A 72,089-nucleotide genomic window follows, 5' to 3' on the forward strand; every position below is an offset into this window, starting at 1 on the left:
CTAAATTTATATAGAAGTAAGAGGAAGGAGGGAATAGCATAAAGGAAGCTAGAATGGTATGCAGAGTAACAGAAATGGGGTAAAGTGTGTAGATTAATGGGAATAGGTAAAGAGGAAGAGAAAAGCTGTATGGAAGAGGGAGGAAAAGGGAGGGATCCTGGGAGGTTGAATAGATTAAAGAATAGGAAGAAGTAAAACAGAGAAGTCAGCAGGAATAGGAAATAAGAGATACAAATATAATGATTAGGAGTAAAATGAGAAAAAAATAGGGGTAGCAATCATTGATCTCAAAGTTAAAGGTATAATATATTTAATCCAAAGAGAAAAATTGAGAAACTACACTATATGTCCTCCATGTAAATCAGTATTGGTTTAGACTATTTAAAATATCTAAATAGTGTAATTTTGGAATATTGCCATGTTATAGGAAATGATGAGTTGGTGGATTTAGAAAAATATGGAAAGACTTGGACTTATGAAAGATGATGTTATCCACCATCAAAGAAACAGAAGACAAACATAGTATGACTTTACATGGATGTATATGAATACATATCTATGCATATGTTTGTATGCTTAATTACAATTATCTTTGAGTATGTATGAATGCAGATATTAATGTTCCCTCTTTGGAAATGAAGAAATTTAAAGATAAGTGATTTTTCTCAGGAAGAAGTAGAACCAGGCCTCTTCTGTTATCAAATCCTGAGTTCATATTACTGCGCCACAGTATTTCCTCACAATGGGGTACCAGATTATAATATAAATGTATGGATGTTGTGATTCTAGAACCATGTTGCTTTGCTGTGAGAAGTTCATTTCATACACATGCTTTCTTTTTTTTTTTTTTCTTCCTTTTTTTTGAGGGATTTTTTGAAGTCATTTTAAAATCATTTTATTTTGATTTTTCTCTTCTTTTTTGGAGGCATATACCTTTATTAAAAAAATATTTTAAAATTCCATTCTGAGTTTACAAGCCATATTTCTTTTAACAGAAAAGAAACAAATCACATATCCCTGCAGGGAATTTTACTTTTAATAGTCTGTTATTCCATGCAAATGTGGTCTCTTCAACAGGGTATTTCCTTGTCATCTTCAGTAGAGGTCATTCAATGACCTAATTTAAGAAGCATCCAAAAAAGATTTTGTTGTTAGCTAGCAATATATTATTTTAATAAATAAGTAATTAAGCACTTTCTATAAGCTAGTTATTGAGCTAAGCTCTATGGAGACAAAGAAGGCAAAAAAATGGCTCTTCCCCTCAAAGGCCTCACGTTCTAATTGGAAAGACAACTTTCATACAGCTATGGATATACAAAACATGTATTGAGTAAATGAAAGGTCATCTTGGAGGATATGGAGGCCCTAGCAGAAAAGCTCTGTCACTAATTGTATGTATCACCGGCTGGTTGGTTGTTTTTATACCACTGCTTCTTGTGAGTCAGAAAATTATTATTTTTTAAAGGAGATAGTCTCCTAACAGATTTACCCTATTAATTTGCACAGTGAACAAGTGTTATCGAAGAAATGCTCCATGTTGAACACCACTCCCTGTGGATAAGAGAATACAACAGGTCGCACATTTAGTCGTGTCATGGGAAGCTGTCATTGTGACATCACTTGATGTTCTAAGCCTTTTTCTTCTCTTTCTTCAAAGGAGTAGCAGGCTTGACCCTCTATCTGCCACCCAATTTCTTTTTGTAATATCACTAAACCAAGTGGTAATGGACATCTGAGCCAATAGAGTGACACCTTGATAACCTGGAATGAACATTTGCAACACTCCATTTTTGAGGAGACCCAACTTTTAAGCAAATCTGGTAATATTGAAGATTAATCCAAGAAAACAACTTTTAGTGTGAGCCCTGGGATCGGCATGGAAGCAAACAAAACGCTTACTCCTTTGATTTCTCCTTCTAACTCTACCATTTCACTAGAACCTAGAACTATCTTCATCTCTCCTTCTATGCCTTCTATGCCCTCGCACACATCTATACCTACCCTCATGACTCCCACCCAGCTTTCCCCTGCCTCTTCTTCTGTAACCTTCCCCAAATATAAACCTGTTAGTAAAATCCCTCCATGTGCCTCTAGATCGGCACCTACATTCCCAACTGCACAGACACCAGTAACGATCCCTAAACATCCACACCATGGCAACATAACTTCTAAAATTCCTTTTCATTGTAACTTGACACCTATCTCAGAATATCCTCCTGCCACTAAATCTGCTCCTATAACCACAACATTTCCTGTTATACCAACCCGTAAATTTCCCTCTAGCTGTAGCTTAGCCTCTACTTTGTCATGGGCATCTAGCTTAAAAGCAGCCAGTCATCTCTCTCCATCCCCTTCATTTGTAATTCCACCCACACCTGAAACAATTGCCTCCAAATCTTCTACACCTAGATCTCTATCGCCATCTGATTGTGCAGATGTTCAGAAGGATCCATCTGAACCTTCTCCCAAATCTGATCCTGACCAGACATCTATACCTACTGGTGCTGGAGAAGTTATCCCTGGGATTCCCTTTAATTATACCTGTGCTGCTACCTCAACACCTTCAGTCTTGCTTACTTCCAAAGCTACATCGACCAATGCAGTATCTCTTGGGAATCCTCCTAATTGCATCAGTAGCTCTCCCCCAACATGTCCACTTAGCTCCAAATTGATTCCAGCTATCTCCAGATCTATCTCTTGTGTCTTATTACGTGGACATCCCTCTAGTTGTGTCTGTATGTCTACCTCCACCTCTACGCTTAATGTCAAATCTCCTCCCACATCCAGAGCTACATCTATCTCTGCCTTATTCTCCGGGATTCCCTCTAACTGTATCTGTAACTCTATCTCCACATCAACCTCCAAAACTCCTCCTGTATCTAAAGCTACATCTATCTGTGAGCTATGCCCTGGGGTTCCCTGTAACTGCATGTGTAACACTGTCTCGCTGTCTCAATTTAGCTCCAAATCTCCTCCTACATCCAAAGCCACATCTACTTATAACTCACCCAAAGATTATTCTTCTAACTGCATCTCATCTTGTACATTTAGCCCCAAATCTCTTTTTGCATCTACAGCTACATCTGTCTGTGAGGTACTCCCTGGGATTCCCTCTAATTGTATCTGTAATTCTACCCCTTCTACATTTAGCCCCAAATTTCCTCCTACATCCAAAGCAACATCTACCTGTGACTTATTCAAGGATAATCCTTCTAACTGTATCTGTAACTCTACCTCACCATCTATACTTAGCCCCAAATCTATTCTTGCATCCGCAGCTACATCTATCTGTGACCTCCTCCTTGGGCTTCCTTCTAACTGTATTCGTCCCTCTACCTCCACAGTTACATTTATCCCCAAATCTCCTCCTGTATCCAAAGCAACACATACCTGTGACTTACCCAAGGATTCTAATTGTATATGTAACTCTACCTTAATAGCTCCACTTAGCCCCAAATCTCCTCCTACATCCAAAGCTACATCTACCCGTGAATTATCCTTTGGAAATCCCTGCAGTTTTATCAACAACTCTATCTCAACATCTCCACAGAACCCCAGATCTACTCCTATCCCAATACCCTCTAAATCCACACCTAAATATCACTGTATACTTTTCCCTCAGGAAGCTCATTTTACCCCTGCTGTTACCTCAACATCTCCATTGTTCCCAAGTTCTAGTCCACCTATCGTCACATCCCCCTGTACTTCTCCACGTTCTTATCGCTCTGATGTTTTAGCTTCAAAATATGCTCCTGCCTCAGCATCTTCTACATTTTCTTCTAAAAATACTCCTGCATCTATATCTATGTCTATACCTGATTGTAAATCTGTAGGTACTTCAATATCTATACCCCTGCAGAAATTTACTCCTCGTTCTCCATCTCCCTCTAAACATACACTTAGGTCCACAGCTGAGCCTGTGACTTCATGTGTTTCTGCAACTACCTCTACAGCTACACCTATTTACACATCTACAATTCCAGCTGTAGTCACTTCTAACTTAGAATCTTCCTCTAAATCTAGACCATCTATCATTTTCCCACTCTTTCCATATAACTTTACACCATCCCCTCCTACTACCCATAAATCTGACACTTCTTCTCTCAGCCCTGAAGCCCCATTGACACCTGAATTTCCACGCAAATTCATGCCTCTCTCAACATCTGTATGAGCAACAACTATATCTATGTCTACTTATACTTTTCACCTCCATGGTATATGCTAAAGCACCAGGATCTTGCCAACTCAAAAATGCTGACAGGAGCTGGGTATAAAGAAAACAAAGCAAAGCAGACCTAGCTCACACAGTTGGACTTTAACAAGAATCAGTGAAATACACGGAAATGACTCTCCTGAAATATGTTGGATTTTGTTGGGGAATTTCAGCTTCCTGTTAGTTGTTCCCTGGACTATGGTTTTAAGCTTCAGTCTTGTTTTGTGGGAGTTTAGTTTGGCTCTTCAACACTTTTCCTGATCTGAAAACCATCAGTTCCTCTCTAGAGTTGTCTCTGTCATTTGCTTTCACTGTGAGATACTTCAAAATTTGGATGCCCTTCCTAGTGGAGAGCTGGAATGTCAGTCCCTATTGGAACTATCTACCACAAGAATCTGTTGTTGGTCCCTGCATACTCTGCACCTGGACTGCACTTAACTGTGAGTGAACATCCCCAAGAATGATCAAGCCCTTATATACTACATCTCCTCTCCTCTTCTAAATCAATGATTCTTATTCTAGAGAACATGAACATGCACATGTATATACAGTTATATATATTTGTATATATAATTACAATATGCATAGCCATAAATACACATGGATATATGTGCATATATGTATATTTTTGGACACATGTATGCATATATCTATAGTGACTGCTTTTCAATATAATTGATTTCCTTTGTAATACTATAAATTTTTATAAAGTAAAACATTAATTTTAAAGAATTAATAGAGTTCACGAGGCTGTCAAAAAAGATATATGATTATAAAAGTTTAAAAACTTCTGTTCTAAATTAATAGCACTCCCATCACTACTATTACTCTTTCTCCTCTTCATACTGCTACTACCACCATCACCATCACTATTACTAAGATTATTGCCACCACTATTACTCTGGCTGCTGCTTCTATTGCTACTATCCCATAAATGTTTTAAATATATATATATATATATATATATATATATATATATTTATCGGGTGTCTATAAAGCTTGATATTTGACATTGATTTAAAATCAATGAAGAGTAAATAATGACTTTACTTTTACAGATTTTCACAGCTAGGAATCATGGATGACTTCTAAGGTCTTCAAGGTTCCTCTGGATATAGCACTGTAGGGACCATTCAGACCAACAAGTTTAATTTTCTTAAATAGAAACCAAGGCCCAGAGAAGTTAATTGACTTAGGTCATAGTGGTTGTAAATGCAAAGCCTCTAATTCATAATCTCTGACTCCATGTTCAGTTACTATCTTATTACAGATAATTAGTCAGATCAAGAATTATTTTTCCCTGTTGATGCATGGGGAATTTGATACTTGAAAGATGAAATGTCTTGCATAAAGTCACAAGTCATGAATGAATGAATAAAAAAATCAACCCAAGATTTCCAACTCCAGATACTTATTGAATTAGTTTCATGTATTTGTGAATCCAGGTCCCTTAGTCCCTTGCCACCTTGTTTGTCTTTAGATTCATTTCTATACTTAGTTCTCTATCTGTCTCTGTACCCACATCCATGGCTTATGTCCATAGTACATATACTAGTGGATCATAATAGGTCACATCTGCATAGTATCTAATGAAGTAATTCTCCAACAGCTCTTTTGTGAAGTAGAGAGTATAAATACTATTTTTTCCCATGATACAAATGAATTAACTGAAGTTCAGAGCAATTAAGTACTTTCCTCAGTCATATTATTAGTAAATGGAAGATATAAGGTTAAAATAAATTTCTTTCAACTCCATAATTAAGCCCTCTTTTCAATAAAACATACTACCTCACTAAATTCATATCTTGATATCTGTATCAGTACTTCACTTTAATTCAATTCTACATGTGTGTAGTATTAGTAGTCATAATATTACCATGTTTTTCCTATAATGTTTCAAAGTTTGCAAGATATTCTTCTTCAAACAACTCTAAGTACTTCATTCCTATTGATTGATTGAAACAGTTAGTGAAATTATTATTATCCCCATTTTATAATTTAGAGATTAATTTTTAGTGTTAAATTTTTGGTTAACAGGGTCATTAACAATTTGAAATCAGAAAGAAATGAAAATATACCCCAAGCACAAAAGGCAACTATATACAGACATAGACATAAACATAGACATATAAAAGCATATATATATATATATATAAAATACTTACAGATACCACATACATAAACACACATACACACATATTTATATATATATATTTTATAATACCCATCGAATATATTATTACATGTTATATCAATTCATGTTATATTTATTATACATATATTTAACATAAAATATTTTTTTCAATCTAAAAACAATGAATGAAAGAAGGTAATGTGAAATGCAATAAAGCTAGAAAGATACTTCATATTGTATAATGTCTTATAATCTAAGTGCCTAGAAGAAAGAGGGGACTTAATAAAGACTTTTTAAAGGACAACATGGTGAGATTAAACTTTAAAGGTTATTTTTGAAGCTCTATGATGACTAGTTTGGAGAAAGAAGAGATTAGGAAATCACATAAGGCTTTTAGAATTGTCCATTAAGTAGTGATGAATGCTTGTACTCTAGTGGTACTTGAATAATAGTGAAAAATAAAATGACTAGAAATTTTGGTATAAAAATTGACAGGATTTGGCAATTGAATAATGTTAGAATTGAAAGGAGTGGAAAGGTCAAAGGTTATTTTGGATTTTTGATCCTGATTGATTGGAAAGATGGAGGTACTTATGAGGAAATTGGAAAGAGTGGGCTGTGTGTGTGTTTGTCTCTCTCTCTCTCTCTCTGCGTGTGTGTGTGTGTGTGTGTGTGTATAAGGTAATGATTTCATATTCAAGCATATTGAGTTGAAAGTGAAACAAGACAACCAGATGCATATGTGTAACAGGAATATGTAGATTCAAATCTGAGGCAATAAGAAATAAAAAACAGGATTTATAAGTTTAAGAGACTCTACAAAGAAGTGATGACTATGGACATGAAAGTAATCACTAATGCAGAAACGATTGGGACTGAAAGTGGGGAGTGGAATACAGGATCTTGGGGGACTATTACAGTTAGACATTAGGAGACTGAAAATAATTAAGTACAAGAAATTCAGAAGAAGCTGTTATCCAGATAAAAAACTGGAAGAGTGCAATAACATTGGAACTCTGGAAGGAAGGAGCGTCCCAAAGGAAAAGTTGGTTAATTGCATTTAACACAGTAGATCATAAATTGTTAACTAGATTGTCTCTGTGAGCTAACAAAAAAAGATAAAGACAGGAAAGGAAATTCTATTTGCTCTTTGGTGTCCTTACAGGGTCATTGCCTATATTATAAGAAGGTTAAAGAAAATGGAGGAAGTAAAGGTGAAACTGTCCTGCTCCCAACATACTCATCCTAACAAAAACTGCATATTTGTATCAGATTAAATAATGATTTAGCAATCTAATGAGAAAATAGAATGACTTCTTTTACATCAGAACTGCACAAAGTGTCAGCCAGAAGCCCCAAGAAGTGAAGACCCAATAAATGTAGTGCTAGTGAAGACAAACAAATCCAAACTTTCATGGTGACCAGTGAAAGCCAAATTATACTTGTAGCCTATAAAGCTCTATGTCTGTGGAAAAAAGAGCAAAGGGGTGGGGACCTTGAATGGGTGAGGATACGGTAATGGCTGAGATAAGGTATTCAGGGAGAATCAGCCCCCTGGTGGGAAGGGTTGCCCAGCCATTTTCAGGGCTGTTCATTCTTTGGTGTCAAGTTGGCACTCAACTCTTACCTATGATTCCAAGAAACTGTAGCATGTGAATTGACCAGATCCCAGTAAAACTGTGTTGGCAGATGGGCTAAACCAGGTTGAAGGTAACCAACAAGTCTTAAAAGGTGAGTTAAGGAGATATCTCCCCTAATGGAAAGGGTGCCTGAGAATAAGGTCATCCATTGCATCTTGGGCCATAGCCAATCATCTTGATTTTGGTCTTGCCACTGGACTTTGATGACTGGGAAACAAGGACCCTGAAGATTTTGTGCAAATCTGCCTCATTTAAGTCTAATTCATAAGGAAGTCAAGATATCACCTTGTAAAATCCCTAATTTTCTGAATCAAAGACAAATAGACCAACATGGTCCAAATTCCTGAAAATTCTGAGGTCTTCTTATATTCTGTTCTGAGATGTTCCAGAAATCCCTGAAACTTCAGCACTTTCAATACCAAACATGGATTGAAGTACAACCCCACTTTGGAGATTAGCACAGAAATCCAAAGGATGTAGAAGGAGACCAAGAAAGGCTATCTGCCCCACCCAACAACTCCTCCAGAAAGAGAGCCTCTTTCTGGAATAAAACCTCACTTAAGAAATTTAAGGTGGAGAGATATGTAGACCAAATAAAATGTCAATCATTTTTTAAAAGATATAAACACAAAGGGGGAAAAAAAAAAAACCAGTAATATCCCAGAGTGAGGGATTCCACATAATTGCAAGTAGAAACTTGAAGGGGGAAGAATTTTCCACAAGAGATGAAAAAACAAATAGATTTCTAAAGCAGAGGTTCTTAAACTTATTAGTATTGTACACATCTTTGTAGTCAGATGAAATTTATGAATACCTTTTCAGAATAAATTTATATAAATGTGTGTAATAAATTACCAAAGATTTAAGGGAAACCAAAATATTAAAATAAAAATTATTTTTTTATTTGATATTATTTTCCTCTGATTACATTTGAAAACAGTTTTTAACCTTTGTTTTTTTCTTCCAAATTGTTTCCCTCCCTGCCTCTATTCTTTTGTCTCACTGAGAAAGTGAGTAATTTGATATAGGTTGTACTTGAAATTAAATTATAAGAATATATGTATATATAACATCTACAATACATATTTGCATTTAAAAAAAGAATAACTCCTAGATTAAGTATCCTTACTCTAATGAAAAGATTGGAAGAAGAATCAATTCATTAAAAAAGAGGCAAACTTCACTCAAGCAATAAACTTCCTAAAAATTATAAAAAAGGAAATAAAATCAATGATTTCATGACATAGCAGGAAACATTAGATAAACTCAAAGAAACAAATATTTTTAGTATTTTATTTTTCCCAGTTACAATTTTTTACATTTGGTTTTAAAACTCTAAGTTCAAGATTCTGTTCCTCCCTCCCTCCTCTCTCTTCCCCCATATTGAGAAAGTACATGTGAAGTTATACACAGCATTTCTATAAAAATCATGTTGCAAAAGAAAACAGAGTTCCCCCCTCAAAAAACCCTTCAAGAAAATAAAGTATATAAAAAAGTATCCTTCAACCAGTTCTTTCTCTGAATATGGATAACATACCTATCATATCACCATCAGTCCTTCATTTTAAGTCCTTTAGAAGAGTCTGGGATGATGGTATTGTCGACAATAGAAAAGTTATTCACAGCTGATTTCCAGAAATATAATAATCATAAATAAAAACTATCTAGATCTATTAGAAATAGAAGGAAAAACTAAGAGACAGATATATACATACATATATATATATATAGTTATAGACATGTTTTCCATACATATATATGTATATTTTAAAATATATCATTGTTTCTTCATTTTTATTAGCAAAAATTCTTTATCTTAGCTTTTAAAATATTTAGTATATCTATAGCTACACATCTTCAAAAATCAAAGTTCTTAGAATGACATAGGCAATATTGAAAGCTCTTCTGTCAAAGCAAAAAAAAAAAAAAGAGGGCTTTGTTTGTTTTAGAATGGGAAAAATGTATTAATGTTTATCAGTGGTAAAGAAGCGTCCAGTAGAAAACGAGATACTGAAGATATATAAAAGAGTGGGAATGACTGCTTTGTCTATATAGAATGTTTTGTGTTGGTAAGAAGAATGGTCACTTGCCATGTGAAATGGGTGAAGGAGGAAATAGTGCAAGAAGGTATTTTGATGATATTAAATGAGGAAGAAGAGAGAAGAGAATATTGTTGAAATAAATCCAATTTGTATGGAAAGAATGAGTTATTTAAAGAGACAAATATATTGGAAGAAGAACTATCACCAGATTAAAAAAAAATAAACCTTGTAGTGAGGATGAAAGAAAGGTTAAAAAAAAAAAAAAGATGAACATTGAAACATGTTTGTGGACCTCTAAGAATGATATTAGAACTACTAAAGTTCAAAATGAGTTGTGCTTGTCATAAACACTTAATTCTTACAAAAAGATTTCTTTTTAATTGGGAGGAAAAGAATAATTAGGGAAAAGAAGAACAGTTTGTCCAACGAGATGGTTTGATGATACTCAGTGATGGAGAAAAAGGTGATTTTCTTTTGTTTTACTCCTGCTTTGATAGCCAAGTACAATAATCTTTAGACTAAAAGGGAGAAAACAGAAATAACTAAAAAAAAGTTAATATTCAAAATCAATTGGAATATGAAAAGACATCACTGAGCAGCTGTTAATGAGCCAAAGTTACCACACCCAGATGAACTATATCCTTGTTTATTGAAAGAACTGGCAGATTTGAATGCTGAGCTATTGTTAGTGATCTTTAAAAGCCTGGGAATAACTAGATGAGAGCAATCTTCCTCTTCCCCCCTAAATCTATTCTTTTCATTTTATTCTTATAGTAAAGATGGAGAGACATTGGTGAGAAAAGTCTCTGGGTATGTGGATCTATAGCTGTTTAAATAGTTCAAATCAAATCATACTCATTAATGATGAGATATTAAATTGTTCCTGCATCTCTAAAAGGTTCCTCAGTGATCTATTCTTGGCTTCATTCTGTTTAGTGCTTTTTATTAATACTTAGAACAAGAGAGATGGTATGTTTACCAAATTCCATTGATAACAAGAGTGAGAGGAACAGAAATATTCTGGATGATAGTCAGGATGGACCAGATCTAATAAGACAAACAATAATTTCATAGGATTGGTGAGAATCTGGATGGCTGGAATTCTGCAGTGAGGCAAGAAATACATAGCCACACTAATGAAAAACACAGAACCATGAAAACAGGTAAGTATTTTTATGACCCAGTGCTTCCATTTAAAATGAGAGTGATATTCACATAACCTACCTATCAAGATTTTGGAAGAAAAGCATTTAAAAACTGCACATGGACTAATTACCCCAAGTCTGAATTAGCACAGGATGATTGAATCAGTATTTGACACTTGTCCAGCTGTCTTAACCTAGTAAAGATCACTTGGTGACAGATTGAAATAGCTAAATATATCATCCATTAATCTTCTGGACATTATTGTTTGGGGTATGTATAGCAGTAAATATAATAGATTCAAGCAAAAATGTCCAAAATATAAAGATACACAAATGTTGCATATTCCTACTCTGAATATTTTTTTTCAGGGCTGTAATGTTATTTAAAGCTTAAAAAAGCAAGTATGGTTTACATAAATTCCTTATTAGTATCAGCAATGAAACATAATCACCGGCATTTAATTTGCATCCATGAATTCAGCTTAATCAATTGAAGAAAACGACAATCCCCTATTCAGATTTACTGCTAATATTACAAGGCCAGATTAAAGCCAAATAATAAATATTCCAAGTGGCGGCAATTGTTGACATCCCATTACATTTTGATAAACATGCTACAAATTATAATGCATCCATGTATTAAATAACCAACTCACAGCCCAAAAGAGATGCTAATGTCCCTATTTTTCTTGAAACTAATAGAAAGCCAAGTTATAGCTTTACATCGATTCTGAGACAAAAAAAAAAAATGGACTTTGGGGTGTTAAGAAAAAGAATATTTTGTATCTTTTAACTTGTTTTGGTTTCCTGAGGTGATACACAGAAAAAAGGAATATGAGGACTAAAGTAAATAACCTGAATGTTCCTGACAACAGTGGTCATCAGAGTTCTGTAGGAGAAGAATTCAGATTGGATCTCATCAATGATATACCATTACTTCACATTGGAACCTTGGGATTGAAGGCAAGGTAAAGTGATCTAGACTGGGGCCAGATAAATAGGAAAATCTACAGTAGAGGAAAAAATGGAAAATGATATTCTAGAGCTGAGACAGTTAATATCAGTGTCAAGACCCAAGCTAATCCAGAGTGAGGCAGTCAGAAAGAACTCTATATGCAAAGGGTGACATGGAAAACCAGGGTGGGAGTCAGCAGTCCAGTAGCTGAGAATCAATGAAATTCATAAGTCAGGGTATCATGGAGATTATAGAAAGAAAACAAGTATCCATGAAACAATAAGTGGTTTGGAGTGGATTTTTTTTTTTTTAATGGAAAGGGAAATGATACCAGGAACAATTTATTATTCTACCCCATTTTTGCTGTTCAATTTTTGAAAATTAAGTCTAACTCTTCATGATCCTATTTGGGTTCTCCCTGGCAAAGAAAGTAAGTGATTTTCTACTTCCTTTTCCAGCCCATTTTACAGATTTGAACTAAAATATCCCCAATTCCAGGCCCAGTACTCTATCCACTGTACCACCTACCTGCCTGCCTTACCCCATTACATATCTACTATATATGCGTCCTCAATTCTTTTTAACTCTTGCTTAATTGTTCTCTTGCTTAATTCTTCTTCAATTCTCTTTATAATCATATAAATTACCTCCCTTTCTAAAGATATTTTTTCAAGAACCATTCCCTTATATCGCCTATGAAAAACAATGTTTCTTTCCTTAGGCCTCAGAACAAACTTTGTTTTTTATAACTATTATGGACATATATTGAATTATTTTGTATCATAAGTGTTCACAATAAACTTCTCCTAAGATTCTTCATTATAGAATAGAATTGGTTTTCAAAGTCTATGGCAATAATTTGCAAACACTCTCAATAACTTGTAATATGAGTGGTTTTAAAATACAATCAGTAAATAAGTAAATCAATAAACATTTATCAAGAGTCTGTTATGTACCAGTCACTCTGCTAAATACTAAAGATATAAAAATAGCAAAAGACATCTCCTTATCTTAAGGAATTCACAGTCTAAGGAGATAGACAACATAAAACAAGTATATAACGGATCATGTGCAATCATATGGAGTAATCAGTAAGGAGAAGAGGGCTCAGAAAAGTTTTTCGTAGAAGATGGAATTTTAACTGATACTTTAAGAAGGTCAGGGGAAACCAGGAGACAAAGATGAAAATAGACAATGTTCCAGGCACATATAGCAGCTATTAAAAAATAAAAAAAAATACAAACACAATCCAGAAATTGAGCAGCAAGTTCAGTGTCACTGGATCACAAACTTATGTAGGAGTGGGGATGAGATAGAGTAAGGTGTAAGAAAAAAAAAAAACGATAATTAGTTGTGAACCAAAGAAAGTTTTGAATTAGAGAATTTTTTTGATAATACAGATGAAAGGGAGAGTCACTAGAGTTTATTGAATTATGGGATTGGCAGAAGTGGGATATGGTCAAATCTATGCTTTAGTAGGATTAATTGATGTGTGCCTGACATACCTCCAAATGGTCCTTATTTTTAAAATTTATCCTGGTTTTTTAAAAACCCAAACATGGGACTTAAATTTCTACCCATTCATATTCATCTTATTAGATTTTACCAATATTGAAAACTTTTGGATTTTGATTGTCACTCAGTATTTTAATCATAATTATGACTTTACAAAAGTCACAAATAAAAATACAGAACACCTAAAATCCACAGGGATATTCTCTAATAAAGCCCATTAAGGATCTCTCTCCAAATTGGCATTTATGCTGTTGTCCACTCTTTATGCTGTCATTTAACTTCTGTATCTGCCATTTAATCAGATCTAACTTCTCACCTAGCTATACTATGACATATGCTACATTTTCATTCTTATGGATGAAGATAAGCTGAAAAATTTTCCCAAATTTTTTGATGAAACTTAAGTATAGTACATCTATAGGATTTCTTTGATTTGTCTCTCTAATACCCATTGTCAATTAAAATAAAGTTCTTGAAGTTATTCTGGTCTGTCTGCCTTTGTTTTGTTTCTTCATTTCATTCATTCTTTCTTTCTCTTCTTGTTCTTGTTCTTCCTCTTCCTCCTCTTCTTCTCCTCCTCCTCCTCTTCTTCTCTTCCTTCTTTTTTTCTCCTCCTCTTCCTCCTTCTCTCTCTCTCTCTTTCTCTCTATTTCTGTCTTTCTCTCTCTCTCTATATATAAAGAAGACATATCTCATATCTTACTCAGTGGTGACTGCTTCCCAGTTTAATTGGTTTCAAAGCATTGTCTCAACAATAAATTCTAGGCTGCCTTCTAGGAAATGAAAATCAATAGCTTACATTTTTTACACTGTACCCTGTTTTCTCTTTTTGAAAAAAAGGACATTTCTCCTTCTCCAGTCCTTTAGTACTTCCTTTGTTCTCCAGTTTTCAAAGATGGTTAATAGTAACTCAGCAATAATACATGCATTTTAAAAAAGGAAAGAAATGAGGATAGAAAGAAAGAAAGAGAAAATAAAGGAGGAATGGAGAATTGAATGAAATGAATGAAATTTTCTTCAAGTACTCTAAAAGAAATCTTAAAAATCAAATAGAACCAGTCTCACCATGTTCTCATTTATTTTAGTGTTCTAATCATAAACATATGTTATAGTTGTTATATCTTATTTTCTATATATTTATTTCATGTTGTCCCCCATTAGCTTGTAAACTTCTTGAGGGCAGGAGCTATCTTTTGCCCCTTTTTTTGTATACTTATTGATCAGTACAGTATCTGGAACATAGTAGCCACTTGATAAATGTTGGTTCATATGTTAAAGAATTAGGATAAAAAAAAATAGTAGAGTAATACTGCCTTTTCTCTGTAGACTATCATTGGGGTCCCATTCACTCTTAGCAGTAGTCCCATCTGTTATTTGACCTTTCTCTTTCACTCAACTTTGCTAAAAAATAAAATAGACTAATTAACAAATAAATAAAACATACTTTCTCTTGCCTGCAAAATTAATAGCTATTCACAGCTTATTCTGAGCTTTAATGTTACTGATACCTTGCTTATAGGAACTTGCTTGCCATTCATAGTCATCCTTTGCTAAATACTTTTATTTCCATATGCTGTTTAGTGGGATGAAGATTAGACCTATGTTTTATTAGGTGGGAAGAGTTCCTGTTGGGGAATTTCCTCTCTTCAAGAAGATTGTCTACTCACTTTCCTCAATTGTAAAAGAGGATAAAAATAGGAGCTAACTTTCAGGGTTTTTGTGAAGCTTCAAATGAGATATTTGTAAAATATGTTGCTCAGTGTTTAGCAAATATTAGGTACTTAATAACTGACTTATAACTTACTTAAATAAAATTTTAAAACATATGTTTCTTCATGAACATTTAATCTTTTTTCCCTCCCCCATATGCATTGTTTCCATTCTTATCTTCCAAATTCCATTCTTTTTCTAAAGAACCATAGGGCTCAATGTAAATTTCTGTATTGTTTTCAAAAAATCAACATCATGTGAGTAGAAAGGGGTAGATATGTCTAAGAAAAAAACAAAACAAAACAATGACACTGTTGTTGTATAGTAGATTGCAAGAAGACCTGAGTTCAAATTTGGTTTGAGACACTTAACTAACTGTATGACTGTATTAAGTAACCCAAGTCATTTAACCTTGGATTCCTTCAAAAATAAAAATAAAGCAATGATTTGTCATAGTGGGTGGCACATTGGAGTCCTGGAGAGCCTGGAGTCAAGAACTGAGCTCAAATTTGGACTCAGATACTTCCTAACTATGTGACCTTGAGAAAGTCACTTAACCCTGTCTATTTCAGTTTCCTCAATTATAAAAAGAGGATAAAAATAGGAGCTAACTTGGGTTTTTGTGAGTATCAAATGAGATATTTGTAAAACATTGTAGAGTGCTTAGCAATATTAGGTTACTTAATAAATGCTGATTCGCTTTCCTTCCCCCTTGTAATCATCTAAGAGACATACAACATACAGTTTATTAGTATAATCTTAGATAAAAACTAGAATGTGAAAGAGGAGAAAGGGACCTGGGTTCAAAACCTGGCTCTGATATTTATTTTCATCTGTTCGACCTTAGGCAAGTCACAGCACTCTTACAATTATCAAGTTATTGTTGTTGTTGTTAATGTTTTAAACCATAACATTGTTATGATGATAATTATACTCAATCTCATTGTGAGGAAAGTTTCTTAATTTTTTTTCAAAGTATGATATAATTAGGAGTTAGCATATAATAGAATGAAAAAATGATGTCTTTTGTTGGATTTCTATCTACTTCCACTTTTCATTTATGTAACTGATGATTTTTTAAAATTCCAGTTGAAAAATCCAAAATAAGGGGTGAAGCTCATTATAGTGTTATGCCACAGTTCTCACTTTCTCTAATTATTCTGACCTGACTCAGTTTCTCAGCTTCTCAATCCTGCAAAAGCTCCCCTCCCTCTTTATCAGAATATTTGATAAGGATAAAAGATCTTATATTTTAGAATATCAGAATGTCTCTTCCCATCCCAAGCTATCAAAATGTCAGATACCATCTTATCAACATGCCTCTCCCCATCTCCAGAGTTCCTCCCTCCATGCCTTCCCTCAGCCTGTCAGAACCAGATTGTCAGAGTCCCGTTCCTGCTCTTATCACCTTGACTCTACCCCCACCTCAGTCTACCCCTTCAGTCTGAGCCATGTGTATATATGTCATTGAGAACTCTCATTGTTTGCTGTATTCTTGGAGCAATAGACTCATTTAGCCCTAGGACCAAACCATGGATCTATTTGGTCCCAGTAAATCTTTCCATTTAATAAATTATTAAATACTCTCTAATCTCTATCCTGCCTCAGTTTCTCCAGCATTACAATAGGTCCTACTTTTATATCCTGAACCTCTCTGTTGACAGATAAAAAGAGGTCAAATCTTAAAATGAGAAACTAGTAGAGCTGTCGTATTTCATCTAGAGAAAGAAGTAAATCCCTAACACCTTGTGTGCTGTTTTATCAAATTCCCATCTAAACTGTTTTTCACCTTCTGAATACTCCCAGGCTACTTAAATCATTTTGTGTTCATCTAAGGCCAATGAACATGCTGTAGTTGTTCACCCTATTGGTTTCATTCTATTTGGAGAAGTTTGGAGATGCATAATCTTGTTTTTTGTAATTTTCTTTGATTAGTTAGACAGAAGAATTGGGAATAGTCTTGATTGTTTGGATACTTTTGACTGATCTTTGGCATTGCAGAAGTCATTCAGTTGTGACTGTTCTCATCTTCTTCCTCCTGCCTGTTAAAGCTTATATATACTTCAGGGCCTAACTAATCCCCCGTCCTTTAAGAATCAATGAAAAAACAAAACAAAACAAATGTGCCAAGTGATGTGTTAAGGCTGTGGGAATACAATGGAAAAAGAAGGAGAAGACTGCTTTGCAAGTTTCAGAGATTTATATAAATGCCAGTGATAAAAAAAAATTCTAGATTAATTTGATTGTTGTCTTCAGTGAAAAAGATGGAATATTTGAGTGGAAGACATGAAAAAAGTATATAACTAATAGCTAGTAGCCAGCAAAATAGCCTTGGCTAATAGCTGTATGAGATGACCTGAACTTGAAGCATACTTCAGGGTATGGGTTCAACTAGAATCTAGACATAATGAGTTAAACAATTAGTTGCTATGCAGTTTCATATCAAGGTGGCCACAAAGGTTGGAGTTCTAAGAATCAGTCCAGGGACTGGGAATATGGATTTCTAATTTTAATGTGGGAGGATGCTGGGACAGATGGGGAAAAACAGGATGGTAGTATAATTGCAAAATGGACTATGTTGGAAAGGGTATGTGCAGCAGAATATTTGTGTTGACCATTTTATCTCTCTTCTTCATACCTTTCTTGAGCCTATCCAACAGCTGTAATACAATGGAAATAAGATTATATATCAGATTTGAACACTTGATTTTGACTTTGGATTTTGCCACTTATAAGATGTTTAACACTGAGGAAATTACTTCACTTTTTGAGCTTCAGTTTCCTGCTTTGTATAAGGTTATTGGCAAATCTTGCTCTACCTTCTTAGTAGGATGTTTTAATACTTAAATGAGATATTTTTTTGTAAAAACGGTCAATGAAAACAACCAGCATTTTTAAAGTTCTAATACTTAAAAGGTATAGGTATTTACTTTTACCAATGCAAATAGACTCAGCCTTTCTAGACTTTAAATGACCATCCACATACATTGCTGTGATCTCTTTAACTTGCCCTACCTTAAGTCTTACCTTCTGTTGATAAGCTCTCCATACTTAGTTATGTTGGTAATTGGGTGAAAGCTGCAAAGCCTGATGAAAAAGCCTATATTTAAAACTTCAGAATTCTAAAGCATTATAAAACTGGAATCCATTGTCATCACCATGTATTTTATCACAAGAGTATGTTTGGCTCAGTTTTTCTGAGAAGGTAGAGCCTTAGAGTGATAGTACAGGGCTAGTAGACTTAGAATGTTGATGTAAAGTGTTAGTGTATCATTTGCCTGAAGTAAATGCCTCAAGAATTACAGTGGCATGAGGAAAATCCAAAAAGGAAACTAGTTTCCTTAACCTGGCTACAGCTCCATGTATGTGAACATTTGAGGGAAATAGGAGCTTCTGGGATTATCACAGTGTTCAAGATATCTGTTGATTGGTATGGTGACCCTTGGTGACAGCAACCACCATAAAACCATGAGACCTATGTCTAAACATCAAAGAGAATATCTCATCACCATTTGCTGTTTCTGATATATACCCATTTGACTGGATTATTTTATATGGTTGGTCTAGACCAGGGTGGAATGTGTGATCTGAGCGCTTTCAAAATAATTTGCTAAGGTAACCATTGATTATGATGAGCTGAAAGTGAGGTACAACTTTCTCACCATTTAAGTTCTATAAACTGATCATTTTATATGACTCATGAATAATGTTATAAATATTCAAATGGCCCTTTGAAGGAAAAAGGTTCCCCACACTGGGTCTAGCCTAAGGTCTGGGGATACCAAGGAAATGTGATTATTTTATTGACTTCTTATCTTACAGTTGCCTGATATCTTGCCCTGACTTGACCCTATTTGTGAATCTATATGATCCAATGAGATGGGACATACCACTGGCTGTGGATAGGGTTTTCCTGTCTTTGCTTTTGGAAGAATGGAGTTTCCTTGAAAAACCTTGCTTATATCTCTATGCTGTTGTTACAGGTAAACTAGTCTACCATATTGTTCAGTTAAGTGTAGCACAAGTCATACATGACAAAGTCTACATATGAAACAAACAATGGACTCAGAATAAGGACACCTGAATTTGAGGTTCAGCTCCAAAACTTACAAGCCATATTTTTCTCAGGAAAGCCATTGAAACATTTATTTCACTTTCTCACCTGTAGAGAGGGCATAAAACTAGTTGTACTCCCTCAATCACAGGGTTTTAATGAGGATTGGACAAGTCTCTTTTCTTTAGTAAGCCTTGGTTACCTCATCTATAAAATGAGGGAACTGAATTAGAGGGCCGATCCCCAGAATCCCTCCTAGACCAAAACCTTAAGATTTTGTGGTCCCAAGAAGCATATCAAATTAATGTTGTGTGCTGGAAGCATATAAATTTGCTTTCTCCTTCTCTCATTCTAATAACATGGCATGAACAACATCAATAAATCATGATGATTTTCTTCATCAATTGTTCAGTCACATCTGATTATTCATGACCCCATTATTGTTATTATTATTATTATTATTATTGATATGCCATTTCCTTTAACATTTTACAGAGGAGGAAACTGAGGCAAATAGTAAAGTGATTTCCCTAGGGTCACACAGCTAGTAAATGTCCAAGGCTGGATTTGAACTCAGGAAAATGAGCCTTCCTGACTTCAGGTCTGATGCTTTTCAAATGATGATAGCCAACTGCCTTTTATATAAAATTGTTTCACAGATTTTTCCTTATTTAGTTCCCGCAACTACCATATGCATTAGGTACTATTATCTTCATTTTGTGGAGGAGGTTAGTGGGTCTGAGAGAGATTAAGTGACTTGTTCAGGCTTAGTTAGTTAGCAGGAATCTGAGGAAATATTTGAATCCAGGTTTCTTTAATTCAATTGCAATTCTCTATCTCACTGTATTGCCTAGCTGTCACATACTTTGTTGCTGACTTTTCAGAACTTCTTTGGGGTTTTCTTGGCAAAGATACTATAGTACTTTGCCATTTCCTTTTACAAGTTTCCTTTTTACAAATGAGGAAACTGAGGAAAACAGAGTTAAATGACTTCCTTAGAGTCTGAGTCTTCATTTGAACACAAGTCTCCCAGACTTTAGGGTTGGTGCTCTATCCATTGTCCTTTCCTGTTGTATACTTAAATACACACATCATACATATATGCACATGTATGTGTACAAGTATAAGTTGAAAATTTTGTATGGCCCATGAATGATGTTATAAATAGCCAAATGTGACCCTTTGCAGGATAAAGGTTCCCCATCTCTGGTCTAACCTAAGGTAAGTGGATCTTAGACTGCTTGGGAGATTTCATTATTTTATTGACTTCTCTTACAGTTGCTTGATATCCTGATATCCTTTACCCTATTTGTGAACCAACATGAGCCAATGATGTGGGATATACCATTGGCTATTTTCAGTTTTCAGTAAGTATAAATGCGTATGAACACACATTTGTACTGATATGTGTTTGCATGTATATGTACGTGTGCATATATATGTGTGTATATGTCTGCCTATATCTAGGTATAGATTAGACAAAGATGGAGATGTGTATATGTGTGTGTATATATATATATATGTATGTATGTATATGTATGTAAAAATAAAAAAAAAAAATATATATATATATATAAATTTGCATTATGATGACATGTATCTCACTTGACTATCCATTATTATGGTTCTGATACTAACATTTAAATATGATTTGTATTGTTATTCTTATTATTGCTGAATGTCTGAGATAAGGGTACTGAGAGGCCAGATTTTACAGACTGTGGATAAAATGACAGGAAAGTAATTCTGTTACGCTGTACATTATGCCTCCTTAAAATTTTATTGAGGATAAGGGCTACTTCTTTTTTTAGAGGTTAGAGTATCCAGCATATAGCTAGGCTTGGACCAAGTGCTTTACTGAGATTACTTGATTTGAAAAGCAGGCAGTAGGATAGAAAATTACCCATGTATATGTACTATCAATAAAAAGTTATAATTATTAAAAAAAAAAAGAAAACAAGTTCTTACCACATGTCAGGGATTGTAGTAGATGCTGGGGATCTAAAGACAGAAAAATGAAATTTCATATATATAAAAGTACATAATAGGGATTATGAAAATAAGTAATGGTAAAGAGGTGTCTGCTGACAGTTTTGGGGTAATGGTAAGAAAACATTTTTTGTTCTAGTTGATACTTAGAGAGGGTCTGATATTTCTCAGTAAAGCCATTGGACCTCAAATTCAGGTGTTCTTATTCTGAGTCTATTGTTTCATATGCAGACTTTGTCATATATGACTTGTGCTACTTAGTCCACTTAACTGAACAATAGAGATAGGTTTTCAGAAGGTGGAGGTAAGTGGGAAAAGAACATTTCAATATTGACAGCTTATTGTGCCAGCATCCCTTTCTTTTTTATTTTTTAAAATTTTTATTAATTAATTAATTTATTTTTATAGCTTTTTATTGACAGAACATATGCATGGATAATTTTCAACATTGACCCTTGCAAACACTTCTATCCAACTTTTCCCTTCCTTCTCTCCATCCCTTCCTCTAGATGGCAGTCAGTCTCAAACATCTTAAACATGTTAAAGTATATCTTAAATACATGTATACATATTCATACAGTTCTCTTGAGCCAGCATCCTTTTCATACAAGATTGATGATTGATTACCCTGTGTTTTTAAGAAAAATGTATTTATTTTTAATATTCTTTGAATCATGATGGTAGAGAAAAAATTAGAGCAAAAGGGAAAAACCATGGGAGAGAAAAAAAAAAAAATCAGAAAAAAGAAGCTAACATAACACGTGTTGATTTACATTCAGTTTCCATAGTTCTTGTTCTGGATACACATGGTATTTTTCTGTCCAAAACTTATTGGGATCGCTTTATATCACTGAATCACTGAGAAGAACCAAGCCTTTCATAGTTGATCATAGCACATTCTTGTTGTTATTGTGTAAAATGCATTCCTGATTCTGCTTGTTTCTCTAAGCATCACTTCATGTAAATCTTTCCAGGCCTTTCTAGAATCAGCTTGTTCATCATTTTTTATAGAACAATGATATTTCATTATCTTCATGTACCACAATTTGTTCAGTCCTTCCTTCCTCAATCGATGGACATCTACTCATTTTCCAAATCTTTGCTACCACAAAAAGAGCTGTTACAGTTTTATACATGCGGGTCCTTTCCCTCCTTTGTGATTTTCTTGGGATGCAGACCCAGTAATGGCTCTGTTGGGTCAAAGAGTATGCACAGTTTTATAGCCCTTTGGGTATAGTTCCAGATTGCTCCACCAACAGAACATTAGTGCCCCAGTTTTCCCACAACCTTCCAATATTTATCATTCTCTTTTCGTATCATCTTAGTCAATCTGAGAGATGTAAAATGGTATCTCAGAGCTGTTTTAATTTGCATTTCTTTAATCAACAGTGATTTAGAGCATTTTTTTCATATAACTATAGCTGGCTTTAATTTTGTCATCTGAAAATTATCTGTTCATATCCTTTGTTTATCAATTGGAGAATGACTTATATTCTTATAAATTTTACACAGTTCTTTATATATTTTAGAAATGAGATCTTTATCAGAAACATTGACTTTAAATATTTTTCCCAGCTTTATACTTCCTTTTTATTTTTGTTTCTGTTGGTTTTGTTTGTGCAAAAAGTTTTGGGTTTAATATAATCAAAGTTGTCCATTTTGTCTTTCATAATGTTCTCTAAATTCTTTGGACATAAATTCCTTCTTTGGTCATAAATTCCTCCCTTTTCCAAAGATCTGAAAGGTAAATTATCCCTTTTTCTCCTAATTTGTTTTTGGTATTATCCTTTATGTTCAGATCATGTACTCATTTTGACTTTATTTTGGCATGGGATAGGAAATGTAGGCCTATGCTGAGTTTCTGACATAATATTTTCCAGTTTTCCCAGCAATTTTTTTTCAAATCCTGAGGTGTTATTCCAGAAGCTGGATTTTGGAGGTTTATCAAATACTTGATTACTATCAACCTTGATTATTGTGTCATGTGTATCTAACCTATTCAGCTGATCCACCATTCTATTTCTATTTGGTCCACTAGGACCAAATAGTTTTGATGACTGCTTATTCATAATATAGTTTTTTGTTTGGTACTGCTAAGCCACATCCTTGATATTTTTTTTTTCATTAAGTCCCTTGATACTTATGATCTTTTGTTCTTCCAGATAAAATTTGTTATTGTTTTTTTCTAATTCTATAAAATAATTCTTTGGCAGTTTCATTGGGATCACATCGAACAAGCAGGCCAATTTAGGCAGAATTGTCTTTTTTATTATATTAGTTCGACTTATCCATGAGGAATTGGCATTTTTCTGATTGCTTAAATTGCTTAAATCTGTATTTGTGTGAGAAGTATTTTGTAATTGTGTTCATATAGTTCCTGGTTTTGTCTTGGCACCTAAATATTTTATTTTGTCTACAAGTATTCTATCTCTTGCTAATGGGCTTTGTCAATAATATGTAGAAATACTGATGATTTCTGTAGGTTTATTTTATATCTTCCAATTTTGCTACAGCTGTGAATTTCTTTGGGTGTGTTTTTGAATGATTTTCTAGGATTCTCTAAATATGTGATCAGGTCATCTGCAAAGAGTGATAGTGTTATTTCTTCATTGCCTATTCTAATTTGTTTTATTTCTTTTTTTCTTTTCTTATTGCTAGAGCCAACATTTCTAGTACAAAGTTGAATAACAGTAGTGATAATGGGCATCCTTGTTTCACCCCTGCTCTTATTGAGAAGGCATCCAGCTTCTCTACATTACAAATAATGCTTACTGTTTGTTTTAGATAGATATTTGTTATTCTAAGGAAAGCTTCCTTTATCCCTATGCTCTCTAGTCTTTATAATAGGAATGGGTGTGATTAGCCTGTTTTGATTAACTATTTAACTAACTTAATTAACTACTTAACTAATTTAAATTAACTTAAATCATGAATCAGTATTATTTGACTCTTAGAGGTCATCTAATCCAATATCCTCATTTTTTTTTCCTGAGACAATTGGAGTTAAGTGACTTACTTGCCCAGGGTCACATAGTCAGGAAGTGTTAAGAATCTGAGGCAGAATTTGAACTCCTCCTGACTTCAGGGCTGATGCTCTATCTACTATACAAACTAGCTTTCCCCAATATCTTTATTTTAAGGAAGAGAAACCTTTGGGCTAGCTAGCTCAAGTGGTTAACCCAAGTCATTGTGCTATTGTATTTGTCAAAAATTAAAAACAAATTAATTATAATTAAAATTGTAAATTAAGTTAAATATAAATTAGATTAAATAAAAGAATACAAATAATAAACAATGTTTTCTGACTCCTAGAACATTATAATGTTGTTTAGGCAAACTTTCTTTCTCTAACAAATCTCTACTAGTGGTTGTTTTGGCCTCTAGGACTATGAAAATACAGTATATTATGAGATTAATGGGACTTGTTCTTCATCTCTGTCAATTAGTTCCCATGTATTTCTCTCCAGTCTCTGACTTGACCGTGAGCAACAAAATAGCAAGGTACAAGGCTTATGCTTCTCCATCTCCCCCAAGGCCTAGCACAAGTGTGTGTGACCCCTTTTGGGCTCCACAAGAACAAGTTTGCACACAGCAATTTCTCCATTTTTGGTGCCTTTTCTTCAGTTGTGAGTATTCTCTTTTTACTTGTACTTTCATCGGGGGGAAGGGGAGGGTAGGGGCCTAGGCTTGTAGAGTAACCTGATGGAAAACTTTTGAAGGAACTAGATGAATTCTCTTGGAGTTGAAAATCACAAGGAAATAGCTGAGGTCCAATGGGACTCAAAGACGCTGTGAGCTGGCAAAGTGTATGTGTATGTGTACAATGAATTATTTGTAGCAAGCAAAGGTAAGGTTTGATTGGATAAGGAGGTACTATAAAGCTGGTTAACCAGATTAGCAAAAACAATGTCAGAAGGATCGAAGATATGAAGTGAATGTCCTGGGTTATTTAATCCAGTGGTATCAAACATTTGACCTGTAATACTCCCAATACCTTGAGCCAGATTAAACTCTAATTGAAATATAATTAACAAAAAGTAAAAATACAATAAAATATAGATAATATTCAATTTTAGAATCAAGTTAATATTGACCACTAATATCAGAAAAGATAAACTTGCCAAAGATTTGTGACACAATCTACTTCAAACTCCTCACTTTAGAGAAGAGGAAACTTGGGATTCAAAGAGGGTGAGCTATTTGCCTAAAGTCATAAATAGTGATGACGATAATGTTAAAGTCTCATTTCTACTTAAAATATACAAGGTGCTTTTTCTTTATTTCTGTTTAAGTTTATACACTCCTGTAGCACAGTCTAGACTTTCCTGGGACAAATGATAATTTAGCCTTTCTTGAGTATCTCAAGTTGGATGCTCACTCCCTCCTAGAGCAACAAAAACCACTTTTGAATGGCTGTAATTGCCAGGAAATTTTTCCTGAGAAGGAGCCTCTATCTTTCCTCTAAATGCTATTCCTTAACCTGTCCCAAAGCAGATATAGTCCCCAAGTAATCATTAAGATCCAGGGAGAAAGCAGAATGAGTAGTCTAAAAAAATATCCAAGCATAAAAAGATCAAGGGTTTGATGACAGAGGGTTTGAATGTGCTCCTTTTATAATGTGTCATGCTTATTAAGCTGAACATACCTATGGGGTTTTAGGTGGAGATGTACACTATTTAATCACCACCACCCATCCCCTATTCTTCCACATGAATGGCAACTGTGAACAGACAACTCTTGCTCAGCTTCATTGCCTCCTGACCAGGAAACAGCTGTGTCTTGATGACAGCAAACAGATAACAAAGCAAAAGAAAAAAGGAATGAAAATCTCTGCAGTGATGGTGGCTGGGAGGACAAAAGGAAAGATAGGAGACAAGTAGAAGGAGAATATTAAGGCATGGTCTGCTCTTTCCTTGTGATAAATCCTGGGATTCCCCCTCTCCCTTTATCTTCCCCCTCCACCCTCACCTTTACATCTTCCCTTCCCTGAGTCATAATCCTCAAAGTGTAGGAGAATATCAAGTATCAGAAAGGATAAACTTGCCAAGGATTTGTGACACAATCTACTTCAAACTCCTCACTTTAGAGAAGAGGAAACTTGGGATGCAGAGAGGGTGAGCTATTTGCCTAAAGTCATAAATAGTGATGACGATAATGTTAAAGTTTCATTTCTACTTAAAATATACAAGATGCTTTTTCACAACAATCTAAGTCCCCTTCCAGTTCTAACTATACAATTCCAGCATTTTAAGAGTTAACTTGAACAGGTGTTCTTAATCATTATTTTACAGATAAAGAAATTGAGTTTAATTTTCTTGCCTATGTTCACACAACTAGTAAACAGCAGCTGTAAGCATCAGTAAGAACTGATGTTTTCTGACATTAATAACAGTTCTTTCTTTGCAATCCTCTCTAGCTGGTTTCCTACCATCTTTGTGACTGACTTTTCCTGGTACCTTCGTTCCCAAGGAAGATCGATTTCCTGCTTCTAAATTTTTATCACCTCTAGATTGAATCCCTTGTACTCACTGCTAGATCTCCCTGATGCTGACCATTTGCCTGTTTGGATTGCGGATTGACAGCTTGCTTCTTGGACCCCCACCAAATTACCTCATCCCCGATGCATGGAATCCTTGGATAACAGACCCATTTTGGACTTTTGGCAAATGATACACATCATTCCCATCTTTTCCTCCCCGGACTTTGGGATTTGATTTGGACTTTTGGCAAATGACGCCTTTCTTTCTTCTATAATTCCCCTGCACCCCCATTCAATACCACCACCCCCATTTCCACCCTTAAACTTACCCTCTGAGGACTCTCTCCAGTCCAAGACCTTCTTTCCTCTTTATGTCACTGAATGAATACCTGTTTCTCATGTAGTCAGACTCTGGTTCCCAGATTCTGCCACCTAGGCTTCAATCAACCTTACAGATCTACTTGGACTACTGGTCACCACCCCATGTGTTCTGTTGTTGCTTATGCCAAGGTTTTGATTTTTGTTATATGATCTATGAGGCAAAATGTCAATCTCATTTTCTGGCATTACACCATTACAGCCTAATTCAAGGCTTAAATGCTTTTTTGCCTCCAAGGCCTCAGTGACTCCCCATTAAAAATTAAAATATCCCAGGGAGGATTTGCACCTAATAATAATAGTTTGAATTTCTATTATAGTTTATAGATTTTCAAAATGCTTCATCTAAGTGAGGAAAAGTATGTTTCTTTTTTTTTTTTTTTCTTTTGTACTTAAAAAAGTGTATTATTTATTTTGAACATCTTTTTTAAAATTTGAGTTCCAGGGCAACTAGATGACTTAGTGGATAGATCATTGGCTTTGGAGTCAAGAGTTCAAATCCAGTCTCATATGCTTAACAATTAGTAGCTATGTGACCCTGGGCATGTCATTTAACCCCAATTGCCTTATCCCCCCAAAAACTGAATTCCAAATTTTTTCCCTCCCAACCCACCCACATCAATTCAGAAGGCACACAAAATATCACTTATACAAGTGAAATCATGCAAAACATATTGAAACTCTGTTTCTAATGAATTTATTTACCTTTATATAAACATTTGCTTTATCTTTTAAGCTGACAATTGTGGTCATCTTGGTTAACTTCAGGCATTTGTTAATTGGTATGTATTCACTAGGAATGAAGGGAGGAAACTGAGAAAATGGGTCTGTGGAAGAAAGAAGAGAGAGATTTTGAAGCTGTGTATTTTTTATTTTTTGTCAGCAAGATATCTCTCTTAAAAGGGAATAAGCAGAAATATTGGCTAAGGAAAAAAATTACAAATAAAAGGAGTGCCTTGGCTTGTAAAATTACATTAAAAAATGGTTGACATCTCTACCCACAAACATAACACTCAATATATAAGCTGTTCAATTGTTTCCTAGTGTCTGGCTCTTCATGACATCATTTGGAATTTTCTTGACAGTGATACAGTTTGACATTTCTTTCTCCAGGTCATTTTACAGATGAGGAAACTGAGGCAGACAGAGTGAAGTGACTTATTCAGGGTCACACAGCTAAAAATATCTGAGGCCAGATTTAAGCTCAGCTCTTCCTGAATCTATCCCCTATTCATTGTGCCACTTAAAGTAAGATAGATTAAGCTTTTTAAATACCCTGAAGCCCAGAACTATGTTATTCTCTGGTCCTTTCCATTAATTCTTCTTTCTCTCTAGGAAAGAGGGAGGATGTCTAAAGACAGATCCTCAGTTTCTAGTCTGTAAAATATCTGAGATACATTCCCCTCGTGAGCACCACCCTTTGTAAAGTAGGACCCATCCTCGAATCTATCATTTTTCATCTATTTGTCTATCTCTGTCTTGCTGTCTTTCTAGCTATCTATCTAATCTGTCTGTCTGCCTTATCTATCTGTCTTTCTATCTATTTACTTATCTATCATCTATATAGTCTATTTGTCTATCATCTATCTAATTTATTTATCTTGAACTATCTACATATCATCTAATCTATCTATATATGTATCTATATTTATTTATCTATCTATATCTTTCTGTCAATTTTTATCTATCTTTTTCTCTTTATCTTTCTCTCTTTATCTTACTATCAATTCTATCTGTCCATCTGCTGTTCATTCATCTCTCTTCTTGTCTATCTTTCTTTCTTTCCATATATCTGTCTGTCTGTCTGTCTTCTTGTCCGTCTATCATCCACCCATCTGTCTGTCCTATCACCTAACACCTATCTAATCTATCATCTAGCTAATCTATTTATCTATCATCTATTATCTATCTATCTCAATCTCCTTGTCTCTCTTCTCTTTATCTATATTCTAAACTCTGAAAATAAGTTCTGTGCCCATATTGTGTCATATTCTTCTCTATCCTATGACACCAAACACTAGAATTAAAGTAACTGGACCAGGGACTTAAGCAGTTATAACACAATTTACTGGAGGAACTTAATATTAAGTTAGAATTTGGCCAAATTCCCTACTGATGCATTTTCCTAATTCAATTTCTTTCAGAGACAGTAAGTACTCTACTACCCTGACTCCCAAGGTAGAAAGGGAACAGATCTTTATTACTAAAGGTTATCTTTTATTAATTGCTATAGTGTGTCCAGAATAAGCTATCTCATGTGGTGGTGCTATTATCATGTTTCCTGTAGAATGCCTCTAGGTCTGAGACATGGTCCCTTCAGGTATTTTGAAATCTGGGAGCTCCTTTGTGTTTCTTGAGTCTCCTTTGCAAATGTATGGCAATTGCTCTTGTTGGGGTGGCTCTGGCTGGCTGTAACCAGTCTTACACATTATTACTTTAATTTAATTGAAAATTGCAGTCTCAGAATGTTAGTATTACACAGAATCTTAGAACACACAATGTTGATATTAAAAGTGCCCTTTTGTTGTTTAGTCATTTTAGTCCTGTATGAGTCTTTGTAGCCCTATTTGGAGTTTTCTTGTCAAAGATATTGGAATAGTTTGCCATTTCCTTCTCAAGCTCATTTGATAAATAAGCAAATTGAGGCAAACAAGAGTTAAATAATTTGTCCAGAATCGAATAGCTACAAAATGTCTGAGGCTGGATTTGAACTCAGAAAGATTGATTTCCTAACTCCATGACAGTGCTCCACTTGTGTAGCAGCCCAAAGGAGATTAAAGATGATCAACTCTAACCCCCTTCTTAAGAGGTAGTTTTGTAGATTGGATAATATGTGGGACTTGGCCCTAGGAATGCCAATGTTCAAATCTAGTCTCTGATGCTTGTGAAATGAGGAGCAAAGCATCCTATCTTTCTGTAATTCAGTTTCCTTATTTATAAAATGGGGATTCATGCACCACATGCCTCACCAGGTTTTAGGGAGCAAAATAGATAACTTATGTAAAAATCTTTTTAACCTCCTTGAGGTCAATTGTCTTTTTTTATATCTCTAGCACCCAGAACCATATACTGTAGTTAGCAGATACTTAACAAATTCTACTTGAATTAAATCTCTCATTTTTTGTGTACATGGGACATCTCCTTTATATTAGACACTAAGCCCTTCATAAGCAAAGACTCTATGACTTTTTTTTTCCATTTTTTTCTATCCCTACTCTCTGATCGCATCCAGTGTAATTGGCAGATATCTAGTAAATGTCTGTTGAATCAAAAAAAAAGGAAAAAAAAATTAACCAGTCCCTTCTACTTCCAGTTATGTCTTGAAGAAGGACTTGGAATATATCCCATACTTGCTGAGCTATTGTTTCTCTCTGTGTCTAAGTTTTGATTAAAACATTTAAAAGTTGTCAAATACACACTTTATCAGGATTTGCCACTTTTATAACTTGGCAGTGACAGTAATTGATATTGTAAAAAGATGGGAGAGTTTGTCCTCACTGTGGTGAATGGGGCCCTAAATTCTCACAAACCCTAATGTACTTATAGGAGAAATTTGATTGTGATTAAAACATCTTTTGAAGATCTTGGTATATATTATTGTGAAGTTGTTATTTAATTTCTTTCTCAACTTTTCAAAGCAAGTCTAGACATGCTTTTGCTTGGAGGCTATTATTTACTGTACAGCCCAAAAAACACCAGAAATTAACACTGCTTTGCAATTCATGGATTGGATCATCTCCTTCAGACATCTCTGAGAGCCGAGATTCTTAAAATAACATGAATGGGCTCATTTTAGCTTTTAACTTTCATTTCTATGAACTGGGTTTATATTAACATGCATGGACATTACCCTCTGAAAGATGTATCTAATTTTGCTGATTAAAAAACTATATATTTACTAGTTGTGCACTGAAGTAAAAGTAAATACCACTGAAAGAAATAGTAAAAACAGAATGAGGAATAGGTTTAGGACATATAATCAGTTTGGCTTTGGACAGGTTGAATTTGAGTTATCAATGAGACATGTACAGTAAATAGAGGCATCCTATAAACAAATGGAGATGCAAAGTAGAACTCAGGAACATAAATGTAAAATTAGAAGTTACCTAGATAAAAAGGCAGTAATTGATGTCAAATGACATTTCTAAAAGAGAATAGGTTTATGATAGATCTTTGGGCATGACTTAAAGATGCAAGAAAATTATGAAAAAGTTAATTAGAAAAATAGAAAAATTTAAGGAAGAAAATAACTTCTTGAAAACTAGAAAAGGGCAAGGGGAATCAAATATCATAAAATACCAAGATATAATAAAACTAAAAACTGAAACACCTCATTAGAAAGAAAACTGACCAGGAGAACAAATCAGAGAGATATAAGAGGTGTCAGACTACCTGAAAGGTAAAATTTAAAAAAAAAATCTGGATACATTATTACAAGAAATTACTAAGGAAAATTACCTTGAAGTTGTAGAACAAGATAAAGGAGAAATAGAAAGAATCCACCAATTGCCATGTGAAAGAGATCCTAGGGAGAAAACAAAGGAATGTCATAGCCAAGGAAATTTATTGAAGGGTACATTATAAAAGGAAAATAATCTGGGATAACAAATTGACCAACATGAACCTGTAATGTTATTTCATTTAGGGCTATGATTGAATTGTCATATTACTTTACTTCTCTGCCAATTCTAATCTTGATTGGTCTTAAAAAAAAAACAAAAAAACAACTTTCCTTTCATCAAAATCTTGCTATAGCCTGTTTACTATAATGTATACTATAGCCTAGATTCTCCTTACTCAATTCAATTTATGTGGCTGGCTCTACCCTAGAAGACAGATATACAAAAGCAGAAAGAAAAGACTCTGTCCTCAAGGAACTTGTATTCTATTGGATAAGGGAGACAGAATATAAATAAGCCAAGGATCATTTAAAGAAGGAGATCACAGTAACAACTAAATGGAACTGAAAAGCTTCCTGGAGGAGGTGACACCTAAGCTGAGCCTTGAAGGAAGATCATTTTTCTGTCCTTTTTGGTATGATGTCACTCCCCTCTAACAGAGTAAAGATTTTAGGTTAGGTTTTATCCTTGAAATATTATGGAAAAACCTCCTTTTTTTATCAACTATCATGTTTCTGAATGTTCTTTTTTTAAGTAGATTTTTTATTTTCAAAATATATGCAAAGATAGTTTTCAACATTCACCCTTGCAAAACCTTGTGTTACAAATTTTCCTCCCTCCCTTCCTCCCACTGCTAGACAGAAAGTAATCCAATATATGTTAAACATGAACAATTCTTCTATACATAATTTTCATTTATCATGCTGCACAAGAAAAATCAAATCAAAAACAAAACAAAAGAAACTGTGAAAGGAAAAAAAATAGCAAACACCAAACAAAAAACAAACAAAAAAAGTGAAAATACTATGTTGTAATTCACATTCAGTCCCCATAGTCTTCTCTTTGGGTGCAGATGGCCCTCTACATCACAAGTCTGTTGTAATCGGCCTGAATCACCTCATTGTTAAAAAGAACCTAATTCATCAGAATTGATCATTGCATACTCTTCTTGTTGCTGTGTACATTATTCTCTTAGTTCTACTCACTTCACTCAAAGTCAGTTCAGTCTCTCCAGCCCTTTCTGAAATCATGCTGCTGATCATTTCTGAAATGGTCTTATTAACTGGAGAATATAACTCCTAGCTGATAACCCTTGCCTACCTAATTTCAGCAGCTCCTTTGAGGTATTCACTAGAGAAATACATGCCTTGTTTCTCTCCCCTAAAAAGGACCTCGTCTTCTCACTTTCTACATGAACAATTCAATGAAAGTTGATTAGCAATTTGTTTCTTTGACTTGAGGGGCAGCTAGATGGTACAGAGGATAGAGTTCTGGATCTGTTAAATCTGTTCTCAGACTCTTACTAGCTGTGTGATCCTGAATAAGTCAGTTAGCCTTGTCCGACTCAGTTTCCTCATTTGTCATTAATTTGGAAAAGGAAATGAAAAATCACTTCAGTATCTTAACAGAATCAGAGTCTTAGTCATAAGTAAACTCAGCATCTAGAATATTACCTCTACAACATCCACAAGTTATAATCTACCTTTTCTTTGAAAACCTCCTGTGAATGGATAAGTGACGCTCTCCCAAGGCAAAATTCTATTTATAATATAAACAGTTGTTCCTTTTTAAAGAAGAAAGTTGACATCTGAAGGAAATGGAGCAAAGGAAAATAATTCAAAACAAAAAATGTGCATGTGGTAGGAGAGGATTGATATTATGTAATGTATAGTATACAGGAAGTTTTCTCAGATAAATAAGAAACAAGGAATCACATAGAGTTGTGAGCTTGAAGAACCAACCCAAATCTTCAGGTCTTGTGAAACATACACTCTTAAAAGACAACACATTCAATTTTATTTAGCTCTTTTGGAATATAAACTCAGAACTTTCCTTGATTTGGATTAAGGATATTTTTGTGTGAATATATCATTATTATAATAAGGGATTCATATGAAGGATACATTATAAAAGGTAAATAATCTAGGATAACAAGTTGAATGTTGCTATGTTGAGTTGTATGTGTTGTACTGGCTTGGTTCTTCCACTATCCACTAACCTCTAAGTGAAGTGTCATATATTGGTAGCTATTTAATAAATGTCTGTTGTATGGATTGAATTGAATTAGAACAAATAAATGTAAAATCTCACAGTTGGGTTCAAAAATGAAATTCATAAGTACAAGATGGGGAACACACTGTTAGATGTCAGTTCCTATGAAAAAAATGTCCCAGAAGAAATTAGTTTCTGATCATAACTTATACCATATATCACAATAAGCTCAAAATGGAAATGGAACCTTATTATGAAAGGTTATATCATAAAAAATAGAAAAGGACCATATCTGTTTCCTTTCAGAAAACTATTACAAGGTCTTAACTAAATGAGCAATAGAGATGAGGACAAAATATAAAAAACAATTGTAATTACATGACACAGAAAGCTTTTTGAACAAACTAAATCAATGGACGTTTTTAATTGATCAAAAGTATTTTCATTAAATATCTCTGATAAAAGTCTGATATACAACATGTATAGAGTAGTAACACAAATATAGAAGTCCAAAGTACACATCTCAGTAGAAACGAAGTCACTATGGACACATGTTAGTTGTCTTCTAGTACCGAACAGACTGTCATATGGAAAAGGGTAAAATTTGTTTTGCCTAGCATAAAATGAAGAACTGGGAGAAACAGATGACTTATAAAGAATACTATTTATATTTTATATCAGGAAAAGACAAAATAAAAACAAAAAAATGTTAAATCTTGGGAATAGATTGTTTTAGAACACTCTTCTTATTACAGGTACTCAGTTTTCTCATTAGAACATTAAAATAATGCTGAAATACAAGAGCTACCATTGTTACAAATTAAGTAATTAAGCCTTGGAGGGTTTAAGTTGCTTGTTCATTTTCATACAGCTAATATAGATCAGAGTCAGGACTTAATTTTTCTTTCTGATGCCAAAGCTAATGTTGCCCATAATTTATTGATAAATGCATAGTAAACCAGGAAGCAAAGAAATCCCTTAGTTTTTGTGGTTTCAGGTACAGAATTTTTTCTGAGACATAATAAAAGGTCTCATATTTCCTTTTTGTTGTAGTTCAGTTATGTCCAATTCTTTGTGACCCCATTTGAGATTTTCATGGTAAAGACACTGGAGTGGTTTGCCATTTTCTTCTGCAGTTCATTTTACAGATGAGGAAATTGAGGCAAGTAGGGTTAAGTGATTTGCCCAGGGTCACACAGTTAGGCAGTGTCTGACTCCAGCACTGTATCCACTATACAACCCACCTGCCCATTTACAACCTACCTTTATAAGACTCCGTGAGGGATATAATATAAGCAGTATTCTTCCCATTTCACCTCATTTTTGAAATTTAAAATTTATAGGTCATTTTATAGATTAAAAAATTGAGATAGAGAAGCCAAATATTTTCCCCATTGTTATAATTAGGAGGTAGAAGCATTAGGATTCCAAAGTAGATCTTTTAACACACAACTCAGTATTCTTTCCACTCTACTAGGATATCCCTCAATCTACATTATCTAAGGTACCATTAACATAGAGATAAATAGGAAGCAAGAGGTATATAACCTTCAATGACAAGTCTGTTCTGAGGTTGCTTTCATTTCTAACTTGAGATAAAGTTCCAAACAAGTCATCCTGGCTGGTTTGATGGTTTTCAGGCTGTTAGGATTCCTTAGAAACCTCCCCACCTGAAGCAGAGTCATTCTGCCAGTCTGACTGCTTGGCAGTGGTGTTGATGGCTGACATGGGGCTCTGAGGCAGTGCTAACAATACTCTGGCCCCTGCATCAGAACAGCACTGGTTGACAGGCCTGAGAATGATACCTCTGACAGATCAAATGACCTTCCCTCCCCCTAGGTCTCAGACTGCTGCACAAACAGAAAAACAAACTCTCCAGAGATCTTCCCTTCCTTATAAATTACTGATGCCTTTCTTTGACTTCAACTGAGTTGGAAATACAGAAAATAGCTAACTTGGGGTTTTAAAGCCTAATAATAAAAACTGGAACTTGTCTAACTCTTTTAAGATTTACAAAGCCCCTTTCTCACAGTATCCTTGAGAGGGTAATGACAACAAATTCTAGCATACCCATTTTACAAATCAGGAAACTGGGGCAGAAAGAGTAAACTAGCTACATCACATAGCTAAGGAGTGTTGGGGATGAAATGCAAAAACAATTCTTAAGGCTCAAAAGCTAGCATTTTTTAAAATTGTGACACTCTGCCCTGCTGTGATTCTGAGGTGTAACTTGTTTCTCTTCAAAACTCGTAATGAGTTTAATTTTGCCACCAAATGTCTCTTCTATCTCCTAACACATGGGGGAATTATTTTTATGTCTCCTTCAAACTAATTTTAATTCAACAAGCACGTATTAAACACCTACTGTATACTAGAAAAAAAATATATATATATATATAAACACTAGACACTGAGAACACAGGGCACAGGGACAGAGAGCTTGCATTCTATGAGGAATAGATCTGGAATTATACCAGGAATGAATCTGCTAAGATCTGAAAATGATCATATTTCTGATGCTTACTTTTCTTTTCCAAGGTTAGCAGAGTAGATTTTGCTGCTCAATATCAAAAGAATGGTCCCAATAAATAAATTTTGTTCATTTTTACCTCTGACAGAAGCTTGAATCCCAGAGTTATAACTGAAGTGCAGTAACTGAATGTTTGTCTTGGGGCAATTAAGTCATGCTGGGGATAGAGTTCAGGACTTGGATTCAGGAAGATCTAAGTTCAAATTCAATATCAGACAGTAGATGTATGACCTTGAAGCAATCATGTAATTTTGCTGTGTGCCTCAGTTTCCTCATTTGCAAAATTTAGTAATACCTTTGTCCAAGGGTTGTTAAAAGGATACAATGAGATAAATATTAGTGTTATAAAGTATTTATTATTAATCAGCTGCTGTTACATGTAATATCTGTCATGGGATCAGCTTTCAAAAAGCTTAGTTAGGATTTAATTTGGATAAAGGACAAGTATATACATAGCTAGTATATAAGATAGAGTGATATCAGTGCTCAGTGGAGGTCGAGATAACATGTTCAATTTTCTCCTTTTATTGGGAAGTATAAGGCAAAAGAGACTACTTTCAGTTGGATTTGGAAGAAGAATCATGAAGTAAGAAATTGAATTTGGAAGAAATATTTATGACATATGAAAAATCAAATTTGGAATTTACAGAGAAAATTCATTCTTCAGGAGTCAGAACATAACACTTTTTTTGGTTTGTTTTTGTGTGTGTGTTTCAAAATATACACCATTTCTAACACCTTTGAATAATTCTACATATATGTATTCTGAAGACCAGGTTAAAACTGACGTTTCTAGAAATAAACATTCTGGTTCACACAAACATAGGATTATACATTTGGATCTCAAAGAGAGCTCAGAAGCCATCCATTCTACTCCCTCATTTTAAAGATGAGGAAACTGAGAAAAGTTATGCTCAAGGCCAAGAATACCCCAAATCATTCAAACACATAGTGTTAGAGGTAGGTTTAAATCCACAACATCTGAATTCTAAAAATCCAGGACTGTTTTCATCACATTGAATGTATTGAATTTAAGTGAGGTGGAGCTGCACTAAGTTGTCAGTCTCACTTCTCCCCTTACCCTTCTATTTCTTCTCTTTCCAGAATATCCATCTATACTTCTTTCCCCCAGTACTTCTATGACAGTCCTTAATCCCCTTATTATTATTTCCCATCTTTGGATTTTACACTTTGACAATATACTGCAAAAATTCAGTTCCCAGAACAGAATAAAATACTCCAGATATCATATAACTACAACAGTGCTAAATAACTATCAACTCTTTTCTTTGGGAATAGTTCCTGTTTTAATGCAATCTAAGATTTTATTAACTCCTTTTGTATAGATAGTATGCCATGATTTTATTTGTATCTAGCACAGTGCCTATCATGTAACAAGTACTTGCTGATTGTTTGATAAGTGATATTACTAAATCATAGTACCAAACTCTCTTTTGATTTCCACATTACATTGTTGTTCACTCAAATTTCCAAAAGCTTTTCCTGAACTGTTTTATTGCCCTGTTTTGTTGAGGCTGTATTTAATATATTGATTTACTGAATGTATCTTTATTTTTATAATATATAACCAAACATATTATTTTACAGCCATCATCATTTAATTTTATCTTATTCAATTTGACCTATGTTTCTAGCCTATTCATACAGGTTTTTTTTTTTAACTTTAGCTATTCCATTTAGTATATTAACTGTCACTCCTCTGTTTTCAGCAAATTTCATAAGTTGCTATCCATTCATTCATTTTAGAATTGATGTTTTCTGGAGGAACTATTGATAGACTTGAAACCAGGAAAGTCTCTGCTTGAATCATTCCTTTGTCACTTAATACTTGTGTGATCTTAAGAAGATAAATTACTTAATTTCTCAGACTCAGTTTCCTCCTTTGTAAAATGGGAACCAATCAATATACATTTATTAATAATCTATTATTTAGCCAATGTTTTCATAGATTGTAAGTACAGGAAGAAAAAAGTGAAATATTCCCTTGTCTTATGTAGCTACAGGCTCACCTTTGGTCTGGATACCTGAAGCATTAATCTTACAGAATTGTTGTAAGTATTAAATCAGATAATTCATGTAATTTTAAAACTTTCAATTATTACATAAATATTGATTATCATCACCATGCATAGAAATGTTAATATAAGGAAAAAAGAAAATTCTTTGTGATACTCCACTAGAGATTTTGGTAGAAGATTGACATCAATTAATTAATGATCATTTTTGGGTTTTGGTCATTCAATCAGTTCTAAATTCTATCAACTGAATTATTTTCTAACCCAAATATTTCCTTTGTCTAAAATACATATGGATATTAATTTTTGTATCTGAATAAAATTATACTACTTCTTTCTTTACTTCCCTTTCTTTTGTTGTTCAGTAATTTTGACCAGATATTTCTGAAACCATTTGAGGTTTTCTGGGCAAAGATACTGGAGTAGTTAGCCATAAATACTTTTTAAATAGTCATAAATATTTCTCAAATACTCATAAATCATCACTTTGATGAGTTGTGAGAAAGTTGAGAAACCCTAAGGCTACTCAGCCTTGGCAGAGCCACAAACAATGCTGGCTGCCAAAGAACAATCTTGTTGGTCAGTAAACCATAGAATTCAATAATGGGAGCTGCTCCATCCCTATCACTCCTCAATTGTACTTCTAAGTCATAATATTAGCATATCAACCTAATCTTTGTTTCTCTTTCCTATAAAATTATCGTCTTCATCCTGACTCTTTTCTAAATTCCCTTGGAACTTTAAATCCACTTCAATTATAATAAATCTTTGCCCCTTACATTGGAGACAAATAATGTGTGAATTCACCATATCCATGATATTGACCAAGGGACCCTAATATTATTGGGGATATCTTCTGCCTCAACATTGTTGGTGCCCAAATGTGGGGCCCTCCAATTTTATAATCTCATTGTTAAGGTAAGCCCTTTTCACCCCTACAGCTGGCAACATCCCAAGCACCTAGAAAAGCTTCCCTGTGTTATCTGAGTTCTATGCTTTGCAAATTTTCCTTGACTAGAGATATCTGTACTTGAAATCTCTTGTCATTTCTCAGCAAAATTTCTTCTTGACTAAGGAATCTTTTGTCACTTTTTCACCCTCCCTGATACAGCAGAGGAAGGTGAGGCACTATAGGACTAGAAATTCTAAGGCCTGTGGCAAAGATAGGACAATTCACCTCTATCCCTAAATCTACTGGAAAGGAATTGAGAGTAGACCCTTCTCTTGGGCCCCTTGAACCTTCACCACCTAAACAGGGAATCCGACAGTGCCCAGACTCTGCCTTTCAATACCTCCTATCCAGGGAATAGGCTTTTTCTCTCCCTTAGGATCCTGATTTAGCCACCCCTTCTAAACTCTGTCCATTGAGAAAAGTAGTTTTTTTTTTTCTTTTTTCTTTTTTTTTTTGGTTGTTGTTTGTTGCTGTTAGCAGGCTTTCAGGGAGGGATAGTCAGAGTGCATGTGCCTTTTTTAATGTCAGACCTTTCCCAGATTAAAGAAAAATGAGGTCGTTACTCTGAGGACCCTATTGAGGACTTTAAAGCTATCTCCCTGCAATTTGATCTTACCTGGGGACATGGTAACATCATTATCTCTTCTTGCTGCACCATGGAGGAGAAAAAGAAAATCTTGGATCTGGCCCAGAAGTTTGGAGATGATATGGCTGAGTCCTCTTCTGGTAGATACTCCTCAGAGGCTCTTGCTGTCCCAGTAGGGGGATCCCTGGTGGGATTATTGAGAAGGAAGCTGAGACACACAGAGAATGGATAATTTTCTAATCTGCCTCACTGAAGGCATGAAGAAAGGAATTAAGAAGCAGGTTAATTATGAAAAATTTAAGGAAGTTACACAAGGAGCTGAGGAAAATCCTGCTCTCTTTCAGGGGAGGCTTCTAGAGGCTCTAAAGAAATACACTAACCTGGACCCCACTTCTCAAGAGGGACCACTGCTATCAGCATGCATTTTATTAGTCAGTCTGCTCCAGACATTCAGAGGAAGCTGCAAATTCTCAAACTCCCTAGACACATCTGTTGGAAACAGCCTTTGGAGTTTTCAATAATAGGGGACAAGCTGCAGCAAAGGAGGAAAATTGCAGAATCAGGGAAATCAGAGAATAGATTCAAATTGTAGTTGCTGCCATATTTGGGAACCATGGGGTTTTGTGCCTCAGCTGCCATGGCCAGGGCCATTGGTCTCAGGATCGTCCTTGGAGGAAACCCCCAGACCCATGCCCTAAGTGCCACCAGGAAGGGCACAGGAAGACAGACTGCCCACAGTGGGGTTGAGCCACCTCTTCCCAGTGCCTTGTCCTCTGGTCTCCTCAGGACCAAGAGAGATGGTGCCTGGGGTTTGGCAGGCTCTGCCTTTACATCACGATGGTGAACCCAGGGCAATTTTGGATGTGGTAGGTAAATCCGAGTATTATGCCACATTTTCCTTTAATTGTTCTGCCTCAGTTTTCCTAAATTGTTATACTTCAGTTCCTTGAATTGTTCTGCCTCAATCCCCCTGGTTGCAACCCCCATTCCTGACCATTAGAACTGATATAAATTAGGGCTGGGAGGCCTGACCATTACCATTTCATACAGCCATAAAATTGCAGGTGGTTAGTCTTAGATGGGGGGGGGGGGGGGGGGGGGGGGGGGGGGGGGGGGGGAGCATATTATCCCATCTCAGACTGAGTGGCACCTAGCCCTCCCAATTTATTAGGATTTATGGTCCTTCCTTACCTCCAACTTTTCAGAACCAAATTTATGGTCCATTCCTGAAAGTTCCCGCTCACCAGTACACTCTGCCTTCTGCCTTTGTTTCCCTTATCACTGAAGTCCTATAAGAATCCCTGGAATTCTTCACTCATTGTTCAATGCTTTCAGACATGAGTCCAATCCAGTCCTGGGAGCAATATGGATCCTGTTTTGGCCCCAGCACAATCTCTCCCTCTCAAATAAAATATTAAAAACTCTCTAATCTCTATCTTGCCTCAATTTCTCCAGCATTATTTTTGGAAGCCCAGCCTGGAGAGCAGAATTAGAGATTAGAGACCTTCAGGTTTCTGCCTGGAGCCTTGGGGTGACTGGGTGTGGGGTCTTTGGGAATTATTCCAGAGTTTCCACTAGGAGACCAGTTTTCAGCCGGAGCAAAGCTTATTGCAGACACCTTCACCTGGCTATCACAGGAGAGAGTCTGTTTTAAAATCCCTGCAGGATTTTCTGTCTGTCTGTTGTTAGTGCCTCAGGTCCCCAGAAGATAAGTTGGCAAACCAATAGTCTGGGAGGTACTCAGTGGAACACCAGTGGGTGCCATCTGCTCTGGGTATCCATTAAGACACATGTCTGGTCTGAATATGTCTTTGGACAATAAATCTGGGTGCCTTTTAAGCACTATTTGGGTCTGGGTGCCTCTGGACACAAATTTTGATTCTGGGTATTTTTAATATGTTAAATGTTCTGTCTATGTGATCAGTCTGTTTTATTGATTTAAAAAGCTTTGTTAAGTTTTAGGAACATGATTAAGAAATTTGGCAATTGGTCATTTCATAAGTTTTTTCCTTTGTTCCTTTGAAAATGTTTCTGTTATGGACAATATATGCTGGGTTATGTATGGGATGTCCAGCCTTAGTGATGGTGACCTGCATTTATTTTGTTAAGCTCAGTGATTTCCTACCATCTTCTCATTTATCTTCAGTTTCAACTCCCTATTAAGAATTTTTTCCCTTCTCTTTCTTGATGATGAAAACAGAAACAAAATAAGAATTAAGTGGTGTTTTTATCTCTCACTAATTCATTATTAATTTTATCTATCCCTCAAGTAGGAATCTTATATTTTAATTTCTTAAAAATAAATTTACTGTGACTAAATCTAAAGTGATTAGAGAAATGCAAATGAAAACAACTCTGAGGTATTACTACATATCTCTCAAATTGGCTAAGAGGACAGGAAAAGATAATGATAAATGTTGGAGGAATGTGGGAAAACTGGGATACTAATATATTGTTGGTGGATCCAACCATTCTAGAGAAAAATTTGGACCGATACCCAAAAGGCTATAAAACTTTTCATACTCTTTGGTCCATCAGTGCCATTACTGGGCCTGTATCCCAAGGAAATCATAAAGGACCAACATGTGCAAAAATGTTTGTAGCAGCTCTTTTTTGTGATAGCAAAGAATTGTATAATGAGTAGATGCCCATCAATCAGGGAATGGCTGAGCAAGCTGTGGCATATGAAGGTAATGGAATATTACTGTTCTATAAAAATGATGAACAAGCTGACTTTAGAAAGTCCTGGAAAGATTTACATGCTGAGCGAAACAAGCAGAACCAAGAATACATTGTACACAATGACAGCAAGAATGTGTGATGATTGACTATGAAAGACTCTGTTCTTCTAAGTGGTCTAGTGATTCAAAGCAATTCCAATAGATTTTGGACAGAAAATGCCACCTGCATCCAGAAAAAGAACTTAGGAAACTGAATGTAAATCAACACATGCTATGTTTGCTTCTTCTGTTTTTTTTTTTTTTTTATCATTTCCATGGTTTTTCCTTTTTGCTCTGATTTTTCTCTCCCACCATGATTCATAAAACAATATATATTAAAATAAATTTACCAGAAAACTTAAAAATAAATAAATTTACTTTCCCTAAGTATAAGGAATAACAAAACATAATATAATAGAAAAAATAAAAAGATTAAAAAAAACTTGCTTTTCACTTCTGTTGATAATTTCAATTCATTTTGAGCTTTGACAATTCTATTTACTTCAAGAAACCTTTTCAAGAACTTAGTATGCACATTCTTGATGCTATTCTTTTTTTTTTATTTAATAGCCTTTTATTTACAGGTTATATGCATGGATAACTTCACAGCATTAACAACTGCCAAACCTCTTGTTCCAATTTTTCACCTCTTACCCCCCACCCCCTCCCCCAAATGGCAGGATGACCAGTAGATGTTAAATATATTAAAATATAAATTAGATACACAATAAGTATACATGACCAAACCGTTATTTTGCTGTACAAAAAGAATCAGACTCTGAAATATTGTACAATTGTACAATATTACCCTAATAAGCTAATTAGCTTGTGAAGGAAATCCAAAATGCAGGTGGGCAAAAATATAAGGGATTGGGAGTTCAATGTAATGGTTTTTAGTCATCTCCCAGAGTTCTTTCTCTGGGCATAGCTGGTTCAGTTCATTACTGCTCCATTGGAAATGATTTGGTTGATCTCATTGCTGAAGATGGCCAGGTCCATCAGAACTGGTCATCATATAGTATTGTTGTTTAAGTATATAATGATCTCCTGGTCCTGCTCATTTCACTCAGCATCAGTTCGTGTAAGTCTCTCCAGGCCTTTCTGAAATCATCATGTTGGTCATTTCTTACAGAACAATAATATTCCATAATATTCATATACCACAATTTATTCAGCCATTCTCCAACTGATGGGCATCCAGTTTCTAGCCACTACAAAGAGGGCTGCCACATACATTCGTGCACATACGGGTCCCTTTCCCTTCTTTATGATCTCTTTGGGATATAAGCCCATAGTAGCACTGCTGGATCAAAGGGTATGCACAGTTTGATAACTTTTTGAGCATAGTTCCAAACTACTCTCCAGAATGGTTGGATTCGTTCACAACTCCACCAACAATGCATCTTGATGCTATTCTTGTAAGATAACAGAATCTCTTCTGCTCTATTCATGAGTTATTGGTTGGATTCCCAAGAATACAACTCCCTTCATGTTCAGAAGGAACTCTGGGTGTGTATGATATTGCATGAACCTCTTTTGGTATTTTCATTTTTAAGAATCAGCCAATAAATACCTTTAATTCACAGGAGAAGCATTTACTGCAATGCATAGGGAATATACCTACACACAATTATCTCTCATCTGCCCCCAAATATATTTGAATATGAGGAGAGAAGATCTTGAGATTTTCCAAAATGATTGCTAATTACATTCAATCTAAGTCAGTCAACCCAAACAATGACCAAATGAGGATTGACCTGGGACCTATTGGTGGCCAATCAATGAGAATAGGTGTTTATTTATTTAGATTTTCTTTTGGATTAGGAGAAAAAGGAGATTATTTGCCTTAATTGTTACCTAGTCTTAATCACTGAATAGGATGACCTCAGTCAAATTGAGATCTGTGGAAGACATCTGCAGTCATCATGATCTATATCTGGCCTCTGGACTCAGATGGCTCTGGAGGGGAAAGTGAGGCAGGTGACTTTTCCCAGCCCTCCCTCATGTAAATCCAATTCACTTGTATGTCATGGAGTCACCTCCCTGATTTCATTATCTTTATCGGGAACAAAAGACAAACAATAACAACATAATCATAAACAACAATAATAGCAATTTTTTAATATATAAAAATTAGAACATACTGATGATGAAATAAAATATAGGGAATACATATCTACCCAAAACAGCTCACAATTCCCAAATTATAGGGACCCAAACTTTATTTTTTCTTATGTACTTTTTATTTAATTTCAGCTCATACTTGGCAGATCTAACTCTGTCTTTAATGCATACCTAGTATTTTTCTCTGCAGCCAGGTATAAAAATTCTTAAAGCTCATTCTTCCATCAAATGGCTATCTTTGTGTCTATCTCTGTCTGTTTGGAATGTTGATATTGCTGTCCCCTCAGCTGGCTCAAATCCTCTTGAACTGATGGGTAAGGTGTCTTTTTTTTTTCTGGATAGGTATCTCACTGCTAAATGCCATGAATTATGGGATGGCAAAGAAAAGAAAACTTTTTCCTACCAAAAAGTGAAGAGTTATGTTTAACTTATCAGTCTCCCATGTCTTACTAAGGAAAAAAATTCTAGCAAATAAAGTGTGCAATGGAGTGACTGGGGTGGTAGTAGCTGTTTCACTGTAGGTCTTCAGATAACTAGTAGGTAAAGATGTGATAGAGTGGTAGTAAAGGAGGATATTAATAATAATAATAATAGCTAATATTTATATAGTGCTTACTAAATACCAGGCATTATGCTAAATCCTTTGCCAGTATGATCTCATTTGATTTGACAGCAATCATTGGAAGTAGGTGCTATCATTAACCCCATTTACAGAAGAGGAAACTGAGGCAAACACACGAATAAATGAATTGTCCATGATCATATAACTAGAATCTGAAGTTAAATTTGAGTTTGGGTCTTCATGACTCTAGATCTATCACTTTATTTACTGTGCTACCTAGCTATTCTTAATAGAAGGGCATTCAATTCAGTTATTAGATGAACTAGAAAAACTTTAATACTGATTCATATGTGAAATTATTTTTTTTTATCATAAATCAGGCCTAGTAGTCCAGAATTTAAAGTACTTAATTTAACCTCTTGTTTGAAAAACGAATTCTTTCTATATGCTGTCTCTGGCTGGGGACCTGCATATATGGGAAATTAAGACCCTACTCCTATCTCCTTGTTGAAAATCTCTTTGCAGACTACAGAACTCCTAGCCATGACTTTTTTTTCTTTTCATAAATTTTATCAATTAGTTTAAAGAAGAAATGGTTATGATAGTTATTAAATTGATGGATTCACAAAGAATTGATGAATAACCAATACACTGGACAACAGAAAGAGATTTTAAAAGAGTTTAAAAATCAATTGCAACAGTACAAGATGTGGCAATATGACTAACAATAATTTTTATGAATAAGACCCTGAATATTTAAATAATTAGAAGCTCAAAATTAGTCATCAATTTATAAAGGAATTATAAAATTGCAAAGATAGACTATATAAAAGTTTTATAGTTTCCACAATAAAGGAGGCTATAATTCCTCAGAATCCTGCCTGTCAAATCATATTTGATAATTTGTCCATTTCTTTGAGGTATATTTTAAGAAAAAACTTTGGTAAGCTGATGTCTTAGGGGAGAAGGACAGGGTTGAAAGAGGTGAATTTAATTTATGAGAAGTTAATGAAGAATCTTGAAATGTTTTGCCCGTAAAAGAAAACCCTTCAAGGTATGTGAATTATAGATTGCTTTCTTAGTTTTATGATAGTCTATCATGGGTAAAAGGGATTTTAGTTGCTTTTCTTGGTTCCAGAAGAGAGAATGAAGACCACTGGCCAAAAGTTAAAAGATATGGACAGTTAAAAGGCATGGTTCAATATAAAGAAGACAATTCTAACTATTAAAGCTTTTCCAGACCATAATGAGTTGCCTTTTAGGCAATGAGGTCTCCATTATTAGAAATGTTCAAACAGTGATGATTTCCTGTCAAAGTAAGGAGGATGATTTTCTGTCATTTTTGTTATAAAGAAATATAATGTATTAAATTGGACTGAAAAAAAGAGAAAATGTTGAGATTGTATAATTCTGTGACTATCCAGCCTAGTAAAATTGCTTCATAATAATATTTTATGATATAATTTATTTTAAAATAATTTCAAAATTACTTTCTGATTAAATTCTTCCAATACCCTATAAAGCTAGAATAAGCAAATATTATTCAATTATGTCTTTGCCAAAGAATCAAAGTGGTGATCATAATCCCTTTCACAAGCCCAACTCTTAAGTATATAATAGAATCAGGAATCCTGAGTTTTCTGATTCCAAGTGTTGATTCTATATCCCAAGCCTTGGTTTATCAGATAAAGAGGGATATGCCCTCAGTTTCCCCTCCTTTCTTTCCCCTGGACTTGGCCTAATATATGCTGCTTCATGAAGTTGCTGAATAGTTTATTTTGAGAAAAAAACAACAACAATATAAAAGCAAGAACACATTAATGAGTGGCAGGTGCAGCTATGAATTTAATGAACAGTTTGTTGGAAATTGCATTAAGTAGCAGCATCAGTCTCCAGATGAGCTCTGCTCTATTCTTATTTCAGGCTTGAGCAGCTGGGAGATTAGTTTGTTCTTGACTCTTCCCCACTATTTAGTGTCACTTGCCTCAGTCACAGTGAAGCTTCAGAAGACCTCAAAGTACTGATCATACCAAAGTTTTTGTTTAGTGTCTGTGTTTTATTTTTAAAATAATTGCAATTATTGTATATGTTAGCTTCCCATTCTTCATATTCTCATATGAGGTTTTTCATATATGTCTGCAATGTTTTTCATCCTATGGAAGTAGTATTATTTGTTTTGTAGTTACATCCTGCATCCTGTAGTTTCCATACTGAAGGAGATGGATATTTTTTTTGTTGCATGTCTTTGTAAGATATATACCATATTTGTTTCACATTTCTTAGGGATTGGGGGTTTGTGTTTGTGTATCTTTATATTTTTGATTACCTCAGGTACTCTAATGTATTTGAATGCATGTTTTCCATTCTGAAAGGATTGAAGTTTCTGTGCTGTAGACCTCTATTTGTGTTTTTTTCATACAGTCATGAATGTATTACATGACTTGATATGTGATATGGCTATCTATGTTTGTGTTTATTTTTTTAAATTTTAATTATTGAGGTTGATGGTGGTAGTGGCTGTGGTAGTGTATATGTATACATATGTGTTTTATGCGTGTGTGTTTGTGGAGAGAGACAAACAGAAACAGAGAAAGAGATATGGCTGTGGTAGTGTATATGTATACATATGTGTTTTATGCGTGTGTGTTTGTGGAGAGAGACAAACAGAAACAGAGAAAGAGATACAGAGATTGAGATAGAGACAGAGATGGAGACTCTGGAGGGGATATAGTGCCTTCCCCGACTGTTTCTACGGGAAGCTTTGGCAAAGTGAGAGATGGCTGGTTAGGGAATATACCCAGAATTCAATTCAGTGCAGCTGTCTTTGGCCATGAAATTCTCAGGCAAGCAGATGGGGAAATGATTTTGATGAAGGTGGGTGCCATTTCCTCTGGGCAAGAGCCCATGAAGAAATTTTCATACATTGAGCTCTTTGTCACTAAGCAGAGAATAATCCCTGCTTATTCTTTGTCAGAATTTCCCTGCTTAAATGATAGGCTATCTGTAACGGGAAATGCCCTTACAAGTGAGTTAATCTTGTGATTAAAGCACAGTTTAATCACAATAGTGAAAAGTAATTGATGAAGACGTCTGTTCTGTCTTTAACCCGGGACAAACCATGAATTGATTGTATGACCATGAGTGGAGTTCTCAGCTGTTCAATGGACATACTACTGATATAGTTTAATATTCCAGAACTTTTTATATTTTACAAAGGATATGCTTTACAATAACCCCAGGAGAGTGGAAGTATATATACATAATCCCCATATTACAGATGAGGAAATACCTTCAAAGAAAATAAATGCTTTACCCAGCAGCCAAAGTTAAGAAATGTCAGGCCTAGGAATTAAACCTTGATTTCCTGACTTTCAGTTGAATATTTTCCCTCTTTCTATTACTTTGCCTTGTGTAATTATAATTATTATCATGTAATTATAGCAGTTTATACTACATATCTTAATGAAATATGATATGATGAAAAAATTATATACTGTTTATAATTTATTTTAATTACAAACATATGCAGTGTTGACATACAAGTAAGAAAGAGCACTTCTACCACACACTAGCTATGTGGTCCTGAGCAGTCTCTTTGAGAACTAGTGACAAAGCAGTGCTATTCTGTATAGAGAATTTCCTAATAGTGAAGGAAGGAAGGAAGGAAGGAAGGAAGGAAGGAAGGAAGGAAGGAAGGAAGGAAGGAAGGAAGGAAGGAAGGAAGGAAGGAAAGAAGGGATGATGGCAGAGCAAAGCCAGGAAGCTGCTCAAGAGATCCCAGTTTCCCTCAAAAAACACATGAAACCAAGTCTCTGAACATAATCTGATGGAATAAACCCCTCTCCATCTCAAGACAGACTGAAAAAAACTTCCAAAAATGTCAGTCTCATTGGGGTGAAAAGAGTGTTCAGACCAGGTCAGACAGACTCTGAGAAAGCCGGTGAGAGGGTCTTAGTCACAGAAAATCAGCAAATAAGACCCCCTCAGTCCTGGCTCAATAGAGGAGAAAATCAGTGGGACAATTTCCATTCCTAGCTCAGAAAACAAACTCTGGGAAACCAATCTGTTTCTTGAACAGAAGAGGCAAAGCTGCCCCTTACAAACACAAGGGAACCCTGTGCTCAAAGTCAAAGCTCAGAATTGCACAGGAAACTTAGGATAGCATCCCCCTTTACCCCAGAAGCAGAAATCAACCATGAAAGGAAAAAAAAAAAAAAAAAAAAAAAGGAAATACCAAAAGAAAAGGAAAGAAAATGGACAAGAAACAGAAAAGAACCTGAACCAGAGAAAACTACTATACTGACAAGGCAGACAAAAACACAAACTCAGATGAGGACATAAGAAATCTCAGAGTGTTATGAATTGGTCTCAAGCCCAAAGAGGCGTCTTGGAAGTGCTCATAAAAGATTTTAAAAGGCAAGTAAGAGAAGTAGAAGAAAACAATGAGAAAGGAAATGAGAGGTATGCCATGAGAAACTCAACAGCTTGGAAAAGGAAGGAAAAAAAATTGTCTGAAGAAAACAGTTCCTTAAAAAGTAGAATTAACCAAATGGAAAAAAGAGATATAAAAGCTAACTGAAGAAAATCATACATTAAAAACAAGAATAGGGCAAATGGAAGCTAATAGCTCTATGAGACAGCAAGAATTAAACAAATTAAAAAGAATGAAAAAATGGAAGGAAATGTGAAATACTTCAATGGAATAACAGCTGACTTGGAAAATAGATCTAGAAGAGACAATTTAAAAATCATCGCCCTGCCTGAAGGCCACGACCAAAAAAAAAGCAGCCCAGAATGCATTCTTCAAGATATCATTAAAGAAAACTGCTCCAATATCCTAGAAACAGGGCCAGGGGAGAGGAGGGAAGCTACCTATTATAAGAATGAATCAATCACCTTCAGAAAGAGATCCCACAAGGAAAACCCCAAGGAACATTATTTCAAAACTCCAAAACTAAAACCTCAAGGAAAAAATCCTGAAAGCTGCTAGACAAAAACAATTCAAATATCAAGGAACAAAAGTCAAGATTACCTAGAATCTAGCAGCTTCTACACTTCAAAAAGATTGGAGGGCCTGGAATTTCATATTCCAGAAGGCAAAGGATCTTGGTTGTAACCAAGAATTAACTTCCCAGACAGATAAAGCATTGTCTTTTAGGTGAAAAGATGGAGCTTCATGAAGTAAGAAATTTTTAATTATTTCTAGTGAAAACATCAGAATTAAACAGAAATTTTAATTTACAAATACAAGACCCATGAGAAACATAAAGGTAAACAGGGGAAAATATAAATTATTTAAAATTTAAACTGTTTATACCAGATGGGAAAACAATGGACTGAAAGTGTAGTTGTGAATGGACTCTTATGTGATGACAGCAAATAAAAATACAGGAAGGATAGCCATTCTGATCTCAGATAAAGCAAAAGAAAAAACAGTTGTTATTAAAAGAGATAAAGAAGGAAAGTATACATAAAGTAAGGAAAGTATAAACCATGAAATGGTAATAATGCTAAATGTATATGCAACAAGTGGTAGAATAGCCAAATTACTAGAGAAGATTTTAAGCCAGTTCCAAGAAGAAATAGACAGCAAAACTCTATTAGTGGGGAACCTCAAACTTCCCCTTTCAGAATCAGACAAGTCTAGTCACAAAATAAACCAGAAAGAAACTAGGGAAATTAATAGAATCCTAGAAAACCTAGATATGATAGACCTCTGGAGAAAATTGAATAGGGACAAAAATTTGTGGCACCTACATAAAAACATCACAATCAAATGCAGAAGGACAGAAATAGTAAATGCTTCCTTTTAAGAACACAATACAATAAAATTTATATTTAAAAAAGGGCCAAGGAAAAATAGACTAAAGACCAATTGGAAATTAAATGATCTAATTATAAAGAATGAGTAGATCAAACAACCAATCACAGAAGTAATCCATAATTTCATCTAAGAAAATGATAATAATGAGACAACATACCAAACCTATGCAATGTAGCTACAGCAGTTCTTAGGGGAAATTTTCTATCTGTAACTATCTTCGTGAATAAAATAGAGCAAGAGAAGATCAATGAATTAGTCATGCAGCTAAAAAAGCTAGAAAAAGAAGAAATTAAACTCCCCCAATTAAATACCAACTTAAAAATTCTGAAATTCAAATGACAGATTAAGAAAATTGAAACAAAGCAAACTATTGAACTAATTAATAAAACTAATAGTTTTATGAAAAAAATAATAGATAAAATAGATAGAGATGAAGAGAGCTTTCCTAAAAATAATAAGCAGTATCTATCTAAAACCCAGCAGCAAGCATTATTTGTAATGAAGAAAAGTTTGATCTATTCCCAATAATAGCAGGGGTGAAATAAGGATGCCTATTATCACCACTATTATTCAACATTTTACTAGAAATTGTGGTTTTAGTAATAAGAAAAGAAAATTAAGGGATTAGAATAGGCTATGAGGAAATAAAACTATCGTTGTTTGCAGATGATATAATAATATACTTAGAGAATCCTAGAAAATCATCCAAAAACCTACCAGAAACAATTCACAGCTTTAGCAAAGTGGCAGGATATAAAATAAATCCACACAAATCATTAGCATTTCTATTTATATGTAAGAAAGCTCCTAAGCAAGAGATAGAAAGAGAAATTCAATTTAAAATTATTCTAGCCATATAAAATACTTGGGAATCTGTTTGCTAAAACAAATACAAGAACTATATGAACACAATTACAAAACACTTCTCACACAAATAAAATCAGATCTAAACAATTAGAAAAATATCAATTGGCTGAATTAATATAATTTAAAATGGCAATTCTGCCTAAATTGGTCTACTTCTTCCGTGCCAGACCAACCAAATTGCCAAAATATTATTTTATAGAACTAGAAAAAATTACAAAATTCATCTGAAAGAACAAATGTCAAGAATATCAAATGAAAACAATATAAAGATGGTGGCTTAGCAGTACTAAATCTAAAACTATATTAGAAAGCAATAGTCATCAAAGCCATCAGTAGAGTAGTTGATCAGCAGAACATATTAGATACATATGACACAATAACCAAAGCCTATAGTAATCTAGTATTTGATAAATACCCAAACTCTAATTTCTGGGATATGAACTTACTCTTTGACAAAAATTGCTGGGAAAATTGGACAAGAATATGTGAGAAACTCGGCATAGACCTACATCTCACATCCTATACCAAAATAAGTTCAAAATGGGTGCACAGTTGGGGCATAAAGGATAATATCATAAACAAATTAGGACAACAAAGGAAAAAATCTTTACGGTCAGTGTTTTTGATAAAGGTCTCATTTCTAAAATATATAAAGAAGTGTGTCAAATTTATAAAAATACAAATCATTCCCCAATTGATAAATGGTCAAAGGTGATGAATAGACAATTTTCAGATGATGAAATTAAAGCCATCTATATTTATACGGAAAAATGCTCTAAATTACAATTGATTAGAGAATTGTAAATTAAAACAACTCTGAGGTACTATCTCTCACCAATGTCATCTAAATACAAAGAGAGAACTATGGAAACTGATTGCAGATTGAAACATACTATTTTCATCTTTCTTTTTCCTTTTGCTTTTTTTCCCCTTGTGGTTTCCCCCTTTTGTTCTGATTTTTCTTTCCTAACATGACTGAAAGGGAAATGTCTATAAAAATGAAGGTATGTATATAACCTAAAAAAAAAAAATATTTTAAAACATCATATCTGTCCCCTAAATACTCCTCCCCTTGTGGCTGCTGCTGCTGCTTCTGCTACCAGTCCACCACCAAAGGCAATAAAATATAATGATTAGAGTACTGAAAGCAAAATCAGAAAGATCTGGGTTCAAATAGCACTTGGGATTCTGACTACCTAGGATAGTCCTGGGTGACACATTTAACTTCTCTGTCTCAAAATAATGCTGTCAGACTTCTATTATTCTATTATAAATGAGTTTTCATGTATAGTTGGTGGTAGAAATTTCTTAAATTGGTAAAATCAGAGATTTTGAATATAACTTCACAGAATCACAAAATTTCATGTTTCAATGGCATCTTATGGACATCTAGTCCAGCAAAGTTTAAAAAATAAAATTTTCTACAATATGCCTGAGAAGTTACTTTTTACATGTTGAAGGTCTTCATGGAAGTGGAATCCATTATCTCTTAGTATAATCTATTCCATATTAGTGTAATTGATAGGAACTTTACTTTTGCTCAAACCTAATATTACCTCTGTGATCTTTATCCATTTTATTTTATTTATTTTTCTTTTCTGGGGCCAAGAACAGGATTAATCCCTCTTCTGGATAATTCATTCAAAAACTTGAATTCCCTCCCTAATGATGTGTGTGTGTGTGTGTGTGTGTGTGTGTGTGTGTGTGTCTGGAGGAGGGGAAAGTGACAGAACCAGAATATAAGAGAAGGCAGATTTTGCATTTGTATAAAGAAGACTTTTCAAATAATGAATGTTATAGTCAAACAACTAAATTTACTTCTCCAGAAGATACTGAGTTCCCTGTCCCTGAAAGAGTAAGTTCTTCAAACAAGTATTTAATTATTTTTTTTATCATATTCCAAGGAGTATGTATACTTTAGACAGTAATTAGATAAAGTAAATGTTATTTGATGCGACCTTCTGTTCTGGAATAATATGGTTCCAAAGTGGAATCATAGAAAGCACTGCTTTTCTTCTTGCTAATGGCAATAAAGTTTATCCAGAAAGGACATCAGCTATTCACCTTTGTACCTCCCTCACCCATAGAACTCAGGTCTCCTGATTTCATGTTTCAACTTCTTTTATCATACCATGATACTGATATTTTGAGTCATCAGACTCCTGTGGGAAATCATGTAGATGTTGGTAAGGACGAATGGAAATGGTGATATACTGGTAACTATTTAAGATTGGTTTTCTAAAAAAAAAAAAAAAAGTATGCATGACAAAAATTTATTTCCATTAGTAACTTTTTTCTCCATCACTTTCTTAAGTCTAGACAATTAGCAAAATAATAAGTTTATCCTATATTTGAAGCATTTGCTGATTTCAGAGGTATCAATGTTCATACTGAAAATTTAATGATTGACTTTCATGAGCCAGGTTGAGCTGGTTCTATTCCATTCCTATTTGGAAGTGGTGAAGATGGAAGCAGCCAAGAAAGGAAATAAAAGAAAACATTCTTCTATGATAGAGTTGAAGAGAAGAATAAATCAATGTTACCATGAGCAGGGAAAAAAATTAATTTATATTCATAGCCTCTCAATCCAGAGTAAACATATATCAAACTCTTTTATTATATTGGACAGACTATCATTGCATCAAAACCCATAGCAAACAGTAATTTTTGTTGGTTCTTAGGACAACTCCAAGAAATATGGGAAATCTCTGCAAAAAAATATTGAATAAGATTTTAGAATCACAAGATGAGGTCTTGAGAGTCATCAGGACACCCTACTCCTTTTACAGACAAAGAAACTTGGCTCACAAAAGATAAAAGATAAGAGTTTCCTAAGGTTATCTAAGTAGTAAATGACATAGGTAGGATTCAAACTTAGGATTTTTGGCCCCCAATCCATTATATCTTTCAATGCACAGATTTTAAAGTACAAAAAGCATTCATTCAGAGGACAAGAAAAAAAAATTAAGGTGGAAATTAAGGACAAGCTCTGTCATATTTTGAAGTAGACATCATTTGTCTCCTCTCCCAAACTTCTTTTCATTTTATTGTCTAAGAGACATTATGGAAAAAATAAACAAACAAACAAACAAAAAATAAAAGAGTGATTTCAAAGACAATAAATGGATTTTATTTTTGGCCCTGACATTGACTATTTTTGTGACTTTGGAAAAGTCATTATTATATAACATTCACCTGGACTCTCACACATTTTAATTCTTTTTTATTATGTTATTGCCCTGGAAAACCTCTACCTTGGGACCTTTCTCTTCTCATTGACAACCCACTCTTTGGGACCACCAACTTAGGCTAGATGTCAGCCATGTTTCATATCTCTTCACTTCTCTTAACTTAAGATCAACTCAAAACTTACCTTAAATCTCTTTGTGTTTCATCTCCTTCAACTTGCTACTTTATTGTCCATTTTAAAATATTCTTCTCAGGTTCCCCTTGATTAGCAGGAACCTATATGCTTGTCTTCCTTGATTAAAATATAAGTTGCTTTAGGATAGTTACCATCTTTTTTTTCTATTTGTATTAGTTTGTTGTCTTCAATTATACCTCAGGGTACACATAGTTGTGAGATTCTATGATTTTGTAATCATTTTCTCAATTCAGTATTTACCTTCAGAAAGCAGTATAAATTGTCACATCTCAAATCCTGAGATATAGTCTTCTGGCAGTCGCTGGTTTAAAAGCAGATCATCTGTTAGGTTTGCTAAGCAGTTCAGAATTTCTAGGATTCTGAAGAGTTAAAAGAAAATAGCTAAAGACCACAAAAGTTATTCCCCAAGATTTAGGAAGAACCAAGAATCCTCACCCTAATGAGGAATATGTAATTGCAGAGAAAGAACAGGTAATAGTACCTTTCTGTTTCCACATTCCAAAGGAAAAAAAGAAATCTAAAACAATTATGATAAAGATGCTTTCAAGTATTTCATTCAAACCAGAGGAGAATAAGATTTTGGGTAAACAGAGAACATTTTCTTAAGAAAATCCCCAAATGGAGCATCTTCATAAAATGTCTATTTGTGATTTTGTACATAAAAGTGACCAATAAAAACAATAAAATTTAAGAGTTGAGAAGGTCCCATGTATTATCTAATTCAATCCATGGCTATATAAGGATATCTGATGATGTTCACAATACATCTTTACTGGAATGTCTTTAGTGAATGGGACAAAGTTAGTATAAGACTTAATATATTTTTACCTTGTTTCAAGCCTACTTTTTCCTATTCTTCCATACATCATTTTTAATCCTATGCTATAGTGTCAAGCAGAATGAGCCTAGTGTGCATCTTTTTCTTACTTTAAGGCAATTATCATATGCTATTTAAGTCTTTTTTCCAAGAGAAATATACTGTCTTTCCTACACCAACAGTACCTGATAGGGCAATAGTAGCAGTAACATGCCATTTAAGTCATTTCTGGGATTCTCAACACAAATTCATCAAGGAACATTATAGCATCATAAATTTTAGAATCAGTGGGAACTTCAGACATTATAGACTCCTATAATTTCATCTTACATATGTGAAAAATAAAACCTAGCAAAGAAAGAAGCAACCTCAAGGTCATAGAGTCCTAGAGTAGCAGAGTTAACATTCCAAATGAAGCCTTGTGAAGCTGAATCCAGTTGTCCTTCTACATTATTATGCAGTCCCTTTCTTTGAAGTATGTAATTAAAAACAACAAACTAGACAAGACCTTCTGATATTCATTAATCAAATTTATTATAACACATTTATATATAATTAAAAACACTTTGTGTTTTAGTATTTTCTCAAATATTTAAGACTAAAATGTGAAAGTCAATAAAATTATTTCACTGGGTATAAGGAAATAGGATGTTTCTAGGCTTGTCTTATTATCTTATTTTGTGATCTTAAGCTAGTCACTAGCTCACTTATTGCCCTATAGATTAAGGGCATTGGCTTTAATCATCTCCAAAGTATTTATTAACTAAAAAATTTTGTAAGACAATGCAGTATAATGGAAATCCATTCTGGATTTGGTTTCAGCCTGAGCCAGGCTTAAAATCTGCCTCTTTCAAGTGGTGAACAATAGATTGTTTCCCCCCCTATTTCTACACTACTCTCTTGTTCTAAAACTTCAAGAAAATTTTTTCAAATTTCTTTTAATTTTGTATCAAAATTTCTTTGATTTGATCAGAATTTTCAAGTTTTTCAACAATTCTTATATTGTCTCTCTTTTACCTCTTCTCCAGATCAGTTGTTTTTATAGTTAGATGTTTCAGATTTTTAGTATCTTATGTCATTCAATTCCTCTTGCCCAATTTCAATTTTCCTTTTTTCTTAAATTTATTTATTTATTTAAAATCATCCCCAGTCACATTCGAAATAATTTTTATATTTGTTTTTAAGATTTTTGGGTAATAGGTTCTCTCTTGTATCCACATCCACATTTGAGAAACCACATGTGAAGTTATGCAAAATATTTCCATAAAAGTTGTGAAAGAAAACATTGATCCTACCTAAATGAAAATAAAATCTTCAAGAAAAATTATGTTAAAAATAAAAGAAAGATAAAAAGGAAAATAGAGAATGCTTTAATTCGTATTCAGATCCTTTTTTCAGATCCTTTTTATTCTCTCTCCTTTCACTCTGTCCCTACTCAGAAGTGTTTTTGTACTGACCATTTCCTCCCCCAAGATTCTCTCTCTTTTATTACTCTCCCCCCCTTTGCATCTTTCATTCCCCTCCTAATTTCCTAGGATAAGATAAATTTCTGTACCACTATTGAGTATGGATGTTATTTTCTCTTTGCCCCGAGTAAAGAATATAGTAAATAAGGAATGCTTTAAAAAAAAAAATGATAAAATTAAGGGGTAAGAGGAAGAATGTTCTGGGAGAAAGGGAGAAGGACAAGTGGAATGATGCAAGTTATTTGCCATAAAAAAAGAGGCAAGAGAAAACTTTTACAGAAGTGGAGAAAAGGGAGAGGAGAGGGTTACAGAGTGGTACAGAAATTTATCTTTATCATTTTTTAAAAAGATATTATTCCTTCATATTCAATTCACATCCATGCCTTCTGTTTATATATATTCTTTCTAACTGCCATAATAATGAATAATCATGACTTCATGAATGTCCACTTTTTCTTTACTTCCTTATAAATTGTTCTTAGGTACTCCAATGCATGCCTTATTTACTTTATTCTTTTTTCCTTAATTCTGCCAATCTATCTTTTGAATTATCCTATTGTTGATGTAGATCTTAAAAATATACATATATACATATATAAATACATAAATAAAATTTCCATGTTTAAATAGTTTGTTCATATTAAATGCCTTAAAATTGATCTTTGATATTGGCTCTTATATAGAAACTACTGAAAATCTGCAAGTTTGTTGAATGTCCTTTTTTTTCATTTAAAATTTTGGATTATATTGCTGGATATGATATTTTTGGCCACAATCCTAGCTCTTTTGATTGTCAGTCTGTTATTGTAACTGCTGATAAGTATTATAGAATTTTAATTGCAGCTCCAGTATATTTGAATTGCTTTTTTATAGTTTCCTAGAAAATTTTCTATTTGATTTAAGGGTCCAAAATTTGGCAATAACATTCCTGTGTGTTTTCTGTAATGTCCAGGTGATCTTTCTGGAGTATCTCTGGATGGGCCTTGGTCTTTAGGTGGAGAAGTGATGAAGGCAGGAGAGTCACCATCAGGCTGGTCAAAGATGGAGTCCGAAGTCTGGAGTCTGATGTCTTCTCTGTGTCTGTGGCTGAAAGAGATGTCTGTGTTCCTTCCTCAGCCCTTAAATACTTCAGTAAAATTACATCATTACAACACATTGAGAGTGCGCAACCATTACTTCACCATACTAAGAATTAAGTATATACTTAACCATAAGTACCTTGCTCACCTGGATTTAAGTACACCTTTTCAGAGTTCAGGTCCTCTACAGTTTTCCACAAAGTATCGATTTGAGGTAGTGATTAATGGATTTTTTTTCCTATTTCTACTTTCTGCTCATGTTCTATCACTCCAGGACAATTTTCTTGCATTATTTCTTACATTATTGTGTCGAGGTTTTCTTTTTGGGCCAGTCTCACCAGCACAGCTGGGCCTGGTGTTCCCAATCAGCTGAGGTTTATTTCATCTTCTGAGACTCAAAATCCAACTCTACAAACATTGTGGGAAATGAAAGTCTTTGTGGTTCCTGATGAGATAGGTTCCAGCCCTATCCAACTAGTCTGAGGGGTCTCCTTTGGTGATTCTGAGGAGTTAACCAGGAGGTATCTTTACTTAAGACAGGTTAATCCTGGCCTGAGGTCTTTCATCAGATCTTGTTGGTTGTATCAGGAGGACCCCTGTTTTGCCCAAAGTTTTCTTGGTTTTTCACCAGTCTATGATTGCTCTGAGGGACAAATTTCTTCTATTTGTGGAGGAAATCAGGAGAGCTTGAAATTTACCAACCTATTCTGAGATTTTCCCAGAATCATCTCTCTCTTATTTGATTTTCAAAGTCCCTTTTGAGTTCTTTCATGGCCAGAGCCCAATTTTTATTTGTCTTGGAGGCTTTGGATGTAGGAGCTTTGGTTTTGTTATCATATTCTGATAATACAATCATTATATGTTTTCATCTTCCTTGTCATCATAAAAACTTTCAATGGTCAGAAACTTCTGTTGTCTCAATTTCCTAGCCTATTTCTTGGATTTTAACTCTTTGTTAAAGTAGGTTCCTGTTTCCAGCTTCAGGGTTTGGTGCGGCTGCTTTCAGAGATTCCCTCTGGGAACCTGATCACAAACCCTCTGTTCTGCCCTGGAGCTGTGAGGAGGGTCCCTGCCCCACTGTGACTATGAGATCTCATGTGCTGGCCAGAGCTGAGGCTTCACTGACTGGGGCTGCTCTGGGACTGCACACAGTCTCCCACCTCATTGTCACAGACTCTCTCCACTGACCTGCCGAGTCCTCCCTGGCGTCCCCTGGTCTAGGAGCCTCCAGCACTGCAGCTAATGGGCAGTAGTGGTTCCTGTGCTCAGCCTACACGCCCTCCCCAGTGTCACAGATTTTGTCTGTTGAACTTCTAAGTTGCCTTTTGCTGGAAAATGTTCTACCCTGTCTTTTGGGTGTTCCAATGTTTTAAATTTTGTTTAGAGTCATTATTTAAAGGAATTAGGAGCATTTTGGGGAGAGGCTGGGGGAATTGCTGCATTTACTTACATCTTGGCTCTGCCTCTGCAGTTTTAATTTTCTTAAGATTTTGGACTTCTTTTTTTCTGTTGTTTAAACATCTTTACATAATTTTCTTGGATTGCTTTTATTTTTTTCTCTTCATTTGATTTTTGAAGTTCTGGCAAGAATTTTTTTTTTTTTTTTTTGGGTGTATGACCATTTAGTATTACTCTTTGGGGAAGAAGTGTTTTTCTTTAACCTCATTATCTTTCTCTGAATATGAACTCAGAATTTCTTTTACATCTTTAGTGGGTTCTTTTTCTTTTGATTGTTCATTTTTTTTTTATTTTATTTTTGGCAGTATACTATTGTAATCAGATTTTAATCCTCAAGCCTTTCTTTCCCTAATTCCCAATTAGGGCCCCCAGTAACACTGGCTCTAAGTGGTCTTGATTCCTGGGGTATTACACTAGCCTGGTATTTGCTTGCTCCTTTCCATCCATAGTTGCAACCCAGGATCACATCTGATCAACATTGCTAGGACCCATGTCCAGGAACAGTGGGTAATCTTTCAGTCTTCTCAGACTCAGCATTCTGATCCCAACATTGTTCCTTGGATTAAAGCTCCTAATGGGAAAGTTCTTGAGGCCCAATCTACTGCCCCACAGTGCTGGCCCAGGTTCTTCTGCTTGTTGGCTCAGTGGAGTAAGCCAGGAGAACTCACACCAAATCTTCTGAAAGTGGTTTCCTTGAGGACCTCTCAAGTAGTCTAAAGAAGTTAACTCTTAATCTTATTTTTAATTTTTTTTGGGCTGCTCTACATTCATTTCCTGGCAATATTGTTTTTGTTTATGGAGGAAATTTAGAGAGCCAGGGAATTGCAAGGGTGCCTGTCCATTGGGAAATGATTGGGCTAACTGTGATAAATGATTGTGATAGAATACTATTGTGCTATAATGATGATCATGAATAAATTTGCATGAAATAAAGAAGAGTGAAATGAGAAGAACCAAGAGAACATTGTATATGATAACAGCAATATTATTTTAAGAATAACTGTGAGTGGCTGTCATTTTGACTATTATATATACCAAAATTAACTACAAAGGACATATGAAGAAAGATGCTATCTGCTTCCAGAGAAAATACTAATAAATATAATGCATAGAATGATTTTACATATATACACCGATGTGTATATACATACACATATTTGTGTTTAATGGTAGCCATCTCTAGGACAGAAGTGTAAGAAGCAAAAAAGAAAAAAAAAGTTAAATGATAGATTTATTTATATATTTAAAAGGAATAACAAAGTGTACTTAAGAGATTTGCAGTTTCATGTATAATCATATTTTTCTCTTATGTTACCAAAAGTTTTTTATTTCTTAAGTTCAGGATAAATAAAATATAAAATAAATCTGCTCCTACAATTACTAGTCATATGACCAACTCTCATAATCTCTCTAAATTACATAATCTCTCGAAGGCTGTTTCATCTGTACATTTTTAGTTTTTGCTTTCCAGAATTTTTATGAATATTGACAGATAGTAGTTTTATTTTTTAATTTAAAAGTATTACATACATGTTAACATTATGTATTGTTATCATTAATTATAATTAATCATAAATCATTAATAAACTTCATTTTATGTCATTGGCTGGAGGCTAGACTAAAATCCAGGAAGAAAGAATATAAACTGAGAAATGTTTGGAAATGAAAAGTAAAGATTTGAAAGATTTTTAAAGTCAAGACAATTCAACATGTGACATAGTATATGAAAGACCAGCATCTGTCAAGAAGATCTCAGTTCAAATTCTCTTTTAGACACATATTGATTTTGTGAATAGCGCAAATCACTCAGCTTCTCACTACCCCTCCCTCCAAACATACCATCATCATCACTAACAACTCTAAGACCAGAAGTTACTTAGCTGTATATAGTATTATGTAGCTGGTAAATATGCCCTTTATTTATACTTTCCTACACCAATGAAATCATGGGTTTGAATTTATTAAACATTATCATATTATTATTATATTATGTATATATTATTAAACTTATATAAACTTATTAAACAAGTATTTATTTAATATTTATTTGCATACTTTATGCTGAAAATACCCCCCTCAAAAATGTGCTCCAAAAAAGTGTACTCCAATTATAAGAAAATATAAATAAATACACCTATATCCCCACACAAAAAAAGAATATGATCAATTTATATAAGTGACATCCTAACAGAGACATGTTAAGGAATTAAGACAGATTATTTTAGCAAAAAGGGCTACCTCATTAAAGATGTGATACTTGAGCAAGGCCTTGGAGAAAAAAAAGAATTTCAAAAAATACTGAACTGAGTAGAAATGATCTGGGGCAATGTGCACAGAGTTTTAAGGCTTAAAAAGGGAATAGGACAACAGAGATGACAAATTGTCCAATTTGACTTAGACGAAGAATACCTGAAAAGTACATGAGGATTCTCCAATAAATCATTACTTGATAAAAAAAAAAAAAAAAAAGGTTGGAGAAACACTGGAATATCAGGCCAAGTACTGTGTATTTTACTCTATAAATAACTGGAAGATTCTCAAGGTCTCTGAACAGGGAGATGTTTTAGGCATTAAGGAGACTAGACACTGGGAAGATTATTCTGGAAGTAGCAGCATGGATTGGAAAAAAAGAGAAATGACAAGAGAGATTGGTTAGGAAGCAATGACAATAGTTACAATAAAGTAGGCTGAAATCATGTATTAGTGGGGATGGTGTCTCTTGCCAATGTGAGCAATGTTATGGAAGTGGAATCAATAGGACCTATATTATAGTGAAGTCAAACATTATCCACTTTTCCCTCTTGCTGAGGGCTAGCCCTGTTACTGCAGCTGTCAGCTCTGCTTTCCCACAAAATACTGCAAATTAATTAGATGGAAATGCAGTCAGTGTTTCTTAATAATCAGACAGTTCATTTGCAAATGTTGTCAATTCTAGTTCAGAAGCCTTTATTTTATTAGAATATCTATGCAATATGTCTATTAATTATTTACCCATGACTTTTCTTTGACACGACATAGGGAGAAAGATGTTGAATTTTCATTTGTTTTTCTTTCTTAATTTCTTTTTTTTTCTTCTTTCCCTACCTCACTCTTTCCTTCTTCCCTTCCCTCCCCCTTCTTTTCCTAATATAACTTGAAATTCCTCCCTCCCTCCCTTTCTTCCTTCCTTCCTTTTGCTTTTTCTTCTTCCTTTCTTTTTTCTTCTTCCCTCTCTCCCTCTCTCCCTCCCTTCCTTCCTTTCTTCTTTCCTCTTTCCTTCCTTCCTTCCTTCCTTCCTTCCTTCCTTCCTTCCTTCCTTCCTTCCTTCCTTCCTTCCTTTCTTCCTTCCTTCCTTCCTTCCTTCCTTCCTTCCTTTCTTTTTCTTTCTTTCTTTCTTTCTTTCTTTCTTTCTTTCTTTCTTTCTTTCTTTCTTTCTTTCTTTCTTTCTTTCTTTCTTTCTTTCTTTCTTTTTCCTATCAATAAAAATTTACTAAAAACCTATTATATGCCAGGTGCTGTGCTAAAGTCTAGGGCTATAAATAAGTTCCTCAAGAAAATTAGAATCGAATAAGAGTAAGACAACACATATAAGAAAGCTAAAAAGTGGGGAGAAAGGTAATAGAATAAAAATAGGACTTGATGAAGAAGCCCTACAGAGCCCCAAAGTAATATAGCAAGTGAGAAATAAGCTGACTCTTCTTGGAGCCCTTACTGAATGGAGGTTTTTGAAACTTATTGATCTATTCTCCAATGATAAAGTCCAATTAGAAAAACAGAGGGTAAAAGTGAGAGTACTAAGACTAATTTAATTTTCAATGAATAGTAGCATGATGAAGAAACCTAAGGAGATTCAAAAGCAGTGCAATTGGTAGGACATGTGGAGTTTCCCTTCCCTTCTTTCTGCAAATTCTTTTGATTGCTGAAACCTCCCAGGGTATCTTGGGGTTTAACAACTAGATTCCTTTCTTAAGGACAATTCCTTAAACTTCAGTTACTCTGGTTTTCATTGATTGGCCAGGAAAAGGTCCCAGGCTAAGCCCCAGTTGGTCATTTTTAGGACCCTGATTAACTCGGAGTGAATGGAAGTAGCAAGTGTTTCTTTTTTAGCTACAAACCAGAGTCTTCACCTCCCAGGCTGGATTTTTTTTTATTTTTTGACTAGGTGGAAGAGGCCACTTGTTGCCTCATTTCTTTTCTAGCCTTAATCACTGATGGCATTACCTCAGTCAAACTGAAACCTTTTAGAGACCTTTGCTTGAAAAGACCAGGGTCTCCCACTGCATGCAGGCCATCTCCTGGTGTCCTGATCTATATCTTGGCACTGAACCCTGATTGCTCTGGAGGAGAAAGTGAGTAGGTGACTTTGTACAGCCGTCCGTCACTGAAATCCCAACTTACTTGCATGTCATGTCATCACTTCCTTGATGTATGGTTCTCTGTGAGAACAAAAGACAAACAACAGATTTTTTAACCCTACATGCTACTCTTTTCCTAATCCCAAAACATTTCTCCCTCATACCATGCAAGCCTCTGTGTTTGACAATGGATTTGATCTCTTCTTCCTGACAAATCCAGGATTCTTACATACTGGGTAGGTCATCTACCTTCTACTTGGCAGGATAAACTATGGTATGAAATCACCTCTATGAATTATACATTCTTTAAGGTCAGGGACTCTTTCTCTTTTGTCTTTTAAACCCCAGTTTCTAGCATAGTCACATAATAAGTGATTGAAAAATATTTGCTGATTGATATTAATATTTTATGAAGAGATATGAATAATGTTAAATTTTTTTTCACTGAATCCACATTTCATAGCATACAAATTCTCATGGTTTTAAAATAATTTGAGAAATGACAAACTAATCTATTAAACTTTAAATCCATTTTTATTTGAGAATTTGATTTTAACTGAAAACACAATAACATAAATACTTTTGCTCAATACTTCAATTTTCCATGATTTTCTCCACAGTATCCCTTCTTCCCCTGATATATAACACCTTCACCCAGACATAGTTGATGGATTCATGTGTTTCTGTGACAAGATAAATTCATCACCTAGTTTATTATGACACGCTCTAAATACACACACAAACACACACAAGTGTGTGAGTCTATGTAAACAAATGATATCGGGTGAGGGGGATATAAAAAAGGATTATTTGTCTCTTTTTAAAAGAATTTTTCTTGACAGAATACATTTATTTTGGAGTTAGTCCGCATGACCCCATGTTATTTGTCCACGATCACACAAGTACAAAGTCTGTATTTGAATCCCAGATGTTTAATGTTTGATCTAGTGCTTTGCTGACTATACAACACAATCACTAAAAGGAGGCATTTGGAAAAATTCTAACACTGTTGGATAATTATTTCTCTTTAAGAACTCTGAGATAAAGAACTTATCTAGTGCCATAAAATAAGATGGGCTAGTGAGACATGCAGATTTACAGCCAGCACACTGCCCTCACACACAAGGAATATTAGAAAATTCAGAGGAAACTCTCACCACATCAAATCATTCCCCTAATAAATTTATGGACCCACATAGACAAAAGTCACACAGGATTAGTAAGTGTTGATGGATTGTGATGTGTATGGTTAAAGGGAATTACCACATTAATGAGACTAGAGGTCAATAGAAGGTGTACAAAACTCTCAGAATCCTCTAGCAACCACAAGATGAGGAAATAGTTTAAGATTATCTCCCTGTGAAATAACAGAGAATGCTCATGATGAACACAATTGGCTTGATTTTTTCTCAGAATTATGTAAACCCAATCAGGCAATTGATTTGTGCTCCATTCTCTTATTAAACCCATTTACGAAGAGAGACAGAACTTACACCTCAGGACATATCATTTTTTAACGAAATGTGTATAATTTGAACTTCATTGACTTTTGCCATGTTCTTTCCTAAGTAACATTGGATGGTAAGTTCTTTGGAGGTAAGATTTTTCTTTCTTTCTTTCTTTCTTTTTTTTTTTTTTTTTTTTTTTTTAACAACTGTATCCCCCAGGGGTAGCACAGTGTTTGTCATATAGTCCTTAATAAATATTTATGAATCATTTACTATTACCGAGGCTTAGAAGCATCAAAATAGCCTTTTTTCTTTGTTAAATCAAATATTCATCAATAGAATATTTTTTTTCTTCTTCGGTTTTGAATAAGACATTTTGAGAAAGTATCTCAGAACCTGAAAAGCAGTGTCTGGGAGAGAGAGGAGTATAGGTAGTGTTTAGCTTAAAGGACTATGAAGGATTAAACATTGTAGCTGGTAAGTGACAAAACTGGTGTTTGTGCTATACCTAGTGATCACTGGAGAGGGAATGGCGATGAAGATGAGGAGGATAAAGATGAGAATGAAGGGGATACTAATGTTCCCATTGTGTGTACAATTTGACAATTGAAGCTGATGTTAAAATTAAAAGTTAAGTGATTTTTCTCATTATCCAACAACTACTACCTGGCAAAGCATGGACAGAAGCCAAATTTAGCTCCCAGTCTAGATTAGAGTTGTATAGATGAGTCTAGATAGGGGTGGGGAGGAGATGTCAGACTTTTGGGACATATGACAGATACTTCACTAGACTGTCCTAAAAACACAGAATGTTAGCATTGAGATAGATCTTAGAGATTTCTTAGTTCAACCAAAGAAAGGTGAAGAGATTTGGGCAAATTCCTTCCTTCCTTCCTTCCTTCCTTCCTTCCTTCCTTCCTTCCTTCCTTCCTTCCTTTCTTCTTCTCCTTCTCCTTCTCATCATTCTTGTCGTCCTCATTTTCAGCTCCTCCTTATCCTTATCCTCCTCCTCCTCCTTCTTTCTCATCATCTTCTTTTCTTTTTCTTCTTCTTCTTTATTCTTTTCCTTCTTATTCTCTTTCTCCTCCTCTCTTCCCCTCCTCCTCCTCCCCTTTCTTCTTCTTCTTCTTCTTCTTCTTCTTCTTCTTCTTCTTCTTCTTCTTCTTCTTCTTCTTCTTCTTCTTCTTCTTCTTCTTCTTCTTCTTCTTCTTCTTTTTCTTCTTCTCCTTTTCTTCTTCTTTTATTTCTTCTTCTTTCTCCTCCTCCTCCTCCTCTTTCTCCTCTTTTCCTCCTTTTCCTACTCTTTCTCCTTTTTCCCTACCTCTCCTGTTCCTCATTCTCTTCCCTCTTTTTTCTTTTTCCTCATCCTTCTTCTATTCCTTTTCCATCTATTCCTTTACGATATCCTTCATCACAGTATACTTATGGGTGAGGATTTGTTTATGTGTATATGTGGGATGGAGTGGGATATGAGTTTACATCTGGATTTGAATTAGATTTGTGAAGAAAATGAAATGAGCATTTTAAAAACTATCCTTTTCCATGCATAGATAATTATTATAATTGAGTATCAAATGTCAAAAGCATACATCTATGGTGAGGGAACATAGATTGGGAGTTGGAAAAAATTTTAGAAATCATTTAGTTTTCATTTATTTTACGATGATCAAATTGAGAGCTAGAGAAGCAATGTAACTTGTCCAGGGACACACAGAAACTAAGTTACAGTAACTGACATTTGTTCCTAATATTTTTTTAATCCAAACCCATAGCTTTTTTCTAACATACACCATATCATTCAAAACAACCTGTAGTTTTGCACATGAATTACAATAGTTCTGAAGAAGAAACAAAAAGTAAATTAAAATTTAAGAATTTACATAGACACACATACACTCACAATGTGTGTGTGTGTGTGTGTGTGTGTGTGTGTGTATTCTTTTTTAGTGTTTCAGAGTCAACAAGCATCTCCATCACTATAATTGTGGCATCAGACAATAATCTTCCCCTCTCAGGGTTTCACTTATCTGTCATATGTAGGGTTTAGATTAGATTTAACAAACAGACATTTATTAGATAATTCTAGTTACATTATTATGTAATTTACATTTGTGTTTTTTAACTCAATTTTTGGAGCCTGTCATATTGAAATGTAATCTCTCCTGGGTCAATTACCACCTGAATCTTTTATTAACAAATACCTAGGCTGTGTAAGTAATCTTTGCTAATCCTAACTGTTCTTAGCTTGGACTTGCCAGCTATTTACTAATTATGGGGCTCTGTACAAATTAATTCAAAATTTTAAAGTCTTAGTTTTATCATGGATAAAATGTGACATATACTACTTGAATACTTTATACTATATCATCTGAAGGATACTGTGCTTTAGCAGAAAGAGAATCAACTAAACTTGGAGTCAGGAGGTACCACATCTGACTCTTCATTTTGATATTTAAAGCTTCTGAACATGGCAAAATAAGGCTCTTCAACTCTTGAACCCCAGTTCCTCATCTGCAAAATTGTATTAATAATGCCATTCAGAGATAAGGAAGAATCAAGATGACAGAGTAAAGGCATGAAATCACCTGAGTACTTCCAAATTGGTCAGACTGGGAGAGATGGTGGTCAAAAGGAAAGAAGGCTTTTGAAGAGTAAATTGAAAGAGAGAAAAAGATGCACAGGGGGAATATAGGATAAAAGAAAATGCAAAAGTAGTAGTAACCGGGAATAGGATGAGCTCACCCTTAAGACAGAAGCATATACCAGAGAGGATTAAAAACAAGAATCTGAAAATATATTGGTTATAAGGAACACACTTGAAGCAGAAAGACATACACAGAAAAAAGTTAAGGAACTGAAGTAGAATCTATTATGCTTCAGTTGATGTAAAAAAAAAAAAGCAGTAGCAATTATGATCTCAAACAAAGCAAAAGCAAAGATCTAATTTAAAAAGATAAGCTGAGAAATTGAATTTTGCCAAAAGTTGCCAAATAAAATCAACAACAATATATACACACCAAATGGTTTAGCATCAAAATTCTTAAAGGAAAAGTTAAATGAATTATAGGAAAAAAAATAAGATTATACTAGTGGAGGACCTCAATTTTCCCTTTTTAGAAATAGTTAAATCTAACTAAAAGTAAAAAAAAAAGTTAAGGAGATGAATAGAAAATTGAATGGAGATAAAAAGGAATATATATATATTTTTTTTAGTGATATAGGGTACCTTCATAAAAGCTGACCATGAATTAGAGCATAAAAATGTCACAATTCAATATAGAAAACAAAAAATATTAAATGCATCCCTTTGAGATCATAATGCAGCAAAAATTATATTCATATAGGACCATTGAAACATTGATTAAAAATTAATTTGAAACTAAATAATCTAAACTAAAGAAGGAGTGGCAAAAAACCAATCTAAAAACAGTAAATAATTTCATTAAACAGAAGAAAAACAACAATGAAGGAACATACCAAAATTCATGAAATACAATCAAAACAGTCCTTAGGGGAAAAAACAGACCGAGTAGACTGTTGAATTGGGTTCACAACTAAAAAAAAAAAGAACAAGAAAAAGAATTAATTAAAATTCCAAATTAAACATCAAATTATAAATCCTGAAAATAAGAGAAGCATTGAATGAATAAATAAAACTACAAGCTGCTTTTGTGGTTAAAAAAAAACAATTAAAAATAGGTAAAAAATAATTGATTTTTTTCAAAAGAGGAAAAAGAACTTACTATTAACAAAAAAAGGAAATGGGTAAATTCACCACCAATGAAGAGAAGATCAAAATAATTATTTAATTACTTTGATTTATTTTGTTTAATTATATGTCAATAAATCTTACTTTCAAAATGAAAATTTTTTAAAAATATAAAATTGCTCATAGTGTTATAAAGAAAATGGAATACTTAACATTATCTTTAATAAAATCAACCAGCATTAAACAAGCTTCCTAGGGAAAATCCCCAAGGCTTAAAGCATTCACAAGTGAATTTTCCCAAACATTTAAAAAACAATTTATTTGAATGCTATATAAACTTTTTTGGAAAAATAGGCATTGATGTAGTCCTACCACATTTCTTTTGTGACACAATATGCTGCTAATTCCAAAACCAGGAAGAACAAAAACAGAGAATGAAAAACTACAGATTAAGTTTCCTAATTAATATTGATGTAAAAATTTAGGAGCAGCTAGGTGGCATAATGTTAGAGCACCAGCCCTGAAGACAAGAGGTCCTGAGTTCAAATCTGGCCTAGACACTTAACACTTCTTAGCTGTGTGACCCTGGGCAAGTCACTTAACCCCAATTGCCTCAACTCTCTCTCTCTCTCTCTCTCTCTCTCTCTATATATATATATATATATATATATATATTACTCATATTAATATTATAATCAATACAGAAAAAGAAAACTTTTGACAAATTACAACCCTCATTTATATTTAAAAATAATAGCAGTAAAACACTAGCGAGCATAGGAGCAAATGGAACTGTTTTTTAAAATGATAAATGGTATCTACCTAAAATCATCAACAAACATTATCTATAATAAAGATAAGCTACAATCTTTCCCAATAAGATCTGTAGTGAAGCAAGGATGCCCAATATCATTACCATTATTCATTAAGTAATTAATAATTAATATATCAATAGTGTCAGAAAAAAGAAATGAAATTAATTTGAATACACAATGGTGGAAAAATCCTATAACTTTTTTTGCAAATGATATCATTGCATACTTAAGAAAGTTTTAGAGAATCAACAAAAAAATCTAGTTTGACAACTTCAATAAGTTTCAAGAAACAAAATAAATCCACATAAATCATTAGCATTTTTATATATTGCCAACAAAGTTTATCAGGAAGAAACTAAAAAGAGAAATCCCATTTAATTAGACAATTGTTGTTTTTTGCCTATTTTTGAAGAGAACTAATGACATCATAGATTATGTCTTGACTAGCATGTGAATTGGATTTAAGTGAAGCAGTTTTGTAAAGTAATCTGTCTCACTTTCTACCCAAATCAATGAAGTTCAGTGAAGGGACAAAAGTCAAGGGGACTGATGTTAGCCAAAGATGCAGCGGATGACCTTAGTATTGTCCATGTTTGGCAAACATCAAATTTTCCACAGTGACTGCTTCAACTGACTTCAAAATCACTGCAACAAATTGTTTTCATCTGCACATTCTATGGGGGAAAGTCTTTACATGGTTGGGGTAGACATCCTTCTAACTCAATGACAGGTTTGAAGCCCCTGGGTTATTCTCAATCTGATTTAGTCTGTCTGCTATCCTATTTGGAATGTATGGTGTTCAGAGAAGGTTAATACTTCTGGGGCAAGGGCTTGATTTGCTATTTGTTTGTGCAAAATCCTTTTAATTTAGATGATCATGGAATATCTTACCTGTCAGATCACTGCAAGATCAAATATTGAAATTGAAGCTCAAATACTTTGGCCATATAATGAGAAAAGTCATTAGAACAGACTGTTGGGAAAAAATTGAGTGCAAAATTAAAATGAGATGGCAGAAGAGGAGATGGAAAGATAATATCATGGAAGCAACAAACTTGAGCTTGGATTTCAAAAGACAGTGTGAGATAGAAAGTTTTGACATGTTATGTATAGTCCATGGGATTGGAAAAGTTCAGTGAGGACTGAAAGATGTGACAATCAAAAGTAAAAAAAAAAAAAAAATGTATGTTTTTTCACCTGTATATGTATAAAGAGCCAACTATATGCCAGATAAATGGGAAGTAGTGAATGGAGAAAAAAAAAAAGCACTAGAATTAAGGACTGGAAAAGGATATCAGTGAATGAAAAGATTTTAAATTGGGATTTAAGGGAAACTAGAGAGGTTAAAAGGTAGAAAGAAGGCATGAGAACCCTCCAGGCATGGGGATGGGGAAGCAGGAGAAAATTCCCCTAGTCAAGAAGGAATCATTCAGGAGGCCAGAGTCACTATATTGAAATATATATCAGGTAGTAAGATGTGAGAATGGAAGGGTAAGGGAGGGTTAGATGATG

General features: G+C 34.4%; 1 protein-coding gene across 2 annotated transcripts; it reads left to right on the forward strand.

Annotated features, from left to right (window-relative positions):
* Window positions 1-1,652: 1,652 nt before the first annotated feature.
* Window positions 1,653-27,566, forward strand: LOC105749388 (uncharacterized protein PB18E9.04c-like). Of its 2 annotated transcripts, XM_031947237.1 has the most exons (5): window positions 1,653-4,653; window positions 19,177-19,337; window positions 20,687-20,775; window positions 24,844-25,023; window positions 26,814-27,566. In XM_031947237.1, exon 1 carries the CDS (start codon window positions 1,877-1,879, stop codon window positions 4,169-4,171), a length of 2,295 nt encoding a protein of 764 aa, XP_031803097.1. In that variant the 5' UTR covers window positions 1,653-1,876; the 3' UTR covers window positions 4,172-4,653; window positions 19,177-19,337; window positions 20,687-20,775; window positions 24,844-25,023; window positions 26,814-27,566. The 2 variants fall into 2 exon arrangements, with proteins under 2 accessions (XP_031803097.1, XP_031803096.1); XM_031947236.1 differs by lacking the exons at window positions 19,177-19,337; window positions 20,687-20,775; window positions 24,844-25,023; window positions 26,814-27,566 and adding an exon at window positions 11,104-11,192.
* The last annotated feature ends 44,523 nt before the right edge of the window (window positions 27,567-72,089 follow it).

This window comes from Sarcophilus harrisii, chromosome 1 (genome assembly GCF_902635505.1).
Source record: "Sarcophilus harrisii chromosome 1, mSarHar1.11, whole genome shotgun sequence".
NCBI lineage: Eukaryota > Metazoa > Chordata > Mammalia > Dasyuromorphia > Dasyuridae > Sarcophilus > Sarcophilus harrisii.

Bases quoted from the DNA above. Each gene is read 5' to 3' on its own strand.
- LOC105749388 (XM_031947237.1), top strand. From the start codon at position 1,877: ATGGAAGCAAACAAAACGCTTACTCCTTTGATTTCTCCTTCTAACTCT.